Source organism: Notamacropus eugenii, chromosome 1 (assembly GCF_028372415.1).
Source record: "Notamacropus eugenii isolate mMacEug1 chromosome 1, mMacEug1.pri_v2, whole genome shotgun sequence".
Taxonomy (NCBI): domain Eukaryota; kingdom Metazoa; phylum Chordata; class Mammalia; order Diprotodontia; family Macropodidae; genus Notamacropus; species Notamacropus eugenii.
In genome coordinates, this window is record NC_092872.1 from 710,090,317 (window position 1) to 710,162,405 (window position 72,089).

Sequence of the window (72,089 nt, forward strand, 5' to 3'; positions counted from 1 at the left end):
GGCCCTTCTAAGAAAGAATCCTACTATAATGATACCCAACAAGGGGCTATCTAACCTTTGTTTGGAGATCTCCAGTGAGGGAGAACCCTTCCCTTACTGAGGCAATCTCATCACTTTGGTACCATCAGGCTTGGACATCTTTGACAGTCAAGTACCTTTTCTTTCCACATTCCTTTCTTATCCATCCCAGGTTCATATGTCATATCTCATTCCCACAAGCATTTATCTCATCTTCTATGTTGACTAATTCCAACTAAAGTGTTAGCTGATAATAGATTAAACCTTGTCCTTTACTTGGGGTATTTTATCCCCTAATTAGTATCAATCTCCCCCAAATCTTCAAGAACATTTAATGGTGGAAATGGTTTGAGACAAGAAGCAAAACCTGATGCTCTCCAAATTTACTGTTTGAGCCCACAAGGTGGGTCCAGCTTCATTATAATAAACACTTAGAGCCACTTTATAAATAACTTCACTTTACTATTAAAAAAAAAAGGAAACTAGAAAAATTAAGTGATTTGCCAATGATAATAAATGGACCTGCCTCCAGAGCATGCTTATATTGGCTAAGTAAGCTATATTATTCAAAAAACACCAGCAGCTAGAATTGTATTTGGACTTTGCACACTGTTGGCAACAAGTGAAGACAGCAAATTTTCCTCCTTGTTGTTACTTTGGGTTTTACACACTGGTGACGTGTATTATTTGCTCAGTCCCTACTGAGCAAAAGGGGCTGCTATGGGATATATGATTTCCTTTAAGACCTGGTCCACCCTGTGAAATGTTTAACCAGCTTGACTGGGGAGTGGAGGCAGTAAGGTTGACCTTAGGTGAAATTATGAAGCTAGGTTATAATTTCAGTGCCACTCCCTCTATTTACCCAAACTTCTCATTTCCACATGCTTTTTTCAGTATCCATTCCCCATCTTGAGCAATCAAGGGTCTTAGGGTATTCTGGCTGCTGCTGCTATCTAGGGGAAAAATTGATCTGGAAAAACTCATTCACCCAAGTCATGACTAAGATACAAAGAATTTAATGTGTTACCCCTCTGAGAAGTATTTGCATTTTAACACAGGGTCACAGGAAGGAGATGATACTTATCACAAAGAAATGTTGGGGATAATGATGGCAGGCTTTTAGGCATCAACAGGGAAGATACTTTGGGGCAGTGGATTTTTGCCAATGCTTTTCAAATCAGACAACTCAGCAATGGTGGATGGCAATCTCACTCCCATTACCAAAAAAAAAAAAAAAAAGGATGGTGGACAAGCCTGCGAGCAAAGGTTTTGGGCACAGCAAGAGAATGGAAGGAAGAGAATTCCAAACAATGCCTCATTCTGTAAATACCTGCTAAGGCCACAAAGCAAAGGATTGTTTTTATGTATGGTCAGTAAGAAGGAAACTGCTGGTCACATATTGGTCATTTCAGTCTCAGAGGACTGTAAGAACTGTGACCATGATGGCCACTGTTACTTAATTTTTTCTGGTGTTCTGTTTCCAAGTTTGGAGACTGGGGGCTTCCAGGAAGGAGATGGGGATAATAGAAAAAAGGCACAAGGGCACTTCCAAAAGAGGCACAGAAATTTAAATTATGGCATTCTAAGAGTTATATTTGTCCTCATCTTTCCCTCAACTTTTTCCTTTCTGCTACCTGTCACTGGAAGCCCTCACAAGATAATTGTCATTTTTTTGAAAGATACAGCAGAATGAATTTAGTACCTGGAGTCAGAGGCTCTAAGTTCAAATCTTTACTTTTATCACTTATTATATATATTTTTAGATGAGTCATTCTACCTCTGGACCTTACTTTTCCTCAACTGTAAAAAGAAGAGATTGTGCTAAATAATCTCTTAAGTTCTTTCTGTTTTCAAGTTTCTGACCCCAGGAGTCTTAGTGAAAGGCTGATGTGATTCCTGGATACTATGGGGTTCTCAGGGGTAATATCATGGGATCATAGATCTAGAGGGACCATAACAGACTAACTGATTCAATTCTTTTTTTTGTCAATGAGGAAAATGAGTACACCACCCACCTCAACTGGAAGCAGAGAACTACCTCAACAAAGAGCTGAAAAGCCAAGTAAATAGTTGGGGAAATGAGCAAAAACCAGAAAAAGAATCAGACTATAGAATCTTATGTTGGTGACAAGGAAGACCAAAGCATGCAAACAGAAGAAAACAAGTCAAAGGTCTTCCATCCAAAACCTCCAAGAAAAATATTAATTGGTCTCAGGCCACAGAAGATCTCCAAAGGATTTTAAAAATCAAGCGAGAGAAGTAGAACAAAAATTGGGAAGAGAAATGAGAATGATGCAAGAAAATCATGGAAAATGAGTCAACTGCTTATTAAAGGAGACCCCAAAAAATGCTGAAGAAAATACTTTAAAAAATAGACTAACCCAAATGGCAAAAGAGATCCAAAAAGTCAATGAAGAGAAGAATGCCCTAAAAAGCAGAATTGGCCAGATGGAAAAGGAGGTCCAAAAATTCACTGAAGAAAATTATTCCTTAAAGATTATAATGGAGCAGAAGGAAGCTAATGACTTTAGAAAAAAATCAAGAAATTATAAAACAAAGTCAAAGGAATGAAAAAATAGCAGACAACGCTATTTTATTTTATTTTATTTTATGTCATTGGAAAAACAACTGACCAGGAAAATAGGTCCAGGAGAGACAATTTAAAAATTATGAAACTAACTGAAAGTTGTGATTAAGAAAGAGCCTAGTCATCATCTTTCAAGAAATTATTAAGGAAAACTGCCCTGATATTGTAGAACTAGGGGGTAATACAGACATTGAAAGAATCCACTAATCGCCTACTGAAAGAGTTCCCCAAAAGAAAACTCCTAGGAATATTGTAGCCAAATTCCAGAGCTCCCAGGCCAAGGAGAAAATATTGCAACCAGACAGAAAGAAACAATTTGAGTGTTGTGGAAATGAAATCAGGATAATGCCAGATCTAGCAGCCTCTTCATTAAGGGATCGGAGGGTTTGGAATTTGATATTCCAGAAGTCAAAGAAGCTAGGATTAAAACCAAGTATCACCTACCCAACAAAACTGAGTATAATACTTGAGGGGAAAAATAGTCATTCAATGAAACAGAGAATTTTCAAGTATTCTTGTTGAAATGACCAGAGCTGAATAGAAAATTTGACTTTCAAATGCAAGAATGAAGAGAAACATGAACAGGCAAACAGGAAAGAGAAATCATAAGGGACTTACTAAAGTTGAACTGTTTACATTCCTACATGGAAAGATATTATTTGTAACTCTTGAGACTTTTCTCAGTATTTGGGTACTTGGAGGGATTATACACATATCAACAGAGGGCACAAGGTGAGTTGAATAGGTAGGGATGATATCTAAAAAATAAAATTAAGAGATGAGGGAGGAATATATTAGGAGGAGAAAGGGAGAAATAGAATGAGGTAAATTATCTCACCTAAAAGAGGTAAGACAAAGCTTTTCCACAAGAGGGGAAGAGGGGGTAGGTGAGAGGGAAAGAGTGAATCTTATTCTCATCCCATTTGGCTGAATGAGGGAATAACATGCACATTCAATTTGGTATGAAAATCTATCTTACACTACAGGAAAATGGGGGGAAGGGATAAGTGGGGAGGGGATGATAGAAGGGAGGGTAAATGAGAGAAGGGGGTAATTAGAAGTAAATACTTTTCAGGAGGTATATGGTCAAAAGAAAGAAGAGGATAAATAGGGACAAGGATAGGATAGAGGGAAATGTAGTTAGTCTTTCACAATATGACTGTTATGCAAGTGTTTTGCATAACTACACAAGTATAACCTGTATTGAATTGCTTGCCTTCTCAGTAGGGATGGGTGGGGAGGGAGGGAAGGAGAGAAGTTGGAAGTCAAAGTTTTAAAAATGAATGTTAAAAATCATTTTTACATGCAACTGGGAAATAAGATATACAGGCAATGGGGTGTAGAAATCTATCTTGCCCTGCAAGAAAATAGAGGTGATGGGAATAAGAGAAGGGAGGGGTGTGATAGAAGAGAGGGCAGATTAGGGGAAGTGGTTATCAGAATGCATGCTGTCTTGGGGTGGGTGAAGGGGAGAGATGGGGAGAAAATTTGGAACTCAAAATCTTGTGGAAGTGAATGTTGAAAAATAAAAATAAATAAATTAATAAAAAAAGAAAAAAATCAATGAGGAAACTGATGTCCAAGGTGGATAGTGACTTACCCAAGGTCACATGGGAAAGTATCAGAAGGAGGATCGAACCCTGTTCCTTTTGCTCTGAAGCTAGTGTTCTGACCTCTGCCCCACCTAGTCCTAAAGAACCCCTCTTGGAGAAGGATAGGTTCATAGTACTTTTTACTTGACCCAAGCTCTTAACACAGTGCTGAGTATATTCAGTAGAAGTTTGTAGAATTAAACATACAACTCCATGTGTATATGTTGCATACATGTGTGTATATTTTTATATATACATATATGTATAGGTATGTGTAACCAAGTAACCAAGGAAGCCAAGTCTCCTCCTACCTTTCCAGTCTTTTAACCCTTGATCCCCAACACATACTTTTCAAACCAGTAACCTTGGCCTCCTGGCTATTTATAGACAAGATGCTCTATCTCTCAGTTCAGGCATTTTCTCTGGCTGTTTGCCATGCCTGAAAATACTCTCCTTTCTCCACTCTGACTCTGATCTCTTCAGTTTCCTTTAAATCTCAACTAAAATCCCACTTTTTACTGGAAGCTTTCCCCAACTTCTCTTAATTCTAGTGCCTTCCCTCTTAATTATTTCCTATTTATCTTGTATATAACTTATTTGTAAAAATTTTCTTGCTTATTGTCTCCCCATTAAACTTTGAACTCCTTGATGGCAAGGACTGTCTTTTACATTTCTTTTTTAATCCAGCACAGTGCCTGGTATATAGAATGAGCTTAATAAGTGTTTATTGACAACAGCCCTGGGAGGGAAGTGGTATTTTTGACCCCATTTTACAGTTCAAGAAGCAAGCAAACAGAGATTAAGTGACTTGCCCAGGGTCACACAGCTGATAACTATCTGAGGTTGAATTTGAACTTGGTTCTTCTTGACTCCAAGCCCAGTGCTTTATCCATTGCACCACATGTGTAGTATATTTCCAATATATTTATTTCACAGTGGATATCCTCCATTAAAATTGAGATCTAAAATTCCTTATTAGAGGAAATAGTCAAAATAAAGTGTAAGTTCTGTATTTCCTTCCTCCAAAAATAATAATAATAAAAATATTTCATAGGGCACTTTATAGTTTGCAAAGCACTTTATGTGTCTTTCCCCATTTGCTCCTCATAGCCATTCTGTGGGGGTAGATCCTATTATTATACCCATTTTATGAATAAGGAGACTGAGGTGGAGAGAGTTTAAGTGATTTGCCCAGGGTTTCACAGCTTTTAAGTGTGTGAGTTAGCATTAAAACTTATGTAACAACAGCAGTAGCAGCAACCATAGTGATAGTAAGAGCACTGATAAAGCAAATTTAGGATTTGCAAAGTGCTTCACATATTTTATTTTCATTTTACTCCTGTCATGACATAACAACCCTATGAGTAGGTTCTATTAGCATTCCCATTTTTATGCCTGAGGAAAATGAGGCTGAGTCTAAGTGACTTGCCCAGGATCACATAGTTAATAGATATTAAAGTCAGGATTCAAACTGAATTTTTTCAGATTTCAAGGCCAGCACTCTACCTACAGTCACCTTGACATCTTTCTGACTCCAAGAGCTGAACTATCCACATGATGGAATAGACTTTTAGAAAGTTACCAAATCATTTCTATTTTATCACGCAACTGAAAATTCTACATTCCTTTTTTTTTTTTTTTTTTAAGTTACCTTAGAGGGAGGAAAGGAATATGGGAAATAAGGGGGTTTGGGAGAAGGGGGCACAATAACACGTAGATTAAAATTCACCTAAAAGAAGAAATTAAGTATTAAATAGATTTGTGTTCTTGGACTTTGAAAGTACTGGGATATCATGGCTGGTCAGTTTGGGAATCAATGGGTACATTTGTAATAGTCAACAAACATTTATTAAGCACCTACTGTGTGTCAGACATTTTGCTGAGAGTCAAAGAAAAAGAGACCAAAAAAAGACAGTAATTTAAGCTGCTAGGGAGGCTGAAGCTGGTTGGATGACTAAGCTCCAGAGTTCTGGTCTACAGTGGTCGATTGGGTGTCTGCCCTAAGACTAGCTCCAATATGGAGATCTCCCCAGGAGCAGAAGGCCACCAGACTAGGGCAGAGTGTTCCAGAAAGCAGGGCATGTCAAAGCTTCTGTGCTGATCAGTACTGAGATCAGGCTAATGACTGGCTGATGTATTTCCAGACAGGGAAAACATAAGAGATACATTCAGTCTTAGCGGGGGAGAAAATAGATGTCATAGTAGTCCCCAGGCCTTCTGAGTAAGTCAGTATTCTTTCCATCTTATCTATGAATTTACTGACCTTTAATCCAATCCTTGCCATGATTTACATGTTTTTTTTTTTTTTTTTTTGAGGTTTAGTGCCCCTCTTGTTTATGTACATCTGGCTTTTGTTTTTATCACACTTCACCTCCAGAAAGGCCTGTTTCCAGACTGAATTCCAGGCCTCTAGATTTCATGCAGTGCTAGCCCTGCTGAGGCCCAGATGTTTTTGGTAGGATCTGGAGTCAAGAGAACCTGAGTTGGAATCCCCAGTTTTGCTACTTTATGCCTCTGCGACAGTCCCTGAATCTCTCTCATTTTTGAATTCATTTGTAAGTAGACAAGATGGAATAGACAACTGGCTTTTCCATTTTTATAGTGAAACATCCCCACATCTGCAAGTGCAGCAAGAAAAGTGACCAAGGAACCAGGCACATGTATGTAGCTTGTGTATAAATATTGCTTGCTGGAGGAAAGGAAGGAGAGAAGACTAGTGTGTCTCTAAATGTTGGCCTCTGTAGAAGGATGGGGGTGGGAGTGTTTGTGGAAATGGGAATTAGATTAGGAAGGGAAAGCAGGGAGGGTATTCAGCATTGCAGTTGATAGGATCCCTAGGATGCTTTCCAAAGGCACTCATTGGAAACAAGCTACCTCCTAGGCTCTTATCTAAGTAGAACTTACTTGTTCCTGCTCCAGGGGGGTTAGTCTCCTTGATCTGGGCTGTGTCTGCATAGGCCAGAGTCTGGTCAGCTTTCTGCAAAGTGCTGTGTAATTATGCCCGTTTCTGTGGTCCGCCTTTGGAACACAGTCTCATAAAAAATCTTAAGCGGCTATCACTTTTCATGGCTAATGAACTGAGGATCTGGGAATGAGATCCAGAGCCAACTCTTGGATTAAACCTCAAACAAGGCTGTCTTTAGGAATTAGTGGAGGGGGGGACGGGGTGTGCAAAAAGAACCCAAGACTCTTGGAGAGAGTACTATAAACCCCCAACCTTCCACATATGAGCCAAGTGACCGACATGAAGGGGGTACCAAGGGCTAATCAAAGAGTAGGCATGAATACAAAAAGGCTTGTTTGAGAGTCAGTAATGCATTTAGGGTCCTGCTCCCCTCCCCTCCCTGTTTGTTTTAGATGGGAGTTCTAAAAGGCCCTTTCTGGGTTTCAGAAATGTTTGAAGTAAGGAGACCCTTACATTCACATACTGATCAGTGACAGAATGAGTCACTGGCCCCAGCTTAGCCTTTGGTGAACAGCAAAGGGGAGAAAAATCAGGAAACTGTTCTGGGTATAAAGGACTGGAGTGGAATTGGTAATCTTTTGGAGGGTGGGTGCTTTGTATTCAGAAAAGGCATTTCAAGGCAGATGCCATCCCAGAACCTAGTGATACTTCCTAATAAATATACCCCCTAATTCATATTTCCTCTTCCTAGCCAAATACCAAAGAAAATGTCAGCATGGACTACAGACCCAAGGAGAAATGACAGTGGTGGGGGGCCGTGTGAGGGACCCCCAAGATGCCTACATGCAGAAGAAATATTTAAAGGGGACCTCAACTAAATCCCCATCTTTTCATCTGATTTTTTTATTATATCAAAGAGCTTATGAAATTTCCTTTTCTCTCTCTCTCTCTCTCTCTCTCTCTCTCTCTCTCTCTCTTTCTCTCTCTCTCTCTCGTCGCTTGCTTTTGCACTCATTTCCAACAGAGGACGTGAACATTCTTTCCTATGGCAAGGTGAAAATAATTTTATTTTCATCACTGCTCCCCTCCTCTCCTTCCCCACCTCCCCAACCACCACCACCACTCTATCTTGTGATGGATTTACTTGAAAAAAAAATAATGACGGGGCTTCACAAACTGGCCTGACAGTTGTGATGCGGAGAGCAAGCCGACTGAGTAGGGACAGTGAGGCATCTCTGTACCTATTATGGCAAAAATCGATAATGCTTTCTGTAAATTGCTCCTCCCAAAGGAAATGAACAAATGCAAGAGACAGGGGAAGTCATCATTCTGTGTGAAGGCTTCACACACTTGGACCAGCACAATTATGAACAGGAGGGTGGTTTGAGGCATTGTATGTGTGCGTGTGTGCTCATGCTCATGTCTGTTGGCTAAATAAGAAGCTGGGGAGGGGTTGGAGTTCTTATTCATCATAAAATTTTAATTAAGGGTGTCTTATTTTGGAAAGACTAATATATGCATTTATCTGTTTGTCTTTGGAGGGGTAAGTAAGAAGGACAGAATTGGGACTTTCTACAATATTCTCTTTGGGAGTGGCAAGGACTGGAAAGACTCTGAGAATTTTCTCTTTGAATTTTTTAGTTTCTTGTCTGAGGATACCGTAAGCTGCTGTTTCTTCTAGGAACTCCCATTCAGATGAGTAGGAACACCGTACTAGGTCTAGGGCAAAGAATAGCCCTGTGTATTTGGGCTGGGTGAAAATAATCTTTTAATTTCACAATTTCACTCCACCCTCCTCTACCTCTCAATAGTTACCTTTAGAAATATACCTTTCTTCATTCTGGTTCCTTTTGGGATTTTATCTAGAGGACTGTCACCAAAAAACTAAATAAATAAAAGGGCAAACAAAATTAGAGCACCGCCATTATTCTTCTGTTTTTCTGTACTCTAGCTGTACTTTCCCCCCTTTCTTTCTGGCAGACAGATTTTGAAAATTAGTAAATTCTGATGAAACATGAGTTGATTAGCACAGACAAAAGATGTCAGCAAAACCATTTTATGATCTGAATTCCTGTCTTTCATTATGGGAGTTAGGAGATATAAAATGCGGAAAAGCAGATGGGGGCAAGGATGGTGTAGCCAAAATGAAGATTAATTGAAAAAAGGCAAGAGAAGCAGTTGCTGCAAAGGAAACAGTCTAAGCGAAGGGTCCAGTTAAGGTTAGAAGGGCTACAAAGCTTAGTAGAAGAGCTGGGGGTCACCATGAGATGAAAGTCATGAGTAGATGGGTATATAGAGATGGAAAAATATAGCCCTGGAAAATCCCAAGATTCTCTATGGGATGTGGTGAAATGGACCCGGTTACTTGACATAGATAAATCTCCTGATACAATGGAATGAGGACCAATTTGGGAATCAGGAAGATCGGGGATAGATGCCAGCTCTGTGGGACCTGATCTCTATAGATGACTGACTACAGATTGCATTGGTGTTTTAGTAGGGGAGTTTCTTACAATGAAGAAATCATAGTTCTGGACCTATACACACAGACAAATGGGGACATAAAGGTGGTGCAACTAGATGTAGGCACTGTGGACAGAGGCAGCAAAAGGCACCTGGAGTTAGGAAGACCTGAGTTCAAATCTAACCTCAGACGTGTGCTGGCTGTGTGACCCTGAGCACCTTACTTGACCTCAACTGCAAAATGGGGATAATTAACAGTACTTTCTTCCTAAGGGTGTTGTGAGGATCAACCACATTGTCTTAGAAGTAAGAAATAGGGATAGGGGCTAGATATGTCGTTTCATGATTTTATAGGGAGCTCCCAGATAAAGAAATTCTATCAATGGAAGGCCACACTTCTCTGAAATTTATAATCTTAAAGATTTTCCCAGAGCATTGGTAACAATCTTAAATAGAAACAGGAGACACCAATCTATACATAAGGATCCCAACAGACTACATATTGACTTAAGTTTTAAATTGTAAAGATGTCTGTGATTTATTGTGTTTTTATTCATTTTGTTAAATATTTCTCAGTTACCTTTAACTTGATTCCTGGTTGCATAGCAGCCTGTAGTTCTGTGTTTGACCTCTCTGACCTAGGCCTATAGCGTCTGTGACCTTCCCAGAATCACACAGCCAAAATGTGTATGTTCCAAACATAACATGAACTCATATCTTGGCTTTGAGGCTGGCTTTCTATCCACCAAGCCTTGTTAAATAAATCTTAAGCATTGGTTAGGAAGATATGAAAAACATCCTTTTTGATATGAGGACTGAGCATTAATCTAAGGAAAAGGTACCAGAAGTTAGGTGTTTGGCTACATAATATAAAATTTTGAAGGAAAAAATAGTCAAACATTGTTAGGCAAATAGATTAGCCATTTGACTCCATCTTTTAGGAAGAGGGTCAAATGGAAGTGTAACTGGGGGTAGAGGAACCATTAGAAATTCTTGGAGAAGAATGAAGGTAATTTCGAGGAGAAGGACATGTATTTTTCTTTTTGTTTTCTTGAGGATATGGGCCTTTGGCATCATGAAGGAGGGAACATGAGTCAAAGAAGAATCTAGGAGAATCTCTGAAATGAAACAGCAAATGGAAAGAAGAGGAGGGTGCGCAGTTGAAGTATTCCTTTAGAATATATAAAGTCTGCCAGTTTTTAAATAGGAAAGGAAGGACATTTCAGAAATCATCATTACAACATAGAAAAAGAACATGGAAGAATAGATTAGGAAATTTGTGAAGAGAAATCTGTATGGGGGCTTGAAAAGAAATTAGGTGGAGGTCTTGTGTCTTCCTGTTGAATTTTAATGCACAGGTAAAAAAGTGAGGTCAAAGGGCGTAAGGCATAATGCATTTGATAGTGGATATTTAGGACTTGGAAAATGACTAGTTAGTTTGAGCGTCTTGTAAAGCTCAGCTGAATTTAATTCAATTCAGGTTTATTAAGAACATACTATGAGCAAATGGATGGATGGATAGATGGATGGGTGGGTGGGTGGGTGGGTGGACGGATGCTTGGATGAATGAATGAATGAATGAATGAATGAATGAATGAATGAATGAATGAATGAAAAGTTAAGCCACAGGAACTTCAGGAAAGACAACAACTAAATAGGGCAGCTAAGTCAAGTCAGTCACTTTTGAAAATGAGCCCACAGGATCAACCCATGATCAGAGGAAGCAGATACAGAAGAAACATCCTTCACAGAGAGAAAGTTCCCTCAGTCCCATCTTGGGGGTTAGGGATAGGAAAAGGAGCATTCTAAACGTTAAAAATCAAAGGAGAGAAGAAATTAAGGGGAACCCCCAAAATTGTAAAAGGCATTCATTACACTATTCTAATGTCTCTCTCGCACAGCTAAATAGCTTACCCCAAGGGCCCCATATTGCCTGTGAAAATCTTCTGATGCTGGTCACCCGTGGGCCATGCTGCTAATAATTAATCCTGAGGCTTTCAGTGAAGAATCCCCCTGAATAACTGTAGATCATGAGTCCAGGTCTGGCAACCCAGTGTGCTCGGGGGTCAGGAAAGGGCAGCTGGGAAACTATCATACATCAAGCCTGTGCCAGTGGCTGGGTATTGGTGATCCGCTTCCTCTAGCAGTAGTTATTCTTCTGATGGGAAAGCCTTCTAAACAAGCCTGTGAATTGGTTTTCATGCTCGCATTGACAGATTGGGAAAGCAGTTTGTTCTACCAAATTTAACAATGATATATCATTATCACAACTTTGGGGGAAATCTATAAAATCAATAAGTTTGTAGCCTGAACAGGATTTGTATCGCTCGCTTGCTGTGCTGGTGTCAAAGCGTGAGCATATGGATTGAGTCACAGCCTGAGATCAATGGAATTTGTGGACAGTGAGTTCAATAACAAGCCCTTCTGAAAAGAAATAGATGTAAAAAGCAAATTTACTAGAGTATAAAAAAAAAAGCTAATATCTTTTCCGCGCCTTGGCTGTAAAGTGCTGTTTGGCTGCTGCCGTCGGCTGCTGGTACTTTGAAAGCTGTCTAGGGTATGTGCCTGCAATGCTGAATGCTGTGGTTCCAGCTCCATGCATAGCATGTACAGTTGGGTGCTTCTGTTTGCCGTCCTTGCACTAGGAAGCTAGCCAAGAGGAGGGGGGGGGGGGGGGGGAAATCGCCCTTTATATTGTAAACTGAATAAAGAATAAAACAGGCAGTGTGTCTGCTGGGGAAAGACCACGGTAGCTTTATTTACTTTGTGCTGGCAGGACTTGCTAATGGAGAAAAATAAAAAGCATAATTAAATAGTTTAATGAATTCGCAGCTCTTTTGTTTGAGTGGGACAGGGAATGCATGTTCCAGAGAGGCCTCACAAAGAGCTTGGCTGGGAGTGAGTTAAAAGTAGGAAATCAGTCCTTTGAAGGCATTTTTATACTTCATTATCCCAGCATGTAAAATGACTCGCACTAAACGATTGAGGATTTTATTTTTCACTCTCTCTCTCTCTCTCTTCTTCTTTTAAACAAAAGAGAGCATGGGGACGGCTGGTGCATAATTCCCCTCCGTGTCCTAGAGCCAATGGATCAGCCTGTCAGCAAGCTGGTGGGGCCCGTGCTTGGGCTCTGGTAAAGTACATGGCTCTAGGAAACTGTGGGGAGCATCTACGCCATGGGCGATTCACACACGCATGTGCACAGCAGTGCAAGATGGGAACCAGCGATAATCTCTCCTTTATCGTTAAAGCTTGTTGCTTATCCCTTTGCTGGAAGCGGAGCAAGGCTTTTGGTCTTCTTAAGTGGCCAAGATTCCTTTTTTTCCCCACTTTTGGAAACCAAATCATTTATTGGGGGGAATCAAGACACGGTGGAGATTTGGGAGTGGGGCTGCTAATTTCCAGCTTTCTTGTGGATGCTTTAGGATGATATGGTTGGATAGCCAAGTCTAGTGTCTTAGTGTCCTGCTCTGGGTCTAAGGTTCTGATTCAAGAAGTCCAATTTGGCACAAAGTCAAGGACGTAGCAAAAGAAGAGTGATTTTCCCCCACCACCATCCCCAATGGGGAAGAGCAGGGCAAGGTCCTGGGATAGGATAGTTAAGAGGAGCTCAAGATAGGTAGGCTCAAGCTGGAGGACAGGACCACCTTTAGGACTTAATAGGTATTGAATGAGGAGGCCCGCAGGAAAAGTCTACTACCTCCTAAAGAAAGAAGACTTTTGGTCATGAAGAGAGGCCCAGGGTCTCTTGGGTTGTATCTCAAAATTTGATTCACCAAAGGATTCCAGATCTAAGGGACTTCAGAGGACAGCCAGTTCACCCCACCCATTTCACAGATGAGAAAGCAGGCCTAGAGAAAACAGGGTTAGAGAGAGGGGAAAAAACCAGATCCTGCCCTCCAAAAGAGCCCATTCTAATGGTGAGGAACCATGCAAATGACTGCATCCATACATGCAGGGTAAATGGAATAATCTCAGAAGGAAGGCTCGTTGATAGAAAAGGCTTCTTGCATAAGGTGGTAAGCATCAGTCAGTCTTTTCAGCGTCAGGAACAGCTCCACCATTTGAATCTGGAAGCATCCTTGGTGACATCTAGATTCTAGAAAGTTTATGCTTCCTATACCCACATACTGAACAGAAACTGTAACAAAGTGGGAAGCCTCTGTGGGTAAACTGGGTTTGCTCTTTATTTAATCACCAGAAGGGAGTTAGAGGCCTTTCTGGGGGTCACAGGCAAGAGATTATTCCCTTCATCTCTATAGTCACAGAAGGAAATATTTGACTAATAGTATAGAACTGAAATGATCTTTAAGAAAAAAAAATGAGAGGGGGAAGGGGATTGACTATTATGGACACTTGAGGAGCTTTCTGCCACTTAATCCTAACTGTGCACAACTTTGGTACCCCACCTGTCTCCCTCCTCTTTTATTTTAGGTTAGGGTTTCCCAGACAGTGTTGCATCTGGGGACTGACCTGAGACAGCTGTACTAGTTTTGAATCACTCTATAGATCTGTTAACACGGCTTCCTCCCAAAGGCATCTCTACTCTGGATGTAAGGTCCCTCTCCTGGGCCTTCTCTCATCTTACCTTGAAGGCAAGAGAAAAACGACAGAGATGTGGCAGTCCTAAGTGACTCACCTAATCCATCAGGGGGGACTAAGGGTACCTCTTGGTGCTAAGAATAATCATATCTCCTTTTCCTGGCTTCCTAACAATCCCCCACCCCCACCCCGGCCCCCAGCACTTCTAGTATTTTAATTTGGCTTCCAAATGGCTAGCTCAGGACCTGGTTTTCCAGACTCACTCTTTTTCTGTTGGCATATTGTTTATGCCTTCACTGTCTGGGTCTTCTGGATGTCACCCCGCCATATTATGACATGCTCAAGATGTAGAAGCCAGCTACTAACAGCTGGGTTAGGGGTGTGTGTGGGGGGGCTACTTTTCCTCCAGGCCTTTGACTGGTTCAAGATTTGCCTTTTCAAAGCTCTCTCTGAGTGCCTTTACTGGTCACATTTGCTTATAAATAACACTAACTGTTTGTTTCTTGTTAAATTATACCTTATAAACAAATTTTACTGTGAGTCTAAGCCAATAATTGCTTAATCCTGACTTTTTCAAATCTGCAATGCATCACCTATAAACCTGAGGTTTGTGCTTTATAAGAAACATCTCTCCTTCCCCCTCCCCTGCCTGCCCCCCTCCACATTGTGGCTTCTTTTCAGAGAGAGTTGTAGCCTGCACACCGCTGAACGGAGAAGTCTGGCCAAATGCTCAAAGCTGAAGGGACTGGTGCTCCCTAGCCCTGGCAGAAATGGTGGACCCATCTCCTACTGATGGGGACCAAGTAGTTAAACCAGGGGGTCTTAACTTGGGGTTCTTGAACTTTTTAAAAGAAATATCTTGATAACTATATTCCAGTATAATTGGCTATCTTTGAAGCCCTATGTATTTTATTTTATTTTTTTCAAAAACATTATTCAAAGAAGGGGATTATGGGCTTGCTCAGACTTCCAAAAGAGTCTAGGATACGCAGAAAAAAGGTAGGAACTCCAGGAGACAGAGAACAGTGGATGAGTTCTGTGTTCTCTCCCTTCCCTTGGCAGGGTGGAAACCCTGCGAGAAATTATCCTGGCAATTATTAGTCCCAAATTTTGAATTCTACCATTTTCTTCAAAATAATGATCTGGGTATGTGTTAATTTACTACCAGTCACGATCCTTGCTGAGTAGCAGGAAAAACACGATGGAAGTGACTGTTAATATTGATCAGTAAAGGCTAGAGAGAGTTGGAGACCCTCAGCACCGCCACTTAAAGTGGGCAGGAAACCCAAATTGACCAGTAATAAAGTGTTTGAGGTTGTACAAGGCGGCTCCTGGGGAAACGGCCGTCACTGAGTGGGGAGGCTGGGGGGAGGGAAGCTGTCAATTATGTGTGTTTGATGCACAGTAACTAACATGGAACCAGGAGCCTGTTGCAGCATTCAGAATGGGAATCTGCTCAGGGATAGGAAGAAATGTCTGAACAGCACCGGGTGGTGGTATTGGTAGAAGGCTGCTGTTGCCACATGGTTGCTTTATGATATTCATCGTAGCTACTGGGATAAGGTGCTTGTCTCCCGTGGGGTATAACTTTGGGTTGATGTTTTTATTTTTCTGTTGTTTTATTTTTATTTTTTCCCATCTCCAAAAAGGAGTAAAGCTAGAAATCACTTGTAACTTATCCCCTGATTATGCCATAGTGGGTATTTTTGTTGACTACACTTGGCTATGGGCAGACATTACAGCTCTGGGATAAAGAGGATAGGAATCTAACATCAATGGGAGAATGGATGCTTGACTGGGTTGGACAAGTACATTAAACACTCTGGGCATAGGATAATAGAATATTACCTTAGGGATCACTGAATAAATTACCTTCATTTTATGGAGGAAGAAACTGAGGCACAAAGAAGTTAAGTTATTAGAACACAGAAAGAGATATGATTTGAACACAGAGCCTCTGATTCCATGTCCAACGCTATTTCCACCGTACCATAGGGAAAAATATAAAGAAAACCACTGGTAGTTTTTATTCCAACCTCTATCCTAAACATCTTTTTTGTTTTGATGCATTTTATTTTTCCAGATCAATTGGACATCAGTTTTTCTCACAATCTCTAACTTCTTTTCAAATTGGCCTTGTTAGAAGAGAGGGCAGCTAGGTAATGCTGTAGTACACAGACTCCTGGGCCTTGAGTCAGAAAGATTCATCTTCCTGAGTTCAAATCCCACCTCAGACATCTGCGGGACCCTGGGCAAATCACTTAATCCTGCTTGCCTCAGTTTCCTCATCTGTAAAATGAGCTAGAGAAGGAAATGGCAAACTGCTCCAGTATCTTTGCCAAGAAGATCCCAAATGGGGTCATGGATAGTCAGACACAACTGAACAACAACAACAGAGAGATTTAGAGGTGGAAGGAACCCCAAGGGTCATCTCATTCAACTCTCTCATTGTATGATTGAGGATCCTGAGACCCAGTGACTTATCTGAGGTTGTACAGTAGTAAGTGACAGAACCAGGATGGGAGCTTTCCTTTGACTTCAAGTCCACAGCTCTTCCCTGGCATTAGGCTTCCTCCCTTCATGGTCTCTACTTGCGGAATACTAAACTTACCCCAGTCTACCTTTGTGTAAATTATCTCCATGCTTGGAACCATTTCCTTCCCCCTCTCTTGGAAATCCTGTTTCCTTTAATGACCCCATCCAAACATCACCTTTTTTGAGGTTTTTGCTGTTCTACTCAGTTATTAAGCTCCCCCCCCCCCATTTTGTATTTAATTCACATTTATATTATTGGTATAGATGTGACACCCTCTCTTCCCATTAGTAGACTGTATTATCCTTGAGGGCAGAAATTATTTCTTTTTTGCTGTTTTCATATCCCAATGCTTGGCACAATGACTTGCTCCTAGTAGCTAGTTAATAAATACTTGTTGGATTGGCATCATCTACAATGCTATCACTAATTTTCACAGTGTCTTTTGTTAAACCAAAGAAGGGATTGTTTCTGGTTTACACATGAAGACTGTCAACAATGATGGCAATTAATAGTTACACTAAGTGGGAATGACATCCACTACGTCCTTGCTATAACACTTTCCCTCTAATCTGTTCTAGGGGCATGAATTCTAGGGGTGACATCATTAAGAGATCTTTTTGGTACATTTAATAGCAGATTCCTACAGACTGGGATCCAGTGTTAAGGTGAATGACATGGAGTTTCATTCCATATAACTCTATATTCACTGTGTTAGAGGGAAATTATAACAATCAGGATCTGAAGTAGGTGACTAAAAGACAAAACAAAACCCACCACCTAACCATCGTGTTCATTTTTAGTTCATTTCTCTAGTGCTACTTGAACTGCACACATTAGACTCTCTTAATAGAAAGGTACGGGATATAGTTCAATGAAATATATTTTAACTAGAATCAAATTCATTTAAGGATCAAAGAAGTAATTATTTATTCTTAAAAATTAATAACAACCATTGCTTGCTTTGGGGCCATACCCATAACACAAGAGTTCTTTGTTATATTACATATTCCACACAGAACTATTTGGAAATTGAAACTCCCCAAGTACAAGCAGATTTTTCAAGTAAATTCATTGTCATTCTTTCCTACTCCAGAAAACAGTTGAACTTCTGTTTGCATTGGCTTTGAGAAAAATGCCTACAAAACAAGTTAGGGGTGAGGAAAAGCAGTTTTCTGAGAAAAGTCTCTCTGTTATTTAAAAAAAAAATTAATGCGGTTGAAAACTTCAAATGGTCTGACTTTATTTTCCTCTCGGTTATTGTGGGGCTCAGTATGAGAAGGAAAGCAGAAGTACAGGTCTTCTAATAAGTTGGCAGCCTCTCAATGCAGCACCAGTCAGTTTATTTGGTCTGTGATGGACCCAATGGTTTAACATGGTGGAGAGTTTCCAGCCTAGGATTCAAAACAAGAAGATAAAAAAAAAAAGGAGCAGCTGCTGCAGAAAGCAGAGGTGTTGTAGAAACTCTTATAAATAACTCACCAAACATAAAGTTTGATGGAAGGGAATATCTCAAGGCATTTTAAGAAAGATGTGTAGTCAGTGATTCAATAAACAGGAACCATGCCTACCTGATGGAAAAGTGAGAAGAGGAAGAAAAAAGACAAGTTTTAGTCATGATTCAGACTAAAGAAGGAAGTCATGGCAGCATCCTAATATGCAGGATTAATTTCTGTCTGGATAACCCACTTGAGATAAATGCAAATAGTGAGGTTTCTTCTCACACTGAAGTTCAGTCACAATTGTTAGTCATTACACTTCACAGAATTGTTGTCTCCCTGCCACCTTTTATTTTTTAATCTTGTGTTTGCTTTCTTGGTCTACCTTCGGGAGCTCTTTGAAGCAGAATTTCTTTAGTATACCTGGAGGAAGAGCAGAGTGCGGTGAATATATGGCTATCTGTAAATTCCAGTCTGTCTGACTCGCCCTGAGGGAAGGCAAAAGCCATTCTGTTGCTGTGTGTGTGTGTGTGTGTGTGTGTGTGTGTGTGTGTGTGGACACACAGACAGACAGACAGACGGACAGATAGATAGATAGATAGATAGATAGATAGATAGATAGATAGATAGATAAATAGACAGATAGTATCTTTTTGGAAATATCAGGGATAGGGAACTTGCTGCCTGAAAGATGGCTATTGTTCATTATGAAATTCTGCATTTTATTCTTTTTAATCTGGAGCTTTGAGGGGCATTAGAGAATGGTGGAGAGGAGCGAGCTGTCTTCAAAAACAGGAAGACCCGGTTTTCAGCTGTAGCTGTATGACACATAACAGCTGCGACCCTGGGTGAGTCACTTAAAAACTTAGGGTTCTTTGTGACCATAAGCAGTGGAGAAGGTTCTGACCTGAGTTGAAATTTCCCACTAGGAGCTCCTGACCTCAATAAAATCATAGCTTTTGTCCCTATCTCTCATAGATTTAGCCAAAAAGACATTTCTAAATGACTCCTTTTAGCAAATGATACATATAGTGATTCATGATAAACTCACCTCTGTAGTTTTTTTCCCCATTTTTCATCGTGGAACCTTTTCTTATTTGACACATTGAAAAAATAGCTATGTAATAACCCTTCAAATGTAGTTAGAAATGTAGACAAGAATGGCGTGTTGATATGGCTTCACTCTATTCCCTTCCCTTTGTTAATTTTCTGCTTGAAATGAGCTCATGTTGCTTTGCTGCTACTGGGGACCCTTGGAAGCCCACCACCTTGGGCACAGAATTTTAGTGCATCTTAAACCTGACGACTGCCTGCCTGTACTTTTCTACCCGCCTACCCAGGTATTCATCGTAATGTGCTTTTGTTTGGTTATTGGAAAGTCCAGTCTAGTGTCTGCCATGAACCTCCCAGGACTCTTAAATCTTTCTTACTCATGAAACGATTGAGGTAGGCACAGAACACCAATCTCTGCACCTCTCTTTATTACTAGTTCGTTATGGATACAATTTCATGTCTCTCTCTGCTGGTGCTGCTGGAAATTATACACCTCAGACTCCTTTCCCACCCCAATGCTCCCCACTTGCTCTCAACTTTGGTATTTTGACTTTCTTAAATAATATAGAGCCTGTGTTGGAGGGTATTTGATGACACCCATATCCATTGGTTCACTTTGTAAGAACAGTCCCTTTTGTCACCATTGTTCATGTTAATGATGACTTCCAAGCTTGAGGTGCATGTCCCTGTCTGGGGAGTCCCTTCCTGCCTTTTATAATGAGGTGCTTCTCATTTGCACTGCCCCAAGATTTATGGAGGGACATGGAAAAACACACACACACACACACACACACACACACACACACATACACACCCCATCCAATTTATTACATCTTAAATGAACTGCTCCCAAAGCAAAAACAGAAAAGGGCAGCAAACCTGTGCTGATGCCCTGTTTAGTCTGAAGTTTATTGAGCTATATAAAGGTTTGCTGACTGTTGTAAGATTGGTAAGTAGGAGTTATAATGATCTCCTAATAACCCTCGCTCTTCTGTCTAGTGAACTAGCCAGTTAGGATGTTTCAGTTCAGTGGTAAGTTGGTCATGGAAAAGACATGAGAAATTTTTTTATTTCATACATAGTCTTTGGACCAATGGGTTAAGCTTCTTAGATACATACCTTTAGGCTGAGGGCTCATAACGATTCTTGTGTCATGTTGGTGAAATCTAGGAACCCCTTTTCAGAATCCTGTTTTCTGATTAAAGGTTAGTGAAAATAAAGATATATTTTTCCCCATCCAAGTTTATCGATCCCAAATTTAGTCCTAATGACCACTTTCAAATTCCATGTTATGGGAATCTTTTTACTCAGATTTAGTGGAAAGCTTCTATTTCTTCTTCCTGATTCTTTATTCCTAGAACCTTTCCTCTGTTCATTATCCCTCCATATGCATTCATAGTATATGTATATATATATATATATATATATGTAATATGTATACACACATATATAAATTAGAATAATATATTTATAAAAACATATAGATACACGTGTGTATATATATAAAATTTGACATAATATATGTATATAGCATATAACACACATACATATATATATATACACATACATATATCCTGTCTGTACTTAATTGTCTTCATGTTATTGCCTATATTAGATGGTTAGCTTCTTGAAGGTAGGGAATATCTTTTACCTTTCTTGGTATCCTTACTCCTTAGCACAGTGTTTAGCATTTAGCAGACACCCAATATGTGTGACTGACTAGCTGGTTACCCATAATTCCACTTTAATTCATGATCTCTATTCAGTTCTATCTCATTTTTGCAACATCTCATCTCCCCCCAACTTTTATCAATGCTATTGAACCTTATTGAAGAGGAAACTGGTAACCTCAGAAGTGAGTGATACCAAATGATGGCTTTCAAAAATTCTTTCTACCCTTCAAGCTTATGGCTGAGCATGAACCCAAAGTGATTTTGCTTCCTGTTATTAGAAATAATAAAAAAGCAGAATAATGTTGAAGCAGACTCCCAAAGCTAAAATATTCTGTGCTTTTCTTATTGGTCACTTGTTTGTTTGATGGGTCTAACCTGGGCAGAGAGAATCGAGGCCACTCCATGTCATGGCTTTGAAAAATAAGTAGGCATTTTGGTTTCTATTATCAGCAGACACCTCCCACATCTGTACTGATGTTGTTCAGTAAAAATAAATTGAAGGAGAAGCTTTTACCCGGTGTCTAACTTAATACCCTCCTACACAGATGGAGATTTCAGTCCAGCAGGTGTGATGAAATCTCTTCCTCAGAATTCTCCTACCTTGACCAGGGTCCCTCATTTTAAACATGAGTAACAAATTGGTGGTCTCTTTCACCTTCATCATGGACTGAGAGACTATTCCTCAAAGTAATACTCTTCCCTTTGCTGGCTTGATTTTGGATGGAAGGGAGTTCATTTTTAACTATACAAAATAGCAGTTATGAATGTATGAGCTCTCATATTTTTTCATTTAAAAAAAAAGCCCTCTTTTTCCTTTCCCCTCACTTCTTTTGATACTTGCAAATGATAAGAAGCTCCCACCTACCCAAGATTTTTTTTTACTCAAACTTCAGAATATTTTCAATATCTGCAACATTATCTTTTGAATAATAATTACCTCTTATATTAAATTATAAGACAGCAGGATTCAGGATTAGATCTCTCCATATTATTCTAGTGAAGGAAATTATGACAGGGGTCATTTTTTAGAATTATGTAGCAGGGTAAAAGGTCCCAGGCAGCATTAGTAGGCAAAGGCGTTTATAATTAAATTGTAATTTAGGTCCATGATTTATCGTTTTCTCAATGAAAAATTTGGTGCTGCCGAGAGATCCTAGGAGGAACTTTAGTGAGATACAACTTAATGAAATAATAAAAAGAAAAATTATTCTGGAATAGATTGTATTATAGTGGAGGCACATATTGTAGCTAGGGCTCTTTCAGAATTTTCCATTATAAACCCTGTTTTTCAAGGGCTTCTAATATGGTCATTTTTTTTTTTTTTTAGCCTGAAACTTGACTTGGGACATCTTAGACCTATAGCACATGATATAAAGGAATACAATTATAGGAAAAATATCGTTAGTGTAGTTTCTGCTTTGTTTTTTAACCCTACAAATGATTTTAGAAATGTGGATTTTAGTGATTTTATTGTTTGCCTGAATTAAGGAGACATCTTTACACACCCACCCACACCCACTCCTATAACAAAAGATTGTTATGTTTTAGAAATAACTGGATTTCTCTGGCATTTTTCTCCCTCCTTTGTTCTTTATCAAGGGCGCTCATGTGCATAAAACTTGATCTCTGTTCTTTTGTGTGCCTGAAACCCTTTCTTTCTCATCTGAAGTTGGGTTATCTTTGGGGAGTATGTGAAAGAGTGTATTGGGCAGGATTTGAGGTCACAAACTAAAGCTTATATACTCTTGATCCCAATGGCATCCTATCTGCACGCCAATATTGCCTTAATCTTTGTGCTGTCATGGAAGCCTTGGAGAGTCTAGGAAAGCCTATATACCTCTTCTCAGAATCATGTTTTTAAATGCATAAAACAAAATGTATAAGATTACAAAGGATACCAGTTTTACATTGAAATAGTTATCCATTTTTAAAATAGTCTAACAGAGCCCAAGTTAAGCATCTTAGTCTAAGAATAAAATGAAAAAAAAAATACTTTTACAAACTGAAGGGCTCCAATTTTCTAAGAAGGCCTTTTTAAAAAATTATTATGATTACTTTTACCAAAACACTCGATGTAAAAGTCAGCAACTTTTACAAACTGAATTTAGGCAAATGATTGGCCCTTGATAAGGTCAATTCTGTCTTATTCTCTGAGCAGAAAATCTGAGACAGCTGAATGATTTGTGCTACCAGAGCAGAAAGTCCACAAGTAATTTCACATTTGGACATACTGGAAATTCACATTTTTCCAGTTATTATATTTTATTTGTCTCAGTAGATTTTGATTGTCTTAATGGTCTTGGTATAGGGTCTTTAAAATAATCACACTAATAAACTTATAATGGCATGTACTTTAAATAATTGATTAAAATGGTCTAAATATCTATTTATTCAATATTCTGTAATAGCTTCTTCATGAAATACCTTATCTGTTGAGTAAATAATGTATGTTTCAAAAATAAAATGTTCTTTCTATTTACATAATGACTTTAGGTGCCTTAAATAAACAACATGTATTTTTGCAAATTCTTTAAATACTTTTTTCTTCAAGAAAAGAAATCATTATTATTTATTGAGTAAATAATGTGGACATAATTAGCTACTGTAAAGTTGTTTGCAAGATCACCATGCATCCCAAAGGCCCATTAGAGCTCATATGACTGATTTTATTTATACAAGGGAACTGGAGGAGAGGAAGAAAGAAGGAGGAGGAGGAGGAGGAGAAGAAGAGGAAGAAGAATGTGAAGAAGAAGAAGGCAAAGAAGGAGAACAAGAGGAAGAAGAAAAAGGAGAAGAAGAAGAAGAAGAAGAAGAAGAAGAAGAAGAAGAAGAAGAAGGAGGAGGAGAAGGAGGAGAAGAAGGTGAAGAAGGAGAAGAAGGAGGAGAAGAAGGAGAAGAAGGTGAAGAAGAAGGAGAAGAAAGAAGAAGGAGGAAGAGAACAAGAAGGAGGAGGAGGAGGAGAAGGAGAAGAAGAAGAGGAAGCAGTGAGACAGGAGGATGAGCAGAAGGAGGAAGCAGAGTCTTCAGTGTCTTTGTACATGAGTGCAATGGGTGACTCACTACTGGAAGTCCAGCCACTGGAGCATGTCACGGTATGTGTTACCTATTGGCAATCTGTCTAGAGGATTGGTGATCCTCTAGAAACATGTGATGTGAGGATGCGGCCCAGATTCAGGACATACATAGGTATTCATTGACTGTTTCTTATTGGCTTACTGAGTATTGACAAAAACAGCATTGTAACCTTTCAATTAGCTGCCGAACCAGAATTGAGCAAGCCCATAAGAAGTCGAGTCAGACAAAAGCTCATTTGCTCTCTCCCTGTGAAGATGAAGAACCATCTGAAGGCTCTGGGTGAGGAGAAAAGGTGGCTGGAAAAATTCTGTCCATTTGTGTCCTTGATACATGCCTTTAGTACCAGCTCAGGAGCCAATGGAAAGATTTGTTATCACTGCTCAGTAAGCCTGACGGTAAACAGTCATCAAATGCCTGGGCATTGTCTGAGTGAGCAAGTGCCCTTCCATCACATCACACATTGCTGGCAATGGGCTCACAAATCCATGCAGGTTGCCAACAGGGAGCATATCTCATTGCAAGTTCCAAAGCCTGGGCTGCCATTGGCCGGTCCTTCATTCCTCTTGAATAATAGATAATACCTTCCCCACCTACTATCACAGAGGCTATTGTGAAAATCAGTAGAGGTCCTAATATGAGAAAACTCTTTATGAAAACTATGAAACACTTTGTAAAAAACAAATTTTTAATCATTTGTCCAAAGTCATAGAATAGCTATTGACTGGCTGGTCATGCTGATGTCCTAGTTGAGGGGCATGAGTAGAGACTGAGGGGTCTCACAGGCCTCTGCTTACCTTTTGACTATTCATGCAAGCTATTTGTTTACTCACTGGATAGAATATATGTGGGAAGAAAAATCTTTTGGCTTCAAATATTTGGTCATCTTAGGAACACTTGTATAAATACCTCTTTGGTAATGAAGGAGTAGTATGTTTGAGATATTGTCCCTTCTGCCTTCTGACATTAGCCACATGCTATGGAGCTGAACTGGCTGGGCCCTCTTAGCGAAGTGCTTGGCCTTTCAAGGGCTTGGGTCAATCATGCCTCTTTTTTCAATTGGTCAGTAAATGGCTTAATCATAATGTGGCCTTTCATTTCATATTTGTCACTGTCAGATTGGCTTTATATTTTGGAAAGCCTCCAATGTTCATTACCATAATGAAAAAAAAAATGGAGTGGCCTGTAGTGGCCAAGGAGAGCTAAAAAGCTGTTGCCATTGAGAAAGTCCATATTATCAACACAAGGACTTCAAGTCTATTGACATGACTTACTGTGGAGACACTCAAAGGGGCCATCCTATCTTTCTCATCCCCTTTTTTTCCCATTCAATTGAGAAAACTTGCAAATGATATTTTAAAAGGAAAATAAAGCAACAATTCAGTAGCGGAGTCAAAGGGGATTGCACATAAGAAGTTTCAGACAGATTTGGCCCATTATATGGATAAGTTCAACATTTGCGCTCATTTTGACAATAATTCAACTGTAATTTCCTTTTCTCTTTTTCCTCCTTAAATTTGAGGCTGTTTGTGGGTGCTTTATAATCCTCTCTCAAGTGTGCCAATTCAAAGAAGGCTCCTCTGGATAACAGTGAAAGAAATAGGAGATTTCTTCAAGAAATCTTAGAGATGGAAATGAGTGATTACTCTGAGCATCCCAATTAGGACACAGATGGACGAGAACTTATTTGAATGTGCTGACTCTCAGTTTTTTCGTGGTTGCAACTTTAAGAACTTGGTCTCATCATTATCAGACCTCGGTCAGTACATTAGTCATTCTCCCCAATCTTTTTCTTGTGGCCTTAGGGAGGAAAAAAACACACACAAAACTTTAATCTTTCCTTTTATAGTAAGTTGTGTGTTGTGGCCTATGTGGTCTATAGAGAGGAATGTGTCATTTTCTCTTCAGTTTCAGTCCTGGGAGTTAACTGGTAAAGACTCGGTGATGCTATTGGAACACGTGTGCCTGCAGAAACTCTAATCTGAAGTGAATCTTCTATAAATAATAAACAGCAAATAGATTCCATTTAGTTATATTAACCCCTAAATAGGTCAGGTACAACACTTAAAAATGCAAGACCAACAATAAAGTAAACTCCCCAGATGGAACATTTGATGTGCTTGTGAACATTTTTTGGACATAGTCCTTGGGAGGACGGGTGGGGGCAAGGGGAGGAGGAAAGGGCCAACACCTATGTCTTCCTGCTTTAAATATTTAGATATTTTAAAAGTGCTACTTTTGAAATTCTGTTTATTACATGTCAGTTTCACTCAAGAGTTCCTTGTATGAATCTAAGTGTCTCTCCTTTTTCTTTATTACTCGGTAGTGTTTGCTTGCTGAGGCTTAACCCATACTCCAAGAGACCCATGGCATCCTAAAAAGTGGAAGAACAGTCTTGTTACTACTGCCAATTATGTGTATATATGTGTGTGTGCGTGTGAGACTTCTTGCTAAATAACTTGGCATTCTTCTGGAATCTTCTCGAATTTCTTCAATTGATCTAATTTCAGATGCTAAGAGTTTCATTGTTTGCCAGCCAAAAAAAGACAGCACTTTTCAAAACTATTTATATGATTCAAAACATATTTGTACTTGGTACGTGGTTGACTTATGATCCTGCTTCTTTCTACCCCAAGTTAACGTCATTTCTTTCATGTCAGGAATAATTAGACAAATTAAGTGCTGATGCTCTAGAAATGAGATGGCATATTTTCTAAGGAAATTCTCATATACAAAGATACCAACTCAGTCCCCTCCCCTGTAAAAAGTGAACATTGTGGTGTAGTGGGAGGGATGATGGATTTGGAATCACTGTTTCTTGTTCAGTTGCGTGTAGCTCTTCATGACCTCATTTAGGGTTTTGTTGGCAAAGATACTGGAGTAGTTGGTTTGCCTTTTCTTTCTCTAGCTCATTTTACAGATGAGGAAACTGAGGCAAACATGGTTAAGTGACTTGCCCAGGGTTACACAGCTAGGAAGTATCCAAAGCCAGATTTGAACTCAGGAAGATGAGTCTTCCTGACTCCAGGCCCAGCTCTCTCTCTAGCTGCCCATGTAGGAATCACTGGACCTGAGTTCAAAGCCTAACTCTCTGACTTTGGGCATGTTTTTTAACCTCACAAGATCTCCATATTCTCACTTGTAAAATGAAATCAGGCCTAATGACTTCTAAGGTCCTGCTAGATCTAAGATGGATCCACACTTATCACTTCTCTCTGACTTTTCCACCATTTTGGCTCAGGCCTTCATCACCTCACCCCTGGACTATTGCAATAGTCTCTTGGTTGGCCTCTTTGCCTCAAGATTCTCCTCGACTTGGGACTATTCTCCATTTAGTCATTTAAGACATCTTCTGAAAATCTATGACCATATCAACCTTGCCCCCTCCCCTCCACAATAAATTCCAGTATCCCTTATTCACTCCAGGATAAAATATAAAATCCTGTGTTTGGCTTTTAAAGGCCTTTATAACCTCGCTCCCATGTATCTCTCCAATCATCTTATAACATGCTTCACTCCATATCCCATTCAGTCATACTGACCACCTTGAAGTTCCTTGGAAAAAACTCTCCTATCTCTGAATTTTTAACTACTGTCCTCATGCTTAAAATTCTCTTTTCCTCATCTCAGCTTTCTGGTTTCCTGCTCATGTTCATCCTTCATTGCCAAAGAAGACCATTCCATCAGAGAAATGATGACATGACGTGCACTTGACTTGGTTTTGAGTGAGGGAGGGCTGTGCAGGTCACCAGCCTCACTTCTCCTCCAGAGCCATCTGAATCCAGTGACCAGATATTCCTCATGATGATTGGAGATGACCCAGAATGCACTGGGAGACCTTGGGCCCTTTAGGCCAAGGTCTTTGCAGGTACTCACTTGGGAGGCAACGCCCATTCATTGAATAGGCCTTTTTAAGTAGTAGCTAGGGCATAGCCAAGAAAAAGAAAGACATCAGGTTGGGTAGGAAAGGGCAACAATTACTATTGATAATCACTCTAAAGCTAGGAGGGTCCAGAGTAACCCTTACTGGTTTCTTGCTAGTCTCAGATAAAAACTCTGCTTTTGCAAGAAACTTTGCTGGTCCCCCTCAATGTTAATGCTTTCCCTGGGAGATTACCCTGATGTATCCTCTACCTATTTTGGTTGTTCATAATTGTTTACATGTTGTCTCTCCCATTTGACTATAAGTTCCATGAAAGCAGGCACTGTCTATTGCCTTTATTTTTCTTGTATTTGACCCAGTGCCTGGCACATAGTAGGTACTTATAAATATTCATTGGCTTTACTTTTAGCTTTCTAAGTATTTGCATTTAAAATGAGATAGGACAATGGAAGAACTGAGAATTAATAGTAATTAATCTTACCTAAAGAAAGATAATCTTTGCAATTTTGGATACACATAATTCCCACTTTTAATCCTCTCCATTCTGTACTCTCTGACCTCTCCATTTTTTTCTGAGTACCTACTAGATCCCGGTGCTCTCAGAATCAACCATACAGGTAGCTGGTTGAGGAATCAAATTGTGATACTGTATATAATTATGGACCAGATTATATTGATGTCTATACAGCTGCACCTCTTGCAGTGTATATATTGACCCTTTGCTGGGATCATCTTCCTATGCCTACTTGCTTAAGGAAAAGAAAATGATCGACTGAGTAAGGGTAGAGGGAGAGGGAAGTTTACAAATGTTGACTCATTGATCCTTACAACTCTGTGAAGTGTTATTATCCCCATTTTATAGTTGAGCAAACTGAGGTTAAGTGTCTTGCCCCAGGGTCACACAAATGGTAAATGTGATCAGATTTGAACTTAGGTGCCTCACTCCAGACCCAGTGCTCCATCCACTTGAGAAGAGATTGTAGAAGTCATCTCAGTTAACCTCCCTACCTCATAGAGGAGTCCTCCTCTCCAGTATCTGTGACAGGTGGTCACACATCCTCTATGCAACCCACAGACTTGCTGTCTTTAACTAGAGACAACTCCTCATTCTATTTTACCCAAGGGAATTCTAACTAGTCTAATGGACCCATGATCTCATCAATGGGAGTAGCCCCTTCCCTAGTGCAGATCGCAGACCATCCATGCCAACCTCTCCTATGCAACTCTTGTCCAGGTCTTTCCTTAGTTTGTCACATCAGATTCCATGAAAAAAGAAATGAACAAAACCTGAATCATGTGATTGCTGTTGTGAAGCTTTTTCTTCTTTTTTATAATTATGACTACAAGGATTGTTAATGATTATGATTTCTCACCCCCTCTGTCCCATTTTCTCTTATCACATAGGAACTGCCCTAACTGGTTTCTTTGGTCAATATTGGCCAATTGGAAACCATGGTTATGGGCGATTTGTTGCATGTTTACTCTTCACTGAACTACTTAATTTACTTTAAAGAAAGAGGCAGGACTTTGGACTACTTCCATGGATCAGGGAAATTTTGACAATGCCAAGCCACCAGGCAGAGTTGAACATTTTGTTTCCTCTGTTCCGTTTACTTCCTGTAAATCGTAGTTTTTTGCTGCAGGTCTCAGGGTAAAAGTTTGATTGCCTTTGCTCATGCTCTTGCCTGTGTCTGGAGTGAATTCTCACTTCCTCCTTCATTGGAACCCTGCTGTATTCTTCAAGGTCCAGCTCATATGTTATCTCTAGTGTGAAACTTTCTCCAATCTACATCCCTCCTTCAAAAAAAAAAAAGATTTTTTTTCCTTCTTTTAACTTGTATAGAACATTGGGTGTTCATTATATTCTAATTTTATATCATTTATGCAAATTCTATAAGCTCCCTGAAAAGAAAGAGAATCATGTCTTTTTCATCTTTGTACCCTCCTAGTCTCTAGCACAGTTCATTCCATATAGTAGATGCTCAAAGACGTTGCTTTTAGAGTATTCCTTCTTCTTTCTCTTCCCTTCCCTCTTTCTTCCCTTCCCTCTTTCTTCCTTTCCTTCCTTCCTTCCTTCCTTCCTTCCTTCCTTCCTTCCTTCCTTCCTTCCTTCCTCCCTTCCTTCCTTCCTTCCTTCCTTCTTTCCATAATGAAGCTACTAGATCTAAGTCTTAAACAACTGATGCCTTAATATTATAAAGTGAACTCCATGCAGTGCAGAGAAAAGAAGGCTGGTCTTGAAATCACAGGTCCTACGTTTAAATTCCATGTCTCCCCTTTTCTATCTGTGTGATCTTATGCAAATCACTTAAGCTCTTCATTTTTGGACTTAACATTCAGAGGCTGGACATGTGACTTTTAAGTCCCTTTCTAGCTTTAGTACTGTGATCTTAACTCTTCATTTCTAGGTTTTCAACTATTTGCATTTGGAATAAGATAAAGCAATTGAAGCCAACTGCAATATGCTGTATTTTCTCCTTGAGAAGGATAATCTTTACACACAGAGATACACAGAGACAACTTTCCTTCCTCTATTGAATTCTCTGGACTCTCCTTCTCCTCCTCCTCCTTCTCCTCCTCTTCCTTCTTCTCCTCCTTTCTTCCTCAAGAAATTTTTTTTCAGGTTTATCTAGATTATCTAGGTTCATCTAATCTTTACCATATTTTAGAAATTTCCTTTTTTGTGAACTTCCAAGGAAGAGGCATATTATCCTATCTAGTCTTCCCCTTTCTGATGTCTCCTCACTTCTCCAGGAGTACCATATAGGGAAGAGTTAAACCTGTGGCAGCCTAGGAACCTAACCCTGCTTCCTAACACAGAAAACTAATTATTTGGACAGGGATCTGTTTGTTCTTTTAGTTCTTAGACAAGAAAATGCGGACTTTAGAGGTGCCACTGACACCCAACTTTGACGTTCATCTACAATACTGAAGTGTTGTCATTATCATCATCATCTCCAACTTCATCATCTTCATCATCACTATAAACAGTACATAATGCCTTAGGGTTAGCAAAGTATTTTATAAGTGTCATCTCATTTTATCTTTGTAACAACCCTGGGAGTAGATGCTAATATTATCCACATTTTACAGATAAGAAGACTGAGGCAAATACTGGCTAAGTAGTTTTCCCAGGGTTACACAGCTAGTAAATGTCTAAGGCAGGATTTGAACCCAGGTCTCACTGCTCTAGGTCCAGTACTCTATTGACTGTACTGCATAGCTGCCTGAAGAAAATCATCCTGGACCAGAGGTAAGCTTTGGTATGGTTTGGAATTTGTAAGTCGGTTTTAGAAAACTTTTATTTCCTTGGCTCAACCAACTGTAGATTTAATGTTGACAAAGGACCTTAGCGGGTGCCTAGTCTTCCTCTGTGGATGAACAAACTTAGGTCAGTTTGTCTGGGCTTCACTAAATTTTGTTTGGTGATGATGCCACACATCTGCTGAAATGGTCAGGTTCTAAGGGAGCTTATAGTGTTTAAATAAACACACACACACACACACACACACACACACTCTGAAAAAAACCTTCATTGCCCTAAGGTCATAAAACTGAGATACTATGGAATTTTCTCTGGGAAAAAAAAGTGAACCTGAATATATTAATACTCACTAAATCTTTAAGAGGATTCTAATAACAATAGTGTCATTCATGGGAGATGCTCCAGGGAGAAAATAAACCTGTAGGACCCTTTTGTAGTTTTATCTTCTATTGTAGACATTTAAAATTCTATCCCAGATTATTTACTGATAAAGCTCAGTAGAAGGAATGTCACTCAAAATATAAAGGAGAGAGGATTTAGCATTGTAGATTGAGAGCCGAAAGGGGTCTGGAAAACTATTGATTTGACCACTCTCATTTAACAGAAAAAGAAACTGAGTCCTTGGGAGATTGTGACTTGTCCAATGTCACATAGTAAAAGACAAACTGAGGAATTGATCCCAGATCCTCTGTGTCAGCTCTCTTTTCCTTGGGTCCCCTGCAGGATGGTTGAGTAAGAGATTATATCTAAGTTTAACCTCCCTTTGCTACCTCAAAAGAGCAAGAAATGCAGCAAATAAAAAAAATAAAAAACTACACAAACTGCTATTGATGCAGCGATGTTCTGCCACCCCTCATCCAGTGGAGATTCATGAATTTGTCCAGCTCTGACAAGCTGGACAGGAAAGAGTGAATGACTTTGATTAGAGGAAGAATCCCACTGTTAACTGGAATAGGAGGTGAGAGGTGAAGTTCAAGAGATTATACCCACACCCAGTATGGTCCTGACCACCACTTATATAATATCTCAAGATATCAAGAAATACACCAAATGGAGTAAAATAGGGCACATAAAACAAGGGAGTAATTAAGAAAGTGATTAGAAAAGATGAAAAGTATCACAGAAAAACAAATAGCAAGATTGTAAAAACCCTAAAGAATGAGTAAACAATAAAAATTGTTTTTAATACAATGACTAAGTACTATGGAGATAATGAAATGAAATAAAACCCCTACCATTACAGTGAATACCCTAAGGTGCCCAGAAGTGACTGAAGAACTGTAATAACCTTGAGAAAGATTCAGAAAAACAATGAAAGAATTTAAAGTAAATAAAGATGGAAATTAGAACAGAAATTAGAACACTTCATGAATAAATCAAAAAGACAAAATAGAGCAGAAAATTTAGAATAAATAATGGAGAATTTCTTCAAAATATGATTCTTTGAAGAGCAAATGATACATTTGGAAATAAAAAATGCAGGAGTGTCAGAAAAATTGACAGAGCAAAATCAAAAGACAAGTTTGTAATGATGTATGAGATCTCTACGAACCAAAGCAATTGATCTTAAAGATGGAATTAACCCAGATAATCTAGGCATTGTAAGTTAAAAGCATGCACACATATATAATGAAATAAAAACATGCACTTCAAGAAAACATATAATTGTCCAGAAAATTTTGCAGTGGAGAACCAAGTATAGAGTGATAGAAGTCATGAAATGCTGAGAGAAATTTCCAGTGTAATACTAAACAACAAATTTTGTAGTCATCAGGAAAGAAGTTCTTCACATTCCAGGAAGAAACAACCCTATTTTGCCAAGATTATTCCTCATTTATGAGACATTAAAGGAAACACTGGAATTTGATATTCAGTAAACTAAAGGAGATTAGTTTATACCACAGGTGACAAACATGCAGTCTGAGACACTCCTAGTCAGCATTAAAGTCAATTAGAATATAATTGGGAAATACTTAACAAAGTAAACAAAATACAGCCAAAAATGCATTAAATAACATTTAAAAACTGAATCAATATGTAGCCCACAGTGATCATTTTGTACTGACTACTGATCCCCATTTCTATTTGAGTTTGACACCACTGGTTTAGCCCTTAACATATTCAGTTGGAAACATCTCCCTTTTCAGCAAAAGGGAATAGCATGTATTGTCCTTCAAAAGAAGCTAGAGCTGAGCAGGGCATTTTTGAAATAGAAGCTCATTTTAAAAAAAGAAATATTAAAAATATAGATAGTAAGGAAAAAAAAGTCAAAGCTTACTTGTATCTAGATCAGGGGTGGCAAAAAAAAGCATAAGGGGCCAACTGGAAGTTGTTGCTGTTCTGCCAATTCCTGACCTAAGTGCAGACAAAATTATTTTATTGTTTTTAAATTCTTATTTATTTTCATAGAGGTCCATTCAGTGATCAGATAGAGATTACCTATGAGATCATCAAAGAGTATCAAAAAAACTAGGAAGAAAGAAGTGGAAAGAACTGAATTAACATTAGTGAAAATTATATTCACTTGTGGAGAGAGAATGCTCTCTGGGTGTCAGTGTGTGTTCCCCTCAACAGAAGAATGGACTCACTTCCCTGAACAAGAATATACTTCTTGGGATCATGTTCACTTTAGGAAATGAGGATATTTGGTCATTAATGACTCTCCATAGGAATGATATGCTGGTCCTAGGAGTGGTAAGTCATGAGTCAAAGAACCTGTATTCTATATTCTCTAACAAGGAATTCATATTTCCTATCAGATTCTACTGCTTTGTTCAGGAATTTATATTTCTCAGAAGAAAGTCCTTCAAACAAAGTGTTGGAGAAAAAGGAGACATTGAAGGGATACATATTCATATCCTTAGCTGGGCAGGTTAGAGGGAACAGGACTTTTGTTTTCTAGAACCTCGCAATGGATAAGAAAAATAAAATGAAAAGCTTATGAAGAAGAGATTTTATTCTAGAATATTCTAGAATGTGAAAGGGGAATTAAAAAAATAAACATTTTTTGGAAACGGGCATGAGGAATGATTGTTATTCCAACTGAGAGTTTGAATGATGGAGGTGAAAAGACAAGAGAGATTTTGAATTCTGTGCTGCATTGTTATGTGAGAAGAGATGAATGAAGAAAAAGAGAAAATGATTATGCATTAAACATAGAGTCACGAAACAGATTTGGGCGGCACATTAGGAGGATTGGTAGGTAAGGGTCTGGATGAAAAGATAGGCATTAGATTAAAGTAAACAAAACAAACCCTGGGGATATAGTGCTAGTCTAAAAAAGGGGGAAATATAATACTATTTAGTGTCAGAAAGCACAAACTTAATTATTACTTTGAATGTAAATGGATTACATTTACCAATAAAATAAGAATAGCCAAATGGATAAGAAAATACCAACAATTTACTAAAAGCAAAAATATACATTTGAAATATTAAGACACTGAGTGAATCTGAGAGAGACTTAACAAACATGCATATTTCTGGTCATTTTAAATAAGCCAGAGAAGTAATTTTCATTTTGGAAAAGGCAATGATAAAATTGATATTGTCAATAACACTACAAAGAGAAAAAACATTCTTAAAAGCCCTGCATGCAATGAAACAATATCATTTTGTGTCAAGTTCTTAAAGAAAAAGTTAACCAAAGTGCAAAAGACATCAAAATAAAAACAATAATTGTGGTTGATTTTAATATTCCTTCTTCAGTGGAATACAAAGATAAATAAAAAGGAAATTATAAGTCTAACAAGGTTAAAAGAAATATAGAGACTTCTGACAGAGAATATACATATTTTTAGCATTATAAGATGCCTTTACAAAAATTGATTACATGCTAGAGTACAAAGAAGAAATGAGTAAATATAGAAAGAGCATAAATATTAAATATATCCTTATAGACCAGAACAATAGAAACATAGGAAAAAAGATACTGATCTAAATGAAACCTAAGTAATTATTTTTTCTATGTAATGAGTGAGTCAAAAAATAATTCAGAGATGGAAAAACTATTTTAAAGAGAAAGCTAACAGCAGGATACTATATCAGAACTCACACGGGTAGCACAGTCCTCTTATTTCTGACATAAGCATAGACATACATACATACATACATAAAGAAAAGGGATTAATGAATTGAATATGTAATTTTTAAATCATCTTAAAAATCAAGGAATTAATAATCACAAAACTGACACAAAATAAGAAAATTTGAAAACTAGAAAAAATATATAAAACAGTATTGAAGAAACAAAAAAAGGGCTTTTTTTGGTGTTGTATTTATTTGTTTATTTTTCCTTAATATTATTTTATTTTTTTCCCCAATCACATGTCAAGGCAATTTTTGCCATTCACTTTTACAAAATTTTGAGTTCCAAATTTTTCTCTGCCCCCTCTTTTCCTAAAATGGTAAGCAATTTGATATAGGTTATGCATATGCTATCATATTAATCACAGTTGTGAAAGAAGAAATAGACCAAAAGGAAAAAAAATCACTAAAAGGATAAAGTAAATGAAAAAACCATGCCTCAATTTACATTAAGAAGCCATCAGTTCTTTATCTGACCGTGGATAGCATTTTCCTTTATGTGTCCTTTGTACTTGTTTTTGATCATTGTATTGAGAAAAACTGAGTCATTCATAGTTGATCATCATACAATGTTGCTGATAGCTGTGTACAATGTTTTTCTGGTTCTGCTCATTTTACTTTACATCAGTTTGTACAAGTCTTTCAAGGTTTTTCTGAAATCTGTCTATTCATTATTCCTTATTACACACTAGTATTCCATTGTATTCATATGCCACAACTTGTTTAGCCATTCCCCAATTGATGGGAATCCCCTCAATTTCCAGTGTTTTGCCACCATGAAAAAGACTGCTATAAATATCTTTTCACATGTAGGTTCTTTACCCTTTTTTGTGATCTTTTTCAGGATACAGACCCTGTAGTGGTAGTGTTGGATCAAAGGATATGCACAGTTTGATTACCCTTTGGGCATAGTTCTGAATTGTTTTCCAGAATGGTTGGATCAGTTTACAACTTCACCAGCAGCACATTAGTGCCCCAACTTTCCCACATCATCTTGAAGATTTATCATGTTCAGTTTTTGTTGTCATATTCGCCATTCTGATATGTGTGAGATGGTACCTCAGTTGTTTTAATTTTCATTTCTCTAATGAAAAGTGATTTTAGAGCACTTCTTTACATGCTTATATATAGCTTTAATGTCATCATCTCAAAATTGCCTGTTCATCTCTTTTGACCCCCATTTATCAGTTGGGGAATGGCTTGCATTCTTATAAATTTGACTAAATTTTCTATATATTTGAGAAATGAGGCCTTTATCAGAAACATTTGCTATAAAGATTGTATCCTAGCTTTCTGTTTTCCTTTAATCTTAGTTGTATTGGCTTTGTTTATGTGATAACTTTTTAATTAAATATAACCAAAATGATTTATTTGACATTTCATAATGCTCTCTATTTCTTGTTTGATCATGAACCTGTGTAAGTCACTGAACTTCTCCTTTAGGAATTTGGATATTACACCATTTGGTGCACATATATTTAGTATTGATATTAATTCAATGTCTATGGTACCTTTTAGTAAGATGTAGTCTCTTTTTTTTATCTCTTTTAATTAGATCACTTTATGCTTCTGCTTTGTCTGAGATCAGGATTGCTGTCCCTGATTTTTTTACTTTAAGTGAAGCATAATGTATTTTGCTCCAGTCCCTTGCCTTTACTCTGTGTATGCGTCTTTGCTTCATGTGTTTTTTGTAAACAACATATTGTAGGATTATGATTTTTGATCCATTCTGCTATCTCTATCAGTAAGCACCCCAACAATCTGCTATCACAGATTCTTTGATCTGCTTTTCTAAAAGGAAAGGCAACTTTCAAGGGGTCAACAGTCACTTTAATCAAGCACATGTATCATTCAGTTAGTTCAGGGGAAAAAGTCAACACCCTGAACTTCAGAGAAAATACAGAGAAATTTAAATCAACAGACAGTGCTTTCAAACTGTCTGACAGTAAGAAATATATACGTCACAATTCAACAGACAGATACAACTGCTTGACCATATATACATAGTTACTAGAGAGGGAAGCCCCAACATCCAGGTTTGCAAAGCTGGAGGGTTGCTTCATGGCTTCTCAGAGTCTCATCTGGCACCAAAGGTTCTTCCAAAAACTAAGCCCCAAAGTAAAACCTCAGCCTCAGAGTATTTATACATTTTTTAGAGCCAGAGGGCATCAAAACCCTTGAGAACCAGTGCCTCATTAACAAAAGACAGGGACCTTTCTACAAATCTTCCCAGTCCCATTAATGGGTAGGGAATATCTTTAACCACATTAACAATACAAATATATATACTGTTTCTCATTAAAAAATGTCTTGTTTCTGCACTTTAAACCTAGTGAAGATTCTTGTTTGATAAAGGCAAGATTCAATCAGAGGCACTTGATTATACTAACACAAAAAAAGCAAAAGATCCCACTTTGTTTGCCATCACACTCCATCCTTCCAGTGTTCTTGGCCTTACAATCTAAATGGTCATGAATGATGGAACAAATAGAGGCATTATACTTCTTGATTATACTAAAACAAAAACAGCAAAAGATCCTACTTTGATTGCCCTTACACTATCCACTTCTGTTTTATGAAAGAGTTCATCCCATTCCCATTTACAATCATGATTACTGTGTTTCCCTCCAACCTATTTTTTTCTCCTGTTTGTCTTCTCTCTCCTTTCACTTTTTCCTTCCTTGACAATATTTTACTTCTATCCCCTGGTCTGCCCTCACTCCTGTCAGTTCCCTGTCCCCTCATACTTTACTTAATCTCTGCCCTTCCTCATTTCCTATCTGGTAAAATATATTTCTATATTCACCTGATTGTGTATCTCATACCCTCTTTGAGCCAAGGCTGATGAGAGTTAGGTTCAAGTGATGCCAACTACCTACCCTCTCATCTTCCCTTCCACCGTAAGAGAGTAATTCACTCTTCATGTGAAATAATTTACCCCCATTCTATCTCTCCCTTCCTTCTGCAACCAGTGTACTCTTCTTTCTCATCTCTTAGTTATTTTTCATGTCATTCCTTCAAATTCACTTTATACTCATACCCCCATCTATGTATATTACTTCTAGCTGTAGTATTAGTGGTATAATTTTTAAGAATTACAAGTATCTTTCCTTTTAGGGATATAAATAGTTCAACTCCTTTGAATCCCTTAAGTTTTCTTTTTTTTCTTTTTATACTTTCAGATTTCTCTTGGGTCTTAATACTGTAGATCAAATTTTTTGTTCAATTCTGGCCTTCTCCTTATGAAAGCTGGAAATCCTATTTCATTGAAGGACCATTTTTTTTTTCCTCTTGGAATATTCTGCTTAATTTCACTGGGTAGGTGATTCTTGCTTGTAGTCCTAGCTCCTTTGCCTTCCAGAATATCATGCTCCATAACCTCTCATCCTTTAATGTTGCAGCAGCCAAGTCCTGTGTAATCCTGATTGTGGCTTGCTGATATTTGAATTGTTTCTCTCTGGCCACTAGCAGTATTTATTCCTTGACCTGATAGTTCAGAAATTTGGTTTTAATGTTTCTTAGAGTTTTTTCTTTTGAAATCTCTTTCCTCAAATGATGAGTGAATTAATTCTTTTTTTTCAATTTATTTATTTTAAGTTTTCAACATTCATTTCCACAAAATTTTGAGTTCCAAATTTTCTCCCCATCTCTCCCTTACCCCCACCCCAAAGTGCCAGTATTTCAATTACCTCTACCACCTATCTGCCCTCCCTTCTAACATCCTTCCCTTCCCTTAACCCCATCTTCTCTCTTCTCCTGTAAGGCAAGATAAATTTCTATATCCCATTACCTATATTTCTTGTTTCCCAGCTGTATGCAAGAACAATACTCAACAGTTGTTCCTAAAACTTTGAGTTCCAACTTCTCCTCCTTCCTCCCTCCCCACCCATCCCCATTGAGAAGGCAAGCAATTCAGTATAGGCTATATATGTGTAATTTTGCAAATGACTTCCATAATTTGTTGTATAAGACTAACTATATTTCCCTTCATCCTATCCTGCTCCCCATTTCTTCTATTCCCTTTTTTGACCTTGTCTCTGCCCAAGAGTGTTGACTTCTAATTGCTCCCTCCTTCCACTGCCCTCCCTTCCATCATCCCCCCAACCCTGCTTATCCCCTTCTTCCCCACTTTCCTGTATTGTAAGATAGGTTTTCATACCAAATTGAGTGTGCATTTTATCCTTTCCTTGAGTCAAATGTGATGAGAGTAAGCTTCACATTTTCCCTCCCCCCTTTTTCCCTTAATTGAAAAGTCTTTTTCTTGCCTCTTATATGAGAGATAATTTGTCCCATTTCATTTCTCCCTTTCTCCTCCAAATATATTCCTCTCTCACCCCTTAATTTCATTTTTTTTAGATATGATCCCTTCCTATTCAACTCACCCTGTGCTGTGTGTGTGTGTGTGTGTGTGTGTGTGTGTATAATCCCACCAACCACCCAGATACTGAAAAAAGTTTCAAGAGTTACAAATATTGTCTTTCCATGTAGGAATGTAAACAGTTCAACTTTAGTAAGTCCCTTATGACTTCTCTTTCCTGTTTACCTTTTCATGCTTCTCTTGATTCTTATGTTTGAAAGTCAAATTTTCTTTTCAGCTCTGGTCTTTTCATCAAGAATGCTTGAAAGTCCTCTATTTCACTGAAAAACCATTTTCCCCCTGAAGTATTATACTCAGTTTTGCTGGGTAGATGATTCTTGGTTTTAGTCCTAGATCCTTTGACTTCTGGAATATCATATTCCATGCCCTTTGATCCCTTAATGTAGAAGCTACTAGCTCTTGTGTTATCCTGATTGTATTTCCACAGTACTCAAATTGTTTCTTTCTAACTACTTGCAATATTTTCTCCTTCACCTGGTAACTGGAATTTGGCTACAATGTTCCTAGGAGTTTCTCTTTTTGGATCTCTTTCACAAGGTGATCAATGGATTCTTTCAATATTTATTTTGCCCTCTGGTTCTAGAATATCAGGGTAGTTTTCCTTGATAATTTGATGAAAGATGATATCTAGGCTCTTGTTTTGGTCATGGCTTTCAGGTAGTCCCATAATTTTTAATTTGTCTCTCCTGGATCTTTCTTCCAGGTCAGTTGTTTTTCCAATAAGATATTTTACATAATCTTCCATTTTTTTTATTCTTTTGGTTTTGTTTTGTGATTTCTTGGTTTCTCATAAAGTCATTAGTTTCTGTCTGTTCCATTCTAATTTTTGCAGAACTATTTTCTTCAGTAAGCTTTTGAACCCCCCTTTCCATTTGGTTAATTCTGCTTTTCAAAGCATTCTTCTCCTCGTTGGCTTTTTGAACCTCTTTTGCTAATTCAGTTAGTCTATTTTTAAAGGTATTATTTTCTTCAGCATTTTTTTGGGTCTCCTTTAGCAAGTTGTTGACTTGCTTTTCATGATTTTCTTGCATCTCTCTCATTTCTCTTCCCAGTTTTTCCTCTGTCTCTCTTACTTGATTTTCAAAATCCTTTTTGGGCTCTTCCATGGCCTGAGCCCATTGAATATTTATTTTGGATGTTTGGGATACAGAAGGCTTGACTTTTATATCTTTCCCTGATGGTAAGCATTGTTCTTCCTCATTCAAAAGGATGGGAGAAGACATCTGTTCACCAAGAAAGTAACCTTCTATACTCTTATTTTTTTCCCCTTTTTCGGACATTTTCCCAACCAGTTACTTGACTTTTGAGTCCTTTGTCAAGATTAGAGTATTCTCTGGGGATCTGTAAGATCTCAGTTCTTCCAAGGTGGCACAATCAAGCTTGTACACTGGTCTGGGAGCAACCAGAAACTTTTGTGCTCAGAATCTGGCACAACCACCTGACCTCCAGTTCCACCAAGCCAGCACTGGGGGCTGAGATTCACATAAGCTGCTCAGTTTTCCCAGGGGCTTTCAGCAGGATCAGGGCCACAATTCACTGTGAGATAAAGGTCAGCTGCTCAATTCCTCCAGGAGCTCTAGGTGGAGGCAGGGCTGCTACCCAGGGCTGAGGTAAGGATCAACTGCTCAGTTCCCCCAGGGGTTTTACTATCCATCAGTGGATGTGGGCTGCTGTGGGAGCTGCTGCTGTCTGATGTGGCCTCTATTGCTACCTGAGGCTGTGGCTATGGAAAGACCCTGCTCCCTTCTAGGCCAGCTGAAAAAACCTTCTCACTGACCTTTGGTGCCTGTGGGTTGAGGGATCTGCAAACCCCCCCTACTGCTGCTGGGGATTCTGCCCCTGAGGCTAGCTGGGGTCCTCCATCTGGTGCCATGCTATGCAGCCAAGGCTGAGCTGGGCTCTGCTCTGTGTCTGGTGCAACAGACCTTTCCCGTTGGCCTTTCAGGTCACCCTGGGCTGGAAATCTCCATCCCATTGTTCTGTGGCTTCTGCTGCTCTAGAATTTGTTGAGAATCTTTCTTTACAGGTATTTTATGGGCTGTGGGGGAAGAACTAGTGTATGTGTGTCTTTCTACTCCAGCATCTTGGCTCCGCCTCCCTGAATTCTTTCAATGCCTGTTTTGCCCTCCAGTTCTAGGGCATCAGGGCAGTTTTCCTTATAATTTCTTGAGAAGCTGTCCTGATCCTCCTTTTGATTATGGCCTTCAGGTGTCCAATGATTCTGACACCTCTCTTGGATCTATTTTCTAGGTCTGTTTTTCCAGTCAGGTATTTTACATTTTCTTCTATTATTTTTTCTTTCTTTTGAATTTATTTGATGGATTCTTGATATCTCATAGAGTCTTTAGTTTTTACTTGCCCGATTCTAACTTTTAGGGACTTGTATTCCCCAATTAGCTTTTGTACTTCCTTTTTCTTTTGGCCAATTGTACTTTTTAGAGAGTTGTTTTCTTCACTGGATTTTTGTATCTCCTCTTCCATTTGCCCAATTCTGTATTTTAAGCAGTTGTTTTCTTTTTCCAAGCTTTTGACTCTTTTTTTCATAATTTTCTTGCATCACTCTCATTTCTTTCCCCAATTTTTCTTCTACTTCTCTTATATGATTTTAAAGCTCGTTTTAGAGCTCTTCCATGAGTTCTTTCTCAGCTTGAGACCACTTTCTGTTTTCCTTTGAGTTTTGCCCATAGGTGTTTCAGCATTGTTATCTTCTGAGTTTGTGTCTTGGTCTTCCCTGTCACCATACTAACTGTCTGTGGTCAGATTCTTTTTTATTGTTTTTTGCTCATCTTTTTAGAAAGCCTTTTCCCTTTCTTTTGAATTTAAGCTTTGCTCTCACAGTGGAAGGGGAACTATCTCAGGCTTCTTGTGCCAGGGGCTATAGATACTGGCTGTTTACTTTGTGCTACACTGACATTACCCTGAGGCCTACAGGGGATCCTTGTATCTGGTACAGTACTGAGAGGATGGGGTGGAGGGTGGCTGGCACTCCTGAAGGCCATAGGGGTATGACGGCTTAGCTGATTCTAAACTGGAATCCTAGTGGTGGTGTCTGGAATATGCTGAGGCCAGTGGGGTGTTTCTGCATTTCCCTGGGGCTTCACTGAAGCACATAGAGATCTGGCCAGTGGAGGATGCCTGTTTGCTCTGTACTGTGCTGAAGTATGTGATGGTTCTTGGAGCTGGAGTCTGCCAGTTCCACTGCCTATGCTGAGGCACATGAGTGGCTCCTGGTATTGGTGGTGGCCTGCTCCACCACATGGAGGCTCAGGATCCCCTGTTGGTTTGCTGAGGCAGGGCTTGGGATGTTTCCTGTCCTGTTCCTCCTTTTTCTGACTGAGATAGACCTTTCTTGCTGATCTTCCAAGTTTCTTGGGCTAAAAGATTGTTTCACCCCATCTTTTTGCTGGTTGTGCTGTTCCAGGATTTGTTTTGGGACACTATTTTATGGTTTTTTTAGAGGTGAACATGGGAGAGTTATGGTGATTTACTTCCATCTGTCTTGGCTCCTGAAAGTTGAATAATAACTAAATCAGTAAACCATTAGTGAACTTTATTTTAAAAAGAGAGAAAACTGCAGTAGCCAATTTAAAAAGGAATTTATAACAAATAAAGAAATAAATTTTCAGAAACAAGTATCTCTAATTATATGAAAGCAAAATTGACAGTTCAACAGAAATTTATAAGTATATAAAATATGTACCTGCACAAACTAGAACTCTAGAAATGTAAATTCTAAACATCCAATCATAGAAAGAAATCATATAAGGTTTAGTTGAACTATCAGGGAAGACACTCACCTGAGGAAAAAAGAACAAGACAAAAAATAAAGCAAAACACAAAAACAAAAGTAGTGCAAATGTACTTAAAGTGAATTCATTCAAAAATGTGAAGAGAAATAAATACTAATTCTTCATAAATTGTTTCCAATACAAGAGAAGGAAGATGTTCCATCAAACTCTTAATTTTATGAGGCAAATATTGTGCTGATACCCAAATCTGGGAGGGATAATATAAAAAATAATAAGTGGAAAATATTATTAGTGAATATTGATGTAAAATTTTAAATGAAAAATAATACATTTAAAATAGTCATTTGAACCAAGTTGGATTTTATGTTAGCATAATTAGTCACGTAAGTAACAAATATTACAAAAACAATATGATAATAACAATGGATTCAGAAAAAAATGCCACATTTATTTATGTTAAAAATAACAAGCAAACTAAAAAGCATAGGTTTGGGCAGGTCTTTAATATGTTCGAAAGTTTATCTAACACTAAGATAAAGTCTTATTTGCAGTAGTTACTGTTGTCCTTCATTCTCAAAGAAGACCAAAATGACATCACTATTTACAGTCAAATACGATGTGTCTGACTGTGGCTGATCAAACCAATATGAGCTCAGAATGCTCTACCACAAGGTGAATGCAAACAGTCCATGTGAAATGTTTGGAGTGAATTCTCTAAATTTGTGCATCTTGCCTATCTTTTAAGCTGTTTCAGTTGTGCTTTGCTCATAGAACACAGCACCTTCTCTGATGAAGCCACACCATACTCTGAAAGCTTCTTTCTTCACTTTTATTTGACAAAGAATCAGAAACATCAACTATTACAAGATAAAATAAGGAAAATAATGGAATAAACATTCATGAAGGGGAAACTGAGGAATAGGTCTCAAATTGTGAGACTGCCACTTACCTGTTGTGTGTTCTTGGTCAAGTCATTCAACCTCTTGGTTTAAAATGATGGGAATGGACACTCTATATGACCTCTGAATTCATCTCTATCACTAAATCTATTGCCATGATCTATGACCTTATTTTGTAACTTTTTCATTTTTCCCCATGAGATTTTTTTGTTCTTTAAAATGAATTTGTTATTATTTTGTCTAGTTCTATGTAGCATCTCCTTGGTAATTTGAATGGCACAATCCTAAAGAAGAAAACTAAGTTAGGTAATGTCACCATGTTTATTCTATTGTCACAATCCAACCACAAACATTCGATATCACTACAATCTTTTGTTTTCCTTCATTTCTGTGAAGAGTGTTTTGTGCTTGTATCTATATAAATCTTGTTTGGTAGGGTAATTTTAAAATATTTTTTAAAAGCTTATTGCATTATTTTGAATGAAATTTCTCTTATCATTTCTTCCTAGTTTTTGTTAGCACTATGTAAGAATGCTAAATGATTTTTGTAGATTTAATTTCTATTCTGATATTTTACTAACACGATTTTGCTATTTATCTTGTCTTATTAATCATCTTAACTTGTTTCTCCCCTTATTTACTGGGATTTTCTAATTTGCAATTAAGGATAATCAATTTTTATACCTTTAATTTTGTCTTCTTCTCTTATTGCTAAAGCTGAAATTTCTCTATGTCAAAAAAATGGAGAGATGGTTCATCTATGCTTTTTTCCTACTTGCACTGGAAAAGCATCTAACATTTCTCCATTGTAAAATAATGTTAGTGCTTGATTTTAGGTGTATGCTTTTGATCATACCAAAAAAAAGATCCTTCTATGCCTATGTTTTTATTTTTTAATTGAATTGTGTATTTTATCAAAGTTCTCTATTTATTTTATTTAATTAAAAAATCATTGTATACAAAAATCAATGCAGCTAAAATAAAAGATCCTGGTGATCATGAAAACTTTTGCATCAAGGTACTGATAGACGCCTATTCATATAAAATATATAGTGAATTGACACAAATAAAGAAGCCTAAGATGTATTCTCTAATAGATAGTGGTTTGAACAGTTTTCAGAAAGGGAAGTGCAAATTATAAAGAACCATATCAAAAGAGTTCCAACTTAATAAAAGGAAAGAAAGTCAAATTAGGAAAGCTGTTGTATTATATTTATCAGAAATGGGAAAGATGATAAAAGTTGGAAATAGGGGTCTGAGCAGAATTTCAGTCCAGATGTTCCTAATTCCAGGCCCAAAACCCCATCAACTATTTCTCTCTCATATCATGATTGTTCTCTGGAAAGGTAAAATTACTTGTTTAAGGTCTTCTAGGTACTAAGTAGCAGAGTATAGATAATTCAGACTTACTCCCTGAGCCTACATTCAGTGCTCTTTCTGCCATGTAGCACCACTGACCATGGAATTTTGGAAGTGCAAGTTATCTTAGAGACCTTAGGAACATAGCTTTGGAGCTGGAAAGGACCTTGGGGTTCTTTGAGTCCAACCCCCTAATTTTCCAGATGAAATAACTCAAGCCAAGAGAAGTTGTGATGACTGATTGGAACTCAGACCTTCCTAATTCCAAGTCCAGTGCTCTATTCACAGTAAAAATTTAGCTGAAAGATCAAAGCTGGGCTACCTTTGTAGCCAGACTTGTTATTTTATAACTCGTTTCACGCATATTGTTGTTCAATTGTATCTGACTCTTTGTGACCCCATTTGGGGTTTTCTTAGCAAGATGCTTGGGTGGTTTACCATTTCCGTTTCCAGCTCATTTTACAAATGAGGAATGTAGGCAAATAGAGTAAAGTGCCTTTCCCAGGGTCACATAGCTAGTAAGTTTCTAAAGCTGGATTTGAACTCATGAAGATAAATCCTCCTGATTCCAAGCTCAGTGCTCAATCCATTTTACCATCTAGCTTCATTAGCCACTATAGTAGATATAGTTTATTTATTTCAGGGATTCTATTACATTCCACATGGACCTAGAACTTCTAGATTTCATTAGAATCCTCTGGAACAGATGTCCGGGGGAAAAGCCAAGTTCCTTATCCCCCTCACTAGCTAGACAGAGGGGATGAATCTCAAACAAAGCAGATGTCATAGCTGACATTATTTCCTTGCCTGCCTTGATCTATAACCAAAGCTGGAAGCTACAAAATCACTTCGAGCTTTAAAAATGCTATGATTTAAGAGGCAAGGTCTATTGACAAAGCAAACGGAAAGTTGACCTCAGTCTTAAAGACCTGGGTTCAAGTCTTATCTCTGACACATGATGATTATATGACTCTGGGATAGTGCCTGAATCTTTCAGTCCCAGGCAAATCTTTAACATTATGTATTGCAGAGGAATAGCCAATTTATATTGATGGAGGGTGTTTCATCACTTGGAGTTCCTTGGACCAGTGATATCACAGGGACAGATAAAAAAAAAGTTTCTGAAGCTGTTCCCCAGTATCCTGGGTCCCTTAAGAGATTGTAAGTGCCTTAGAGAAGATGCCTAATGGATAGACCAAGTAATGGATCACTTTGTTCCTCCTAGAGGATGCTGAGTGGGCCTCTCTCCATCACTACATACTTATAAATACTAATGCATTTAAGAATAGTAACATTAATCCTAACTGACTTTTATGATAGAAAGTTTTTTGTTACCTTGTCCTTAGATGACTTGGGTCTTCCAAAGGGTTGATGGCATCCCTAAGTATGTCTTTATATCTCAAGGAAAACAGGATCAGGATGGGGAATTAGGGCTAGATCTGTGATTTCTTGGGCATAGGGAACTCCCAGGTGAGGAAACTAGATCTACTAGTTTCTACTACTAGGTCCTCTCTGCTACTTTCTAGCTCATATTCTTAGAGATTTACCTAGAGCAATTTTGGGTCTTATTGGCTCAAAGTGAGGGTGAATAGCAATTGCTTCTGTTCTAGCTAGAAACCCTGAGAGCCTTCTCCTCCTAGATGGATTGTTTTTATTAATAGATAAAAGAGGCCATTTTTTTTTTTTTGTGCCTCATTTCTTACCTAGCCCTAATCACTGAATGGGGTGTTGCCTCAGATAAACTTAAATCTGGGAAAGACTTTAGCTTAAAAAGACCAAAGTCTCTTACTACATTGGGGCCATCTCCAGTCTTCCTGATCTGTATCTTATCATTGGAACCAGGTAATTCTGGAGAAGAAAATAAGGCTGGTGACTTTGCGCAGCTCTGCCTCGCTTAAATCCATTTCACTTGCAAGTCAAGACATAACCTTCCTGATATCATTGGTTGTCTTTGAGAACAAAAAGCAAACAACCACAAAGCAATGAGAAGTTTGGGGACTTGCTGGAGATTGTAGAGTGAATATGAATCCAAGAGAGGGATTTGAAACTAAGTCTTCTAGCTCTAAAGTCAGCCCTCTATGACCTGTACCAAACTGTCACTGCTAGAAAAAAAAGAGTTATAAAATAATCAAGAGAATTTGAGAGTGAAATAAAATTTCAGATCTTTACACAAAATGATTATATTTCAGCATTAAAGGTCAGGATTGTGTAGACTAATGGTAAAAACTCAAAAAGAAATGGATCCCTGCTGGCCTTATATTAGAGACTTAGACTTAAGAGTCTTAGAAAACCACAAATTAACATCAGCTGTGTTGTGCTGTATTTTTATTTTAATTTTGTAAAATATTTCCCAATTATATTTTTGTCTGATTCAGACAGCACTTAGTAGTTTTGCTAGTTACATTTAGTTCTCATGCAGGGAGTTTGAAAACTCTGGTCTAGATAACTCCAAATTACCAGATAATTACTTATTTTCTTCTCTTGATTGTTTAGACCATGGTTTCCAATAAATTGCTTTCCCTTCTTCCTTACCTCCCTTTGTAATCAAAAAGTAAAAACTACAAATGTGGAGGTGCTAATTTTCTTTCCAAGTTGTAGAAAATCTCATGAATTTAAGCCTCCTTCCAATGTTATGATGACTTAAATAATCTTTCTTTTAAGCAGTATGCCCAAATGCCCCATGATTAAAAAACTTAATTTTCAAATGCAATTTTGACATGGTGGGAAGCATCTGAGATTAAGTTGTAACCCTGGAAAACATGTGGCTGTGTACGGTTACCTACCTTAGAGCACTTCCAATCTTTTTAAAATGTAATTACATTAGATGATAATAATTATGCTTAGCACTTATCTAGATGTTTTCATCTTGAAAATGCCTTAGAAACACTAACCAGAGGCTCAAGACTCAATTTACTTCCACCAAGTCCTGATTTTTCTAAATTACATTTCCTGCTCCTCCTAATACTCCATGGTTCCATTTTTTTTTTGTGGGACTCACCCTTTCTGATATCATGTTCTACATTTTCTTAGTATTAATATGTTTAAAATTATCCTTTTATGAATTCTGTGTTAACTTGAGAATTTACATTAGATTGCTTTTATACATTTGGTAGCAAGATTCTCTCCAGATCTGGACATTTGGTGATATTTAGAGTTGAATATACATTTTAAAAACTCTAACTGAAATGCTAATTTTATTAGACCCTCCACATTTTCTATTGGTATCCTTCTTTCCACTCAATATTTGGCTTGGGGAGTCATTTCAGGCTACTTTTAGAGTCATCTTTTACTTATCTCTCTCAATATTCATTTTCCGATATTAAAAATATTATATATAGAAAACAAATAATAAATCACACTTTAATTCTATTCAAGGCTTGTAATGATTACTATTTAGTAGCATAATGAAAACCGTCTGTTGTAATGACCTCTTGGCTCTTGTGGTGTTTTAGGTTTCTTTGTTGAACTGGCCTTCTTTGTTATGTGTTCACTTTGATTTCTCCTAGCACTTCGTTATTTTACTTTTTTAGAAAAGATATTTTATTTTTAATTTATGGAATAAAACAATCACTTCCACATCATGGTATAATAAAAAAAGATGATTGCACATGAAATTTCAAATCTGCCATGCAGAACTTGCTTTTTTCTTTCAAACATATTTTACTCTTAGTATCCATAATGCCAACGGAGGCATCTAGGACCTGCTGATTTCCATATCATAATGGAGATCCTTCTTCTATTAAGAAACATAATATATCCAAGTAATTGAGCTAAATTCAGCTTTTCAAGGCAATAAGGACATGTGTTTAAATTGACCATTTGAGTCACAGTCAAGTAACTTGGGCCAAGGTTAGGAGGGAAAAAGTTAAATGCACTGTTACTTCTTCATACCTCAGTTCCCTCATTTGTCAAACAAGGGATCTGAATTTGAGATTTATTCTAGGGATGTGAGTTTAAATTTCTTGAAGTCTTGCTCAAACACAAGGCATTAATTCCCTATTATTGATCTATCATTCATGAATTGGTATCCAAGCTCTCATTGAACCTTACAGATATTTTCTACCTATGCTTCCTCTTGAGGTAATGAGTTCCAAAGTTTACTACCTACTGTGAAAAAGGATATTTCCTTTTATTTCTCTTAAAACTTCTTCTTTCAAGTTTCAAGGGTTGCCCCTTAGTCCTAACATTCTGGGATTTTGTGAAGAGGCCAGTGTTCATCCTTTCCCTCCATCCCTTTCCTGACTTGAATGACTTTGATCATCTTCTTTCCTCAGCCTTCATCTTATCAGACTGGAGTCCTGATTTTTTTTAGTCTGTTCTCACATGTAAGCCCCCTCCATCCTCTTGATCCTTTTATTTGCCATTCTGGACCTTTTCTTGAACCAAACATAATTAGAGGCTCAAAAGTTCTGTTAACTTTTCTTTTCTTTTCTCTTCTTTTCACACTTGCAGGTCTTTGGATCCCTGGGGTTCTTCTGACACCAGAAAGAGAGAAAACCAAACACAACAGGAAGGGCTCTTTTAATGGTATGTAGATGGAAAATACAGTTAGGCTATCCTAGGAATTAAATTCATCTTATTTGAAAGAGGCCTTCTCTAAAACTTTTCCTATATCATCCCCTTTTCTGGCAGGTACATGTCATCAGGGAGCATATCCTCCCTGAGAGCTACTGTTTACCCCTTCAGTAAAATGTATAGGCAAATTAAAGACAAATAGGGAATGATCTGAATAAAAAGATCTGAGTCCAGATCTCAGCTTTGCTTTTTACCACTCATGTGTCCTTGTGAAAGTTATATAATTCTGAGTCTCAGTTTCCTCATCTGTAAAATGAGGGAATTAGACTAGTTTCTGAAATTTTCTGCACTATTCCCACTAAAGCTCTGAAAGTTATCTCCTAATATCCCTCAGTGAGGTTAACTTTGAGTGCTACATACCAAAGATTACTGCCTTGATGTTGTCTTATGATTTCACTGAACCAGTGAAGGATGGGGAGAAGACCAGATGTGTGATTTCATTGGTGTAGGGAGCTTCTGGATGCAGTAGAAACTCCATCTACTGGTTGCCCACAGCAATGAGTTGTTAAGTTATTTTCCCAAGGTTACACAACTGATATATGTCAAAAGTTGCTCTTTTTTTTAAAAAAAAATTTATTTATTTTTAGTTTTCAGCCTTCATTTCTACAAGATTTTGAGTTCCAAATTTTCCCCCATCTCCCTCCACCCCAAGACACCATGCATTCTGATTACCCTTTCTTCCAATTTGCCCTCCTTTCTATCACACCCCTCCTTTCTCTTATCCCTATCCCCTCTATTTTCTTGGAGGACAAGATAGATTTCTATACCCCATTATCTGTTTTTTTTTTTTATTTCTCAGCTGCATATAAAAACAATTTTTAACATTGTTTTTAAAACTTTGAGTTCCAACTTCTCTCCCTTTCTCCCTCCCCACCTATCCCCACTGAGAAGGCAAGCAATTCAATATAGATTATACATGTGTAGTTATGCAAAATACTTCCATAAAAGTCATGTTATGAAAGACTAACTATATTTCCTTCCATCCTATCCTGCCCCCCTCTCTTTTGACCTTGTCCTTCCCCAAAAGTGTTTACTTCTAATTACCCCTCCTCTCATTTGCCCTCCCTTCTATCATCCCCCCACATCCCACTTATCCCCTTTTCCTCTACTTTCCTGTAGCATGAGATAGATTTTCATACCAAATTGAGTGTACATGTTATTCCCTCCTTAAGCCAAATGTGATAAGACTAAGCTTCACATTTTCCCTCTCACCTCCCCTTTCCCCCATCAAAAAACTTTTTTTTGCCTCTTTCATAAGAGATAATTTGCCCCATTCCATTTCTCCCTTTTTTCTCCAATATATTCCTCTCTCAACCCTTAATTTTTTATTATCATCCCTTCCTATTCCTGTGCCCTCTGTTGATATGTATATAATCCCTCCAACTACCCAAATACTGAGAAAAGCCTCAAGAATTACAAATATGATCTTTCCATATAGGAATGTAAACAGCTCAACTTTAGTAAGTCCCTTATGATTTCTCTTTCCTGTTTACCTTTTCACGCTTCTCTTGATTCTTGTGTTTGAAAGTCAGATTTTCTATTTAGCTCTGGTCTTTTCATCAAGAATGCTTGGAAGTTCTCTATTTCATTGAAATTCTATTTTTTCCCCTGAAGTATTATACTCTGTTTTACTGGGCAGGTGATTCCTGGTTTTAATCCTAGCTCTTCTGACTTCTGGAATATCGTATTCCTTTGATCCCTTTGATCACTTAATGTAGAAGCTGTTAGATCTTGTGTTATCCTGATTGTATTTTCACAATACTTGAATTGTTTCTTTCTGGCTGCTTGCAAATATTTTATCCTTGACCTGGGACCTCTGGAATTTGGCTATAATATTTCTAGAAGTATTTCTTTTTTGGATCTCTTTCAGGAGGTGATTGGTGGATTCTTTTAATATTCATTTTACCCTCTGGTTCTAGAATATCAGGGTAGTTTTCCTTGATAATTTCATGAAAGATGATGTCTAGATTCTTTTTTGATAATGGCTTTCAAGTAGTCCCATAATTTTTAAATTATTTCTCCTGGATCTATTTTCCATGTCTGTTGTTTTTCCATTAATATATTTCACATTGTCTGCTATTTTTTCATTCCTTTGGTTTTGTTTTATAATTTCTTGATTTTTTTTCCTAAAGTCATTAGATTCCATCTGTTCCATTCTAATCTTTAAGGAATTATTTTCTTCAGCGAGCTTTCGGATCTCCTTTTCCATTTGACCAATTCTGCTTTTTAGAGCATTCTTCTCCACATTGGCTTTTTGGATCTCTTTTGCCATTTGGGTTAGTCTATTTTTTAATGTAGCATTTTCTTCAGCATATTTTTCCTTTAGGAAGCAAGTTGACCCATTTTTCATGACTTTCTTGCATCACTCTCATTTCTCTTCCCAATTTTTGCTCTACTTCTCTTACTTGATTTTCAAAATCCTTTTTGACCTCTTCTATGGCCTGAGACCAATTCATATTTTTCTTGGAGGCTTTGGATGCAGGAGCTGTGACTTTATTTTCTTCTGTTTGCATGCTTTGGTCTTCCTTATCACTAAAGTGAAATTCTGTAGTCTGATTGTTTCTCTGGTTTTTGCTCACTTCCCAGTCATTTACTTGACTTTTGAGGTCTTTGTCAAGGTAGATCTCTCCTTCTAGTGGGGGAGGGGGTGTACTGTCAGCCACTCGATCCCCCCACAATCTGTGGGCCTAGAGCTCCAGAAACAGTCACTGCTATCACCCCCTGCTGATGCTGTGGCTGCTATGGTTTCCTCCACCCCCCTCCTGCTCTGCAGTCCTGGGGCTGGAGCTGGATCACTCCACTCTCCTGCACTGGTCCCATAGACTTTTTCCATTGACCTTCCAATTTATCCTCAGCGTTTTGGGGTCATGAAGTCTGGAAACCACCACAGGTATGAGAGATTCAGTCTCCCCAAGGCCTGCTCAGGTCCTGTCTGTCCCAGCGTGGCTCACGCTGGACTGTGCTCTACTCACAATAAATACTTCCTGGAGACCTTCTAGGGCAGGAGATTTGCTTCACTTCATCATTCTGTGGGTTTTGCACCCCAGAATTTGTTTAAAGCCATTTTTTACAGGTATTTGGCTGTACTTGGTGGGGGCACTCTAGAAAGTACATGCTGCTATTCTGCCATCTTGACTCTGTCCCCCTCAAAGTTTGCTCTTGAAACCAAGTTTTCTACTGGAAGGCCAGCTTTCAATTCAGTACCGAATTTTTTTTTATATGTTGTGTCTTTCTTCTGGTCTTTCTATCATTTTATAATGTTGATCAGAATATAAAATGCCTGTTTCAAGAAATAAATTCATGGAGCATGATGGCAAAGGAAACAAACACAACTCAGCTGGGCTGGTCTCTCCTCTTGTCTCCACAAGGCAAATATCTTGAACCACATTGAGCAGTTTTCCTCAAAATGTTACTCCTTCATTTCAGTGTTGGGTGTAGAATATTTTTTGTTATCCAGCCATTCTTCAGTGATGCCTCACTCTTCATGACATTTGGATGGAGAGTTGGGGATTGTTAATATAAGAACAGGGTAAGATCCCGGACAAGTACATTTCATCGATAGCCAGTCAGGAGGAATGCACTAGCGCCAAATATTCATTTGAGTGAAATGTTTGACATACTGTGATACCCCTATAATTATAATAATTTCTGCTCCTATGTCTGTTGATTAAGTGTCTTGAGAGGCAACATGGTATGGTGGATAGTGTTAGTCTCGGGATTAAGAAAGTCAGGCTTTGGATCTTGCCTTTGACATGTCTTAGTTATGTAAGCCTGTACAAGTTACTTAACCCTCTGGGGCTCAGTTGCATAATGCAAAGGAGAGTGGATTTGGAGTTAGCAATCTAGGCTCAAATTCTAACTGTGACACTTATTAACTGTGTGACCTCAGGAAAACCCTAGTTTTCTAGTCTAAAACAAGGGGCTTGGCCAAGGTCATCTCTTAGCTTCCTCTCAGTCCTAAGACCATAACTCTATGATCCACATTCATCGCACAGTGATAGTACACCCTTGTGGTACTCCAGAATTGTGGTGGGGAGCAAAGGAAATGATGTGCACTACATGTTTTGTGAAACTTAAATGACTTTTTATGAACTAAAACCTTTTGATAAAATGTTTTGGAGGGCAGAACTGGTTCCTCCCATTCCCAAGGAAAATAGCAAATAAACAAATTGGAGTACACAACCAAAATTCCTAGTTTATTATTTCTCTCTAAGGGATGACATGGTGTAGTAGATAAAAAGATAATCCTGAAATTAAGAAGACTTAAGTTCAGATCTTACCTTTATCACATACTGGTTGTGATGCTGGGCAGATCGCCACCTCTCAGAGTTTTAGGCAACTGTCTAAAACTATATGTTGCCCATCTGAATGGGCAGAGGGAGGTTTATCCCCTGAAAACAGGTCTGATCTTGCATTTATCCCTATTCTCTTCTCCTCCCCTTAATTTTTTAAATATCATTTGAAGTTAAGAAAATCAGAAGACATTGGCTCAGTCCATTGCTTGAACTTCTAAGTCAACCTCCTGTTCTTCTTCTCCTAATGCATCACTTCCACCCAAGTGACCCTCTTGGAGTAAGGCCTGCTGCCTGCCATGAGGTCACCAGCACAGCCCAAAAAATCTGAATTTTTCTACTGAGTATATCGGGCATCTCTCTTTGTGTGTATAAATGGTATGAACTGATTTTGTGGAATCACTGCAGCAAGTTGTAAATGATGTATGAAATGAAAAATTCCTGTCCAGTGCACAGAGAGAATATATACGGTCGTCTGTGATTGCAGTGGTGCTGGCCTATTTGTTTTAATATTTCCTCAGTCAGAGACTGCTTCTTTTTGGTAAGTCCATGTATTGAAATACTCGCCATCACTGTGCAAAAGAATGCCATATTTTTTTTATGTTTAAAATTAATCTTTGGGCATGACAGTATAATGGATATTGGAGGGAGATTTGTTTTTATTTTTAATCCCACAATATAATCAAGAGAGGAAATTGAGAACCATATTCAAGGGAAGGATTCTTATCTTTCATAAACTCAAGAAAACAAATGTTTATGGGACATACGATACCCTTGATGTGAACCAAGATTTTTCTCTGGTTCCCATCAGAAAATGAGAAATGTTATTGTTGTTGTTTTCAAAACGTTATTCCCAAGGGATTACAGGTTATCCTATGAATTGATCTCCTGGGAAACCTGAAAGACTCCTGGATCTTTTGGTATCTGGGGAGGGTCACTGATCATTTCTGGGTGCTGGGTACTTAACATATTTCTCTCAATACATCATAAGACTGAATGTCTTGTCCCCAAAGTGTTTTCTTGAGCTTGGATGCCCTTGCCCCCTGGGCCCATGAAAAAAGCTGGATTTGGGATATGATTCGGGCAAATTTTCTCTGGCCTCAGTTTCCTCCTTTGTAAAATGAAGGGATTGGACTACATGGCCTATAAATAGTCTTCCAGCTGGACCCTCTATGGTTCTATGATTGATCTCAAAGATGCCCCAAAATAAGGGAGTAGAACACAGTGGACTGGATGCTTTTAGGGTTTGTTTTATTTGAAAAACCAATATAATATTTCAGTTTAATTCAATAAACAGCTACTTAACTCCTATGTGTCAGAAACCATGTCAGACTATGGGAATGTAAAATAAAAAAGGAAGACAGTCCCTGTTTGCAAAGGACTTATATTCTACAGGGTGAACAATATGTATAAAGATAAGCAAGTTTTAAAAAATGTGTATATATGTATATACATATATACATACATCCCAATACACATACACTTGCATCTATATATTTATCTTTCTTTATATATATATATCTATGTGTGTATATATTATAATGTATATATCCATCTATCTATACATTCATCCATCCATCCATCCATCCATCTATCCATCTATCTATCTATCTATCTATCTATCTATCTATCTATCTATCTATCTATCTATCTATCTATCCATCCATCCATCCATCCATCCATCCATCCATCCATCCATCCATCCATCCATCCATCTATCTATCTATCTATCTATCCCGTATACTCCCTGAGGGTAGGCACATAATAAAATGATCTATCTCTATCTCTGTACCTGTATCTCTGTCTCTGTCTCCATATTTACATATTAAACTACTTGAAGTCAGAGACTATCTCATGTCTCTTTTGAGATTCCCCAGAGCTTAACACAGTTTGGGGCACATAATAGACTCTTGATAAATGTTTATTGATTGATATGTCTACATCCATATCTATCTAAAGTCTTTTCAGCAGGAGTGGGCTATATGGAACTCTATGAACTTGCTAAGTTGCTAAATATTATTTTGGGGTCTGGCTACATCTGTTCCTTGTCATTGCTTCCTTTCTCTAGTCCACCCCCATACTTTCAGGTTGTGGCAATTTTCTTTCCCCAGTATTTCTGTCTTTGAAATAAGCAGAAGGATGACACTGTTAAATGGGCCATTTAACTGAAGAATGGCGTGTCAGACATTCTTTCTCTATATATGTAATGAGAGAGATGTATATAGGTTAATGTATGTATTTATAGGGATGAATATTACAGCTATTTTTACAATCTGCAAGACTAATACCACTGTTGTATTTTTAAGTAAGTCTAAACTTCCCTTAAAGGAAAGCTGAGAAAAGTGGTAATTTGGAACTAGTTGGCTTAACTTAAAAAGCTCCCCTGTGACATCTGAGTGTTTAGTGCAATTGCTTCTTAGACTTCCTCATTAAAATATTGACTACTCTTTTTCCTCAGTAAATGCTAATCCTGGCTCCCATGTACATATATTTACATTTCACTGCAGGCAGCCTGCCAGGTTAGAAATAAAACCAATTTGTTAATATCACTATTTCCTTTGTGGAAACAAAAATATGCATTAAATTAAAGGTTGTTTAAAATAAGAAGAAACAGTTCTTTTGGATATTGACCATTTGTCTTCCCCTCCTCCCCCATTCCCTCTCGTTTCGTGATGGGTCATATCTTTTGATATCTCCCCTTCATCTTGACCCTGGACATCTCGACGCAGGATTTTAAAGGTCCTGAGTTCTAGATCCCCCAAAACCCAAGCCATCAAGAGACCGGTGGACTCAAACACCACCCCCTGTCTCTTCCTCCCATCTTCTCTGGGGTTCCACTCTTGACCTAGAGTCATCTTCAGGCAAAAAACCTGAAGGGTAGTATCTCAGCTGTTTTTAAGAGGAATGTGAGCAAATATTGTTAATCCTAGTGGATAACATGCTGCTGCTTGGAAGTATTCTCCCCAGAAATCTGGGAAATCTCAGGCCTACAAGAGGGTTTCCATTTGATTTATGATTCATAAGTGGATCAGTCTTATTAAAATCTATGGGAGTCCTTTGTTCATTTAGTTACTCAAAGGGCTGCCCATCATTCACTTGTAGACCACAGCTTTGCACAAGAGCATCCTTCTGAAGGTTGTAGCTATTTGTTAAATGATCCCTCCATCGAAAGCAACTAATTATGCTTCCAAAAATCAAGGAGTATTAATATTAGAAGATTTTCTGCACATGGTGTTCTCCAAAGTTGCCCAGTTAAGTAATTTCTCAGTGAAAGAAAAAATATAGTTAACCCTATTAATGTACTTTGTATTTGCTTGGATGTGACCATCCACAATGCTGAACTTTTTGTTGATTAATTGATTATCTGACAACATTTTAAAATAACACCAAAATCAATAAACCAATGCAAGGGAGTTATTCATGAATGCTGCTGTTTGGTTTATCAGAAGAGAGAAATTAGAGCTGACTTATGAAAAGAAAAGAATTCATTTTGTTAGTATCCCATGACGTGTTCTATATTTCAGGACGATTTCCACCCCTCCACACCCCCACTACTGTTTTTATTTTCAGAAAAGACAGCAATGCAGGTTGGAAGAACATGTTGATTTTACATACTTCTGTGTTAGCCTCACTCCATTCTTATTGTGTGTATGTACGTGCACATGTGTGTGTGTGTGTGTGTGTGTGTGTATGTGTGTTTGAGTCTGGGGGTAGAGAAGGAAATATAAAATTGCACACCTCCTACTTCTATGTCTTGAAAACTTTCAAGGATCAGAGTATTCTGTCTTTTTCTGATAAGGTCCAGCAATGGATATCTAAGTCAAGAGATCTCCTTTCTAAATTTTGCCTTAGTGTGCTGTACTCTGTTTTGGTCTTACTACATTTGGAAAATTCCATTTAGTTATTGACATCACATTTTACAAAAGCTTTGGTGAGCTGGAGAACATCTAAAGGTCAACCAAGATGGTGATCTTCATCACCATCATGTGACCATCATACAATATGGGTGAAGGAACTAGGGAAGGTTAGTCTGGGGAAGAGAAAATTTGAGTGGGGTGAGCATCAGGAAGCTGCCTTCAAAGACCTGAAGGACTTCCAAATGGCAAAGGAGCAGACATTCTCTGTGGCCCCAGAGAGCATCCATTTTCCTAGTGAATGACCTCAATCCATTCCTACCTATCTTCTGTCATACTTGTATACTTTAGCTAAATATATTCCCTTTGCAACCAGCGTCTCTTCTTAATTCAGCCATCACTGGGTGACCCATTCTTGAGAGCCCAGTGGCCTGACTGGCCTGGTCTTTGGTTCCTGACAGTGGTCATTGCCTTGACACTTCACAGGAAGATGCATTTTGCTTGGCCATATTGTACCATGAGGGAAATCACCTCATCCAGCTGGTAAGCAATTTATGCCCTGAAGCATGAAGATTTCATAGCCCTTGTAATTTTATCCTTGCTAGTGTCGCTGCAGGTGCTATTTTTATTCATATAAATATTTAATCTTCTATAAAACTTATTAAGCTGTTGGCCTCAATAATATCCTTTGGCAGAGAGTTCCTAGGTTAAAGGGACATTGTGAAGTACAGCAGCTTAGCCCAAGATTACCATTTGGAATAAAAAGTATAAAATATGATTTAAGGAGATTTTTTTTTTAACTAATCAAACTCCAAACAGCATTGTTGGACTATAGGATTTACCCTACAGTAATCCCAACAGGCTCAGAAACACTGGGTAGGAGCCCAATGGCCCAACAAGCAAAATAATTTGAAACGAAACTGAAAGTGATTAATATATTTGCATTCTTTATAGCTAGTGAAGGGAAAAGTCAGATAAAAATGGTGGTTAAAAAAAATGTTCTTAAAATCCAGCTTTTCAGGTTAACCTCTTAGCTTGAATTGTCATCTTCAGGAACATTTTTTTTCTCCCCAAACTCAGGTCCAAACTCCTTAATAGGTTGCCTTTCTTGTCTTCTCAGAATGGGTGAGATTTCTGAAGTCACTTAGATGATAAGTCTTAATAGAAATACACAATGACCTCGTCTCTCAATATCTGTACTGTGACTGTATAATGATAGCTTTGCCCAGTTTTCTAGTTATAATATACTGGCATCACAGATTCACAGCAAAAAAAAAAAAATCAGATAGAAGCAGACGCTCTAAATGGGTGATGTTTTTCAAAATGTGCTTTATATAATTTGTATGAATTTACCATCTTGGTGGGCCTGAACTTGCTAGATACCTGTAGATTTCTCTGCTTTGCTTTATAGCGTTGGGGGCATTTTTTCACCTATTTATTTGTTCATTCATTCATTCCTTTATCAACATATTCATTCATTCATTCATTTATTTTTTAAGAAACAGGCTCTCTCTGTCTCATCCAGTGTGGAAGTGCAGCAGCCGCTTTTAAAGCTGGCCCCCCTGAAGAAGGGAAAATGCAATACATATATTTAAGCACCTACTATGTGTCAGGCTCTCTGCTAATTGTTTTATAAATCTTTTCTCATTTGATCCTCACAACAACCTTGGGAAATTGGTGCTATAATAGCCCTAACTTCGTAGTAGAGAAAACTTAGGGTCACACTGCTAGTAAGTGTCAAAGGCAGAATTTGAACTCGGTTCTTTCTGACTCCAGCCCCATTGTGCAAGATCAGCGCTGAAACTTTAATCTGTTCTATTTTAAACTTAAGTTGGCTCATATGCTCCCTGTCACTTCCCTTCCCACTCCCAACCCTAAATCATCCTGGCCACCACCTACTCCTAAAGGCTTCTGATATTCCTTGTCAGCATTCGCCCTACTGCAGGGCAGAATTTCTGAGTATGAGCCAATCCACCAATCAGCTTTCTGGGTACAAAATGGCTAACTTAAATTCAGGTGTATGATGTCTTTGGAATTTCCTTGATCTGCCAGTTTAGTAAATCTATCTGAAAATAAATTATGTTTAATCTGAAAAGATCTGTTCTTAATAAATTCACAATGGCTCTTAATAATATCATCTTTCCAAATGGATATAAAATATCTCTTTAATAAAACATCCCACAATTTTACCAGGAATCAAAGTCAGGCTCATGAATTTATAGTTTCAAGAATCTATCTTCTCTTTTTTAAAAATCATAATATTTTCCTGTCTCTGGTTCTATGCCACCTTTTCTACTTTCCAGAACTTTTCAGATATCACTGACAATAGCTTAACAAATAAATATGCCACTTCTCTCAGTAATTTTGGATATAGTTCACTTAATGCTAGTGACTTATGTTCATTGAAGGTGACCAGGTGAGCTCCTACCATCCCTTTCTTTGTCCTGTTTTTCCAATCCCTGTTAACAACTTTTGTTCTACTTTTTCCCAGTCTGAAAATGATTTTCCATGGTAGAGAAAACAGAAGCAAACTAAGAGTTGAGTAGTTTTACCTTCTTTTCAAGTATCTATTTCCATGAACTCATTCACCTTTGTTTGATCTCCATCTTCTCCCAACATAATTAAAGACTCCTACCCCTGATTTTGTTCCTTAACACATATTACTAGCCTCAGATTTTGTTAAACTCTAGTTCTCTTGACATTTTAGTTATAAAAAGAAGAAAAAACAAAAAGAAGAAGAGGGGAAAGGGAAGAGGAAAAGTAGAAGCAGAAGGAGAAGAAAAATTATATAGATTTGGGATATCATTGATGTACCCAGTGGGTAGAATGTAAACTAAAAATCTACATATTAGTCTTGGAGCAATGAGAGGTTGAGTCACACAGCTAGTGTGTGTGTCATGGGCAAGAGTGAACCCAGGTCTTTCTGATTCAAAGACCAACCCCTATCCAATATGCTATGGTGGCTCTCTTTTTTAGGATCTTTTCTGGTAGCCATCTTCTGTACATCTCACTTTAAAAACTGATAAGTCCCATGTATATTCATATTGATCTCTTTGGGTATATATTCTTTCCTTCTTCACTGGAATAGTTTGTGCCATCAGAATTCTACTCCTGAAAATTTCCCACTTTTCTTGTTCTGACTTGAAAAATAGAATATTATTAAACTCAAAGTCAATCAACAGATATTTACTAAGCACCTACAATGTGCCAGAGATTGTGTTAAATGCTAAGGATAAAAATAAGAAAAATACAGACAATCCCTGCTCTCAAGTTGCTTACAATCTTATGAAGGAAGACAATGTATAAGAGGAAGTTGAAAAGAAAAACCAGCTCCAAGGGTTTCTGGAACGGGGAAATGGTGGTTGTGGAGTTGACACCAAGTAAAACAGTTGGTAGGAAATGAAGAGTTGGCTGAAAATTCTGAGCCCTTTATAAAAGAAGGCTTTGGGGGGATTTTTTGGTTCTGTCTTCTAGCCCTCCAAACAAAGGGGAGAAGCAATGGAGGGTACAGATGAGGTATTGAGCAGCAAAGCTGAAGCAATCTCCAAACTGACAAAATTTCGGGTGATTAGCTTATTTGGGGGAAAGCATAATGTTTGAGGAGTTGAAGCCAGGAGTAGCTGGTGGGAAATGACTTATTAGATCACGGGATCCTCGATATACTTTCTCTGAGCCAGATTTTCCCAGATTCAATGTGTCCATCTGACTATGCTTGCTTTTCCTCTTCTTATCACAAACTCTAATACTGCATGGCCATTTCTACCATTTCTCATAACTTCTTCTTCAGAAGTTAATATCTCTTTGTTAATAATAATCATGTCCAAAAGAAATTCTGCTTATCACTTCCACTACTATGTTTAAAAAATAACATTATCATTAGCCAAGTAAGAAACTTATGAACTGGTTTGGTTTTGAAAGATCTAAAATATATCTGGATTGCTGAAGTCCCTCTCTTCTTCTACAACATCATACTTCCATACTAAATTTGAACTGGTTCTGAAACATCATCTATATCCTCTTTTTGGTCAAGTTTTCAGTAGTATATTCTCACCACAATGTCATTTACTTTATTTTATCTTATTTCTCCCTCAGTTGATAGTCTCCTAGGCACAGACATCTGAGCTCATGAATCTTATTCTTCTTGAATATCATTTCCTTTTACTTTATTTTCTACTAATATCCCTCTTCCTACTTCATATCCACTACTTTATGTAATATCTAGCTTAGTGGATACATGTAGCCAATTTAGCTGCCTTCTCCTTCATCTTAAGGTTAAAGTCCTCCTGATCAAGTAATTAATTTGGAGTTCACATACTCCTGACTCTTCATGCCACATACTTTCTTAGGCATTTTAAACTCTTTCTTCCTCACCAGTTTATTAATGTTATGAGTAAGGAGCTTCTAGAGAGCTTGATATCATAACCATTCAGTCAAAATATAAATCATATACATGGGGGCCATCTCCAGTCATTGTGATCTATATCTTGCCACTGGACCCAGATGGCTCTAGAGGAGAAAGGTGAGGCTGGTGACTTTGCATAGTCCCACTTCACTTAAATCCAATTCATGTGCAAGTCATGACTTCACCTTCCTAATATCATGGTCCTCTTCGAAAATAAAGGACAAATAACAACGACAAATAGTACACTCTATACTGGAGCCATAACTAAAAAAAGGTGACCAGGGCTTTGGCCCCGGGTGTCAACATTGGGAAGTGAAAGAAAAGCTTCCTTCCCCAGGTTGGGAGCACTTCTTCTCTACCTGTCACTTTTAAATTGATTTTATTCAGGTCCCAGAATTCCCAGTTATAATTCTGTATAGCCATATCTTCTGCTTCTAATAAGCTTTGTCCCTAAAATCCAGACATCACTCAGAGGAATTTCAAGAGTAGAATGGACTAATATTTAATGGTAGAGTGATTATTTGAAATGAAAATTTAGCACACAAGGGTTAAGAGGTAGTTTGCAGACAAAGACTGTTGAAGAGGACTGCTTTGTAGAATGAGGCTGCAGGGAATTTTTGTCCCTCAACTTATTTGCATATAATGTTTTTTTTACAGTGCATAATATTAAAACTCATAAGATGATAAGTCAAATGTTTGGAAACTATGGGATTAATAAATAGGTATTGTTGGTTTCATAAGGGAAATTGTGTGAGTTTTTAACCTCTTAAGGGAGAAGTGAGCCACTAAGTATCAGGAGCTTCTGTTTATAGCTATCAAAAATAAAATGAAGAAACTGATCATAGTAGAGTGAAGGGTAAAGAATATGGAAGTTGAAGAATCATCAGGGGACAGAAGAGTTCAGCAGCAGAAGTAATCTGCTAACAAGAAGGTTTCAGCTACTAGATTCTTGTTTGCCTGGGTAAAGGCTCAAGGTCATTGGAAGAGAGCTTCAGTTTCAATAATTGCCCTATAGTGTGCCCTTTACAGTATAAGAGAGGTGAAGGCTCTCAGAAGGACCTATTGATCTCAGTTTTCCTATCTGGTTTGATAGGAAAAAGCAGAAAGGGAAGTGACAGACTTTGTAGCTGATTTATTATATAGGAAAGGATGTAGAGATATAGTTGGAAGATGCATAATCCTGGTGAATGAAGAGCTGGCTGGGCTTGTCTACATTGTTCTTAGTGTTTTGTCATGATCCTGGTTTATTAAGAGTTGATTGAACATCACAGAATCTTAGTTAATAAAGATGCCTGGGCTTGTCTGTATTGTCCAGAGAACCAGCCTTATGAACTTTCAATTTTTTAGCTTACAGCCAACTTAATAGTGTATATGCCCTTTTAAGGGTGATTATGAGTTAAAATAGTTCTCTATAGCAGGAGAGTGTAGAGTAATAAAAGGATAGTAGTCAACAGAGAGGTGGTTTTATATAGTGTCATGAGTGGACCCATGACAGTGAGGCCTACAATCCAAATTTATGAGTTACCTCCAGTGCATAGGTTTCCCTCACTTATGTGCCTCCCTGATAGATTTCTCTAAGTATGTGCCCACTCTCCCACACAGGCACTGAGTGCATTGGTAGGAAAGCATGGCCCATGTTTATGTGTGACGCATGATGCATTCGTTATTCATATATTTGCCTTATAATATAACTGTGGTGTTACAATCACTCGCCTCATTGTAAAGTAAATTTATTTATTTATTTAAGATATAATGCATCATCATTGTGAGTAACTGGCTGTGTAAATGGAAATATACTGGTTGGAGCTTAAGAGGTAGAGTGGTGAGTAGAGGCAATATGGGACAGCTAGGTATTGTAGTGGATAGAGTGCCAGAACTGAAGTCAGGAAGAATTCTGAGTTCAAATCTGGTTTCAGACACTTACTAGCTGTGTAACCCTGGGCGAGTTACTTAATCCCATTCATCTCAGTTTACTCAACTGTAGAATGAACTGGAGAAAAAGATGGCAAACTACTCTAATATTTTTGCCAAGAAAATCCAACGACTGAACAACAAGGGGCAATATATTCACCCCCATCAGTGTTCCTTCTGGAGCCCTGAGAGAGTCTTATAGTAGCCACATGATTGTAGTCCATCTCTAGGAACCTAGACGTGCCAATGTGAGAGCCAGCTGTGGTGAATAAGCCAACCAGAGAGTATGAGTCCAAATCAGAGGCACCCCAAATAGATTACATATATATCAAGAGGACTTCAAACATTAGAATAATTTTTTTAAAAAGCTTTTTCATCTCTCTTACTCCCCATATGTAATTTACTATCTTTCAAGTCTTATAGCATCTTATAGTTCATATATCATCTGATTTCTTGCCATTATAATGGCTCCCATCATATTCTAGACCCTCATTACTTCTTTCTTTGACTGTGAATAGCTTCCTAACTCATCCACCTGCCTCCACTCTCTCTGCTTTCCAATCCTTCTTCCACACAGCTACCAAAATGCAAAATAACCTTCTTAATTCACAAGTCTAGCCATATTATTTCCCAGCTCCAAAGCTTTCAATAGCTCCCTTTAGTCTATAGCATAAAATAAAAATCAGAGTAGCACTTAAGGCGTTCTAAATCTGATTCAACATAACCTTGTTCCCCTGCTTCATGTATTCTGTTTTCCAGCTAGAATACTCTACTCACTAACTTGTAGTTGTTCTATAATGGTTGTTTTCCTACTGTATTTATCTCTACCTATTGAAATTGTTCTTTTCCTTCAAGGCTGAGTTCAGGTGCCCCCTCATCTATGAAGCCTTCCATGATTCCCTTAGTTTCCACTAAGGGACCTTCCCAACCCCAAATTTCCCCAAAGCACTTTTACTACTATTACCCTCCACCTTGAATCATATTCCAGCCATCAGATTATAAATTCATTGAAGGCAGTGAATGTCATTTCTTTCATAGCATCATACACATAGGAGACACAATAAATATGTGTTGATAAAATGTTTTGGAAACCTCAAAGCACCATAAAACACTAGTTAGTATTAAAAAATAATAATAAACTGAACTGAACACTTGAATTACAATAAGCTTTGTGAATATTTCATGAATATTTTGAATTTATGACTATTTTGTGAATATTTATTTTAATAAGTAAATCATGTACATAGCTATTTAACAAAGATAGAGGAGTAAGACAAGGGCAGATTATTTCTATCAAGGTTATTTCTCCTCTTGGTGTATTTGAATGCTTTGTTATTAGGTTGCTGGGGGTCTTTTGGTCACTGGTGCATTACTTTGTGTCTTTGCTTAATTTTTTTTCTGGCTGAAACATAGGTTGCAGCTCTATTTTCAATGACTAATTTGTGAGGGTTTTGCAGTTCCTTTTAAATTCATGTTCTAGCAATACCTTGCACTCATTTTGGTAAGCTCATGGCACATTCATAAATAAAATAAGTTTGTCCCTTAGGCTAGAGAGACCAAGATGGCAGAGAGGATAGGATTTCAAGCTCAGTATAAATGAAGGCGTGGATTGGCGCTATTTGCTGGTATTTACTGATTAATAACCTCTTCAAGCAACTATAAGTTCTTAGCTCAAGGCTTAAGGCAGGAGGTAGATAATGTTTATCTGTTAAAGAGAACTTAATTTTTTTACAGAGCTTCTCACATGTTGGACTTAATAAGAAATCTTTTGCTTTAATATTTATAACATTGCCTTAGGCTCCCACTGAACTAAGGTGGGGAGAGAATAAGCACTTATTAAGCACCCACTGTTTGCCAGTCACTGGGCTAAGCACTTTATAAATATTATTTCATTTGATCTAACTAATACCCTACATTCTTTAATCTATGTTTTTTGTTTTCCAAGTCCAATCACATCACTTACTCCGATTCTTTATTTGAGGTAGGGGCTACAAAGTGCCCCCAGTGGTTTGATCCAAAAAGCAAGAAGGGCTCTGGGCATGTAGATGAGGGTTAGTAGGTAAGTTTGGCAACATTTCATTCCTCCCTGTTGACCCTGGACCCTGGGTTCAATTGGGGAAAATGTCAATCAATGTTCCATATTTATTAAGTACTTATAGTAACTGTAGTACACTTATGATACAACAATACATAATGTAGTAGGCACTGTGCTAAAGGATGAGGATACAAAGAAAGGCTGCAAACATATTAAATATATACAGAGGAAATGGATAGTAATCTCAGAGTGGAAAGCACTAGCAGGTAGGGTGGGGTGTGGAGGACCAAGAAAGGCTGCATGGAGGTCAAAATTGAGCTGTCTTGAACAACATCATGGAACCTGAAAGGCAAAAGTGGGGAGAGAATGTGTTCCAGGGATGAAGGATAACCAAGAGTGCCATGTGCAGAGAACAAGTAGACCAGGGTAGCTGAATTATAAAGTGTGTAGAGGGGACAAAGGAGACTCAAAACAAAAGAAATGGGTCAGGTTGTATAGTACCTAGAACAGAGTCTTGAAGGACATCCATGATTAGTGGGTGTAACATATGTGGATCTCTAGCTAGGGAAACTGAGAAGGAGCAGTCCAACTCCTAACAGAAGAACTAAAGCAGATCTGGCCTCATAAATCTAGAGAGGAAAGAGTATTGGAAAGAAGGCAGTCACCAGGGTCAAATGATGAAAAGAGATTAAGAAAGGAAAAGAGAAAGAGAAAGGAAAAGGACATTAAATTAGAACATTAAGAGATCAGTGGCAAATTTTGAGAGAGTTGTGTCAGTGGGACAATAATTTCAGCAGCTATATCACAGAGGGTTTCAAGAGGGGGAGAAGAGAAAAAATAGTCATGGAGTATAGGATTTCTCAAGGAACTTAGCAGAGAAGAGGGTGAGGGGAGGGATCATAATAACAGATTTTTTTCCTTTTTCTTCCTTCTTCTTCCTCAGTGTGAAACTCAACTATTTACCTCAACACCAACCAACATAACCCACCCTTGCATAGCTAGCAAATTTCCATCTTAGAGAAATTTCTTTTGACTACTTCCACCCCCTTGCTTAATAGGTCATGTTTCCTAGCTGGAATATTTTCTAATATAACACATATATTGTGTAAGTCTTTTAGGAGCTGGTTATGACTCCGAGACATTAAGCTATATGACCCAAGTGAAAAACTGATACATCTGTTATACTGTCAAGGTGTGAGTCCTGTGACTACCTCTGGGAGGTAGACCATTGATAACAGGACATTAGAGATATGTTCTCTTACTCTATCATCTCATTTATTCCTCCTAATGATCCCGTGAGTTCAATAGAGTAACTCACAGTAGACTCTTTATAGAGATCAAAAAACTGAAACAATTCAAGGGACTTTTCTAAGATCGTAATGAAAATAAGCAGGGTGCTTTGTCCCACACTCACCTGGAGGAGTCAGTGGGGTATATTCTGGCCTTGGCAATGGTGAATTCTGGGATTGACTTGTGACTTTCAAGTAAGGGACATCCTATCTCATACAAACCTCAACTTGTAGGGTTTTCAAAATGACATCAAGATGAATACACAGTAATTTAGACCAAAATGAGGGTGAATAGAAATCTGTAAGGTGGTGAACATCGAATTGTTTTGTTCTGTGTGTATGTGTGTGTGTTTTGTAGGGGGGTGGGGAGTCCTATCTGGTGTGTGGTGAAGGGGTAAGTATAAGATTCTAGGAGCAGGTGTTAAGAGGAAACAGTCCCCTCTAACTCCCTGTCTGTGGAGACGCTAATCAGAGAAGCTTTTTTTTTTTTTTTGGAAGGGGAGGGGTGGCCCTGCTGAGTTTTGGAGTATGCCTGCAGCAGCTTTTAGCAAATCACAATCCCAGCAGTCGTCTCAGCTTTGAAGAAAGATTTACAAATCTCTCACTGCTTTATAAATATCTGCATTTATATCTTAAAAAAGAAGAAGAAAAAGCCCCTCACTGTTGGTCTCAGCCTCCTCGCCCTCTTTTCCCTCCCCCACTTCCCCTTTTTTTCTTTTCCTCTTTCAGGAATTAAAGATTGTGATGTGTGCAGGAAATGAGGGTCTATAAAATTGTGATAAAATGTTCCTGCAAAATTGCCTTTGAATTTTCGCCTTGAATTGCAGGCGAAATGAAATTGTTCGCTTTCAGCTCTGCTTTGTTTTTGACCCCTTTTTGTGAATTCTCAAAGGAAAGAAACATATTCCCATCTTTTATAGTAATCAAATTTATCTGGCATCTCTCAGCGTCTTGAATTACTTATGCTAGAGTTGGCCGGCCTCGGGAAGGCTGGAGCTGTTTTATTTATTTATTGTTCTAAAGTGAGGGTTTTTGACATGAGGTCCCCACATTATCCTAGGGGAGTATAGGGAAAAATTGGTGAGTGCTTCCTGCCGTCATATATGTGACTGTATGCATACATATACATGTATACTAGTAGAAGATGTTCATAAGTTGAAGAATGATAAAATGAACTTCATAATCATAGCTCAGTGGTATTTAGCCCAATGCTTTCTCATGAGAGGTCAACCAAATTCATGTTACTGCTGTTTAATTATGTGTATAAAGAGAGTAATCAGGGAAAATGTTAAAAAAAAGAGAGAAGTCGCCTATTGACAGAGATGCTAATAAAAATCACTGATAGTAAAGCCATTTAGTAATTATTCTCTACAGTATTGTCAGGTTTTTCTGACCACATGTAGAGGAAAATAGTCCTTTATGTTCTATAACAGGTAATTGATCACCTTTTTTATTTTTATTTTTAAATATGAGAGGGTCTATTGCATCAAATGTACCGTGATCAAAGATTAAACTCAGCCTGTCATGTGCACCTCCATTCATCAAACCCAGCTTTGGGTAGTACCTACCCCTCAGAGCACTTGGCACTCTTATCCGTGCTTTCCTTTTATATTTCCTGTCCCTCAGGTCTATCCATAGAAAACCCAGGCTGCAGGTGCACACCTACTCAAACCAGACTTCAATTACAAAGCCAAATCTTGCCTATTTTAAGTAAATCAAATTATTACTAATCATAACTCACATTTATAGAGGGCTGTAAGGTGGCAAAGCACTTCCCTCACAATAATCCTAAATAAAACATGGGTATCAATGACAATATCCAGTGGTATCTTTTGCACACAGTCTTAGCCTCAGGCTAAAGTTAAAATTAGCTGGGAGAAATTAATTTTTAAAAAAATCATCAATAAATGCCTTACTCATCCTTTAGTTATGTAAATATTCAGGAAAATATATTGTTTTACACACCCTTAAAATCCTTTTTTGTGCCTATAAATTCCCAAATACAATGAATAAATTATGAAATGTTATAAATCATTATTTCAGATTTTTCTAATCCCTTTAAAAAAAATAATGAAAGCTTTCAGTGTGAAGGGTTTAGTTTGTAACAAATATGTGCACCATTGTCCTTTATTAATACTAATTTCCCAAACCTTTCAATATATGTATCAAATGCAGTGCTTAAATTATTTCATAGGAATTTGTGTAAGAGGAAAAACACCTTCCTTGGGACTGTTTTAATGTGGAGCACCAAGAAAGGAGCCCTTAATATTTTTTTAAAATAATGATTCTTTCAATAAAAAGTGAGTCAGGGTTCATTTTAAAAATGCTTCGACCCGCCATGTATTTTACTCATTCTAAAGCCTTAATGGTTTAACCTGAATTATTGTAAAGCACCCTAATACATCTCAACACCCAGACATTGGGAGAGGCTTTATCGGTTGAGAAAACAAGAGTCCCAAAGTCAAAAAGGTCAAATTTAATGAATGGGAGTATTGGTAACTTGATTCCTGATTAATACACATAACAAAAGCAAACGAATAACTGTCCATCCGTTCTTTATGAGACAAGAGGACAAATGTACCAATGTGATCCTTGGAACAACAAATGTGGAAGCAAAAGTTTCCGTAGCATCTCTTACAGATTTTGAGAGGCAGCTGCATCACTTCTTAGGTCTGAAGAATCTGGCATTTGGGATTTTGCCTTTCCCATTAAAGCTCACACATATACATACACATTTGCTGCACATTTTTAAACACTTATGCAACTGCTTTGATCTGTGGAAAACTAGATCAGTAAGCTTCCAAATAGTAGTAGAAGAGAAACAGAGATCATCAGTATCCAAAGGGATGTGTTTGGGATAATATGTCCTCTTTGAAACTCTGCAGTCCAACCCCCCCCCCCCCCCATCCCTCCGGGAAAACAGCTCTCCCTTCCCCATTCCCCTTTCCTTCAATGCCATGAGCCGACCCAGTCTCTAGTTCAGACACTGTCATTGACATTTGTCCGATTTTTCAGTGGTGCACACAATCTATTTAGTGAGGGTTTGTGCCTAGCCAAAGGACGGTAAAATGCTGATTTTGAAGAGAAAAACGTACCATGGATGATATCCTTTCCTTTCAAAAAGCACACTTGTGACTATGATCTTTCTTAAAAGCTTTTATTGAACTATTTTCTTTTCTGTTCATGAAATTCACAAAAGGCTCTCCTCTAAATCCTCTTCAAATTTTCCCTTAGTTTGTCCTAAATTCTGCCTCTGGGGAATAAACAGCCACAATAGGTAATGTTCAATTTCCCATCTTAGATGTATATGCCAACATGGAGAGCTTTTATTACGAGGGAAGAAATCAAATCATTGTCACCTAAAGTGCTAATTATGTCTGATAAATGTATGGCATACATTTAATGCAAAGGGAGTTTAGGAAATGATACACCTTCCTTAATTATGGTGACCAACCCACTTCCATCAATCTATCATGTTTGGGTTTTTTTCTTTTCAATTTCTATTCCTTTGGAGTTGCTTTATTTTTATTAAGTGAATTTGCTTATTCTCCAGTAGACCTACTCATTCCCAATAAGACTCATATTGAGGAGCTTTTCAGATTGTGAGGAATTTAGAGTACAAGCTGCATGATCTAAACACAATGAACACAGACAAACACACGAACTAGAGGCAAAATGTCAACAAAATGCAGATTCTTGAAGAATGTGTTGGTTTTATCATTTTAACTACTATTCCCACTTGTAATTACAAACCAGAAACAGATAGTAGTATCTAGCACTGAGTATAAAACAGTCTTTCCCCACTTTGCTATTTACAAAATTAATTAGCTTGGACACTGAGTGAACCAGAATAGTACTCACTTTAATTAAATAGGGGTGTGTGTGTGTGTGTGTGTGTGTGTGTGTGTGTGTGTGTACCTACTATGTATCAACCATGCTATCGAAATTCTGGGATTAAAAGGATAAAAATGAATCAGTTTCTGCCCTTGATGAACTTATATTCTGGGGGTTAGGGGGGAGCAACATCATGTATACTTAAAAGTAAATACAAAATTAATAGAAACATGTATAGAATAATTTTATACATGTATGTATATATACATATGCTTATTTGTGTCTAATGGTAGTCATCTCTAGGGCAAGGAGGCAAAGGGAAGAAAAAAGGGGAAAAATAAATTTACATGATAACTTTGTTGTATATTTGGAGGGAATAGAAAGTTGCATGTGGTAGATTG